This window comes from Pelobates fuscus, chromosome 3 (genome assembly GCF_036172605.1).
Source record: "Pelobates fuscus isolate aPelFus1 chromosome 3, aPelFus1.pri, whole genome shotgun sequence".
In the NCBI taxonomy this organism is placed as follows: domain Eukaryota; kingdom Metazoa; phylum Chordata; class Amphibia; order Anura; family Pelobatidae; genus Pelobates; species Pelobates fuscus.
The window spans coordinates 405,922,700-405,992,460 of NC_086319.1; the positions used below are offsets into that span (position 1 = coordinate 405,922,700).

Consider the following 69,761-nt stretch of genomic DNA (forward strand, 5'->3'; position numbering starts at 1 on the left):
TAAAGTTAGGCAGGGCAGGGCCACACATGGAGATCTTTTAATCCACCTCTGACCGGCTCTGTCTTTATCTCTTGAAGAGGAATCTGGAATCTCTAATACACTAATAGGCTTCATCAGTAATGTCACACGTGAGCTAAACGTGTTTGAGACCATAGCAAATAACAAAATATTAAGCTTGTATCCATTCTAATCCAGTGGCTCTTCCTCACTAGTGTGTCCACGAACATTTGCCAGATGACTTGCAGTGTTTTTTAATGTTCTTAAAGCCCTGAAGAACACAAGGAAAACAGATAATGATGAATATTTCTCTGATTTCCAAATTGAGCCAGAACATAACATTTCAAGGACTATGGCACAGGTTAAGTGGAGAATCCTCAGTAAGGGTGTCTTCACCTTTGGGCACTGTCTTTTGGCATTCAAAACCTTGACTGACATCTAGCTACAGTTCCCAGTAGGACTACAGCCATTGTTCTTCAAAATCTGGATGTCTGTGCCAGTTTTCTTTTTAGGGCAGGGGAAAATGAAGTTCAACTCACTTACAAAAAGATATTTACACAATCGCTAAGTGATGACTCAAAACTGACGCCCCATCCAAAGGTCTAAAGTGTGTTTACCTGCTGGAGAAAAATTGTCATCAAAAATATACCTTGCCCAGAGATTCTTTCCATCAAATTCACGCTGTCTTATAATAGTAAGCTATGCATTGCAATGTTTCCTTTTTATGTCATCACTATCTGTCTGCAATGGAATCACAGCTTTTTTACCATGAATAAATTTATGAATGGGCATGAAAATTACTTATTTTACCAGATCTGCCTGATGTGACCTGGTGTGAACAACTTGTATTGCCTGGAGTCATTCAATGTCAATTACTCAAAGAAAATCAAAACTACATGAATAATATTAATAACAATTCTGTGACCTACAATTTTCTTTAACCTAATTTTTTTTCCAGAAAGATTGGTTTCACACCCTGACAAAAGCTGTAAGCACCCAGGTAAATTTATTGCAATTTAATATTTTAAAAAAAAATGCATATTTCTAATTCCATAAATAATTGTATAGGCATTTAAGAAAAAAGTGTTCACATACAGATTTGTAAAATGAAAAGTAGTGTAGTGCATGCATCCATTCCAATGTGACCGACAAGATGTCCATTTGTGTTGCCGTTCGGCTTATTGCAAGACCAAATTAGAGCAGTTATGTTTGCCTTCTCATGAAGTGAATTGGAAGCAGAAGATAAAACCATTTGATATTTTGGATTAAAGGGACACTCTAAATACCTAAAGTACTTTAGCTTGCTTTTTAAAAAAACAATTTACAAAAAGTACAGATTTATTAAAGTACAGACTAAATGTGAATTAACCTTGTTACACCCCACTGGCTGTCAATCAGATAACAGGTCCTGTTACTTCCTGGTTTGGTTACCTCAGTGGAGATAAACTCAAGAGGCAACAATGGCCCAGAGCACCTGCTTTGCAAAGACTTCCCATTGAGCTGCACTGGGAAGTCTGTGATTGGACAGCCACAGAAAGTCTGGACAGGGTTAGAAGGGGAGGGCTTGCAAAAGCTACAGACAAGAGATCTGCAACTTTTGCAAGCTGTTTTTAGACATACCCCAATGAAAACATGCATGAATGTTTTCATTGGGGATATATCTACTAAATAGCAATTTGACAGGAAGATCACCTGTCTGCCAAAAGGAGATGAGATGGGAACGTCCATCTTTTTCCGATCAGTGTCACTGTGCTCTACCATTGGATCAATGAAGAATTGAACAAATTAAATGTGTCATGTCATATCTCAATGGTTGAACTGACAGCAGTTACATGTATCAGAATAATTGTGGATAATATATCACAAAAGATGCATGTTGGTCCGCACACATAGATGATCCCAAGTAATCCACAGGAAAATTATAAATATGAAAAAAGTGCATATTTATTGATAGGAAATGCATGGTATCACGCGGTCATAGCAGCCCTCATAGATGCTAAAGGTAGTGGAGTGCACTGAAGTGACATCAATTTCCCAGCAAGAGAGAAAAATAAGTCGAAAATAAAGCAAATATTCAGAAAATATCAATTTGCCGTACTACCTGCAACTGTCGGACAGGGGACAGACCACCCAGAAGACTACCCAAAAAAAAGTGTGAAAACCATGGATGCGTAAAGCAAATATTCAGAAAATATCAATTTGCCGTACTACCTGCAACTGCCTGACAAGGAAGAGACCACCCAGAAGACTACCCCAAAAAAAAGTGTGAAAACCATGGACGCGTAAATCAAATTTTTTTCCTGTCTTACTATTGATGGGCTTTTTGTGGTTGAAATAAACATGATTGCTTTGCTACACTGTTTAATATTGAAGCTTGTCTCTGTGATTGTCCTGCTACTGCAATTAATAGTTTATCAGTTATTGATAATTCTTGTTTGTTAGAATTATGATATTGTATTCTCTTAAAGAGAAACTGTTACTTTTCAAGAAAATTACTTAACTGAATAAAATACTGACAATGACCTGTTTAACCATTTTATGGTTATAATTAACCAATTATGGAATAGCATCAGGGACACAATCAAATCTTCATTCAATCTAAAATCTTTTAAGAGATCTGTAGCGGAGCCCTTGTCCTGTCAGGAACTCTCCTCCGTTGGGTACTCCAAAATATACTCAGGAACAAGTAAAACACTCCAATGGAACAGCCAGACACCGTAAAATAATTCAGGAATCTCCCACCACATCCCCATCAACTGGACGACACTCAACTCTTGGGGTATTACTGAATTTTATTCACACATACACAGCTTTTATGCTATCTGCCATGCAAGGGGTTTCACATACAGAAAATGCAAGGGTTTCAATCCCCGGATCCCTTGTGACTGAGAGATAATTGCCAGAGTAAACTCCTCCAATTTAATTATCTCTCAAGCACAAAAAAAATCCCCAAAATTCCCATACCGCAAAAGTCCCCCAACCATACATAGGAACCCCACAAAAAAAACATTCCCTGATAGCCCCGATTTGAGTGACCAACATATCTAAGAATCACTCAGATCGGTTCGGAAGATCGGGAATGCCATTGTGAGGAAGTTTTTAACGGAAAGACACAATACGCTAGCCCCAAATAGTTCCAGGAGAATAGGTGCCCAGTCCTGTCTCTGTTCGTGAGGTTCCTGTGCGAAAACTATACTAGGGAATCTCTTGCTTTCACGATACAAATGCTCCCCCTGTTCGGTACTTTATATCTCCCGAATGCCGTTCGTGTAGGTGGTCGGGGACAGGAATGGGCAGCGGCCGACAGCTTTTACAGGTGTTCGTGTGCCAAGCCGAAAATAGTTCCAGGCACTCGACGACAAAGTACCATTACCCTCGTTCGGGAGACAAGATGGCCACCATTCTCCGAGCCACGTGTTTGGTTATACGAAATGGCGGCCACCATTTCCCTTGCGGTTTCGCACTTAAGTGGTTGGTTGGTGTTAACGCTTTAATGGGGTACCGGGGCTGGTCCTTGTTCGGGAGACAAATGGATTCTGTTCATATGAAGTCTCCCGAACAGCCAAAGAAGAAACACACAAAATAACAGGGGGGAAGATACGGACAGCCAATATAGGGAATAAAAAGTGGCTTGTAAATTTCTATTCCGCTACAACATCTATGGCAATATACCTCAATACAGAGTGCACCTGTCATGGTTGCATATATTTATTACCTGTTATATAATAAATTTATATATGTGTGTGTATATATATATATATAATGTTTTTATATTGTATTGTTGTAATATTGTATCCTATTGTATCAATGCAATGTTTTGTGGACCCAGGACATACTTGAAAACGAGAGAAATCTCAATGTATCCATCCTGGTAAAATATTTTATAAATAAATACATAAATGTAAAATTTACATTAAAGATTTACACTAACTACCATGACCAATTCTTCTTTTAGAAGTGGTCTGGTGTCTGAAGTCTGGAAATACATGCAGAGATACATTCCCCTTCGTGCTGAGAGCTAGTTGCACACGTGACTAAAGCAACCTGGGACCCTGTTCTGGACTGCCTAATGCCAATTCTGTGCAAAAATGATTTCCGGTAATTATGTCCGATATTTAAAGTACTGGTCACACACACAGCTGCTCCCGCTTGGCGTGGTAGGAATCTAATCACACGTCGCTACGTTATAATGAAGTTTGTCAGCCTCTTCTCTAACGTTTTACTAAGAACGTGTTCTTTTATTTAATATGATATTTTTACATATAGGATCGCCAAGGACAAATCTACCCAAACAAGGACGGAAAATAGTTGTAACTTTATATTTGTCATTTATTTAGAAAGTGGTTTTCTAGGAAAGATAGCTTGCGATATTTTTGATTTCAGACATGCCCCAGAGATGCACTAACAATTCATCTACAAAGTTACATATTGAAAATATATACAATATAAATTGTTAAACATTAGCATATATTACAGATAATGATTTATGTTTAAAATCATACTTTCTGCTGTTGGGAATTCCGCATCTTTACCACTCTTCACATAGATGACATTAAAGCCATAAAATAATCTAATGGTTATATACAGTTGAATTATTTTCTGTATAACATTAACGAGTGCACTATGTTTTTTTTCCTTATTATCCAGTAATTTATTTTTAGCAATTTAAGGTCTGCCAACTCCCATGTGTCACGCAGAAACATCATTGTAATGCAGATCAAGACGGGAGTGGGAGTCACCAATTAAATGACTCACATCACTGGTGGCGACTATATGGTGGGCCCGTCTGTAAGAGGGGAGGACCTTTCTAGAGAAGGGCCAACCCCGTGAAAGACTGAAGGAGCCTGTCTGACTGGCACACAGCCCGCCGGACTTTGAGCAGTGTGAGTACATCTAATGATGCGTTCACACTGTTCTGCCCGTGGACAGTTCCCTGCTGTTACTAGATCGGGGACACCAGCAAACTAAATAGGGACGGTGCGACGGGAATCCTTAAATTGGGAGTTTTCACCGAAATAGGAACTGCTAGGGGCCTTACAAAAAAAACCATCTCACTTGTAAAGACGTGCTTCAAAACAAACAGGGATAATAGCGAAAGAGAGAAATGCCAATAATTTAAAGTACATTTGAAATGTTATGGCCCAAATATAACTATTCTCCAAGTCAATTGTGTTTTTAATTTGGCCTCACAGCTGAAATTCACTGTGAATTACCAACAATTCTAACTTTAGTGACAACATATGAGAAGTATCAGGTTTCTGCTCGCTGTTATGAGCTACTGCATAGGTTGGCACTTTATAAGTTACGGTATATCATAATAATAATATAATAGAGGTCTATTTCCATGTCTGTCAGATATCTCTAAATTGAGTGTAATCCGGGTACAGAAAAGCCCAGTGTTTAGCTAACATGAAATAACAAGCAAATATGGTTATGGGACAAGTAGAATAAATGCGAAATGTTAAATGGAAATAAAATGGGAGAGGGAGGGGTTACTATTTATTTAATTTAATATTTTCCCTTCATTTTCTTTCAAGTGAAATATAAACAGAAACCTGAAACATAAATCTTAGTTGTGACGAGGAAATTGTATAAGAATAAGAGGCATCACTTCTCCTCGTCGATAGGCCAATCCAAGGCTCCACGTTGGCAATTGATGTGAATGTGCAGAGAGTCACCCATGCACATCCATTGACTCGCATAGGAAAGAGACATGTTTTTTACCCAGACAGACATAAAGAGGGGTTTCCGCAGTAATAGCGGAATTAAAATTCCATCAGATTATCTCATAGAGACCATTGGATTGGTGCTTTGCACTGTTTTGCAAAACATGCACTAGTGGGAAAGCATCGGATAGGCTGAGATCATTGATCGCGATAATCTCAGCCAAGGAGGTGGGACAGCAGCACAGAGACTGGCACTGCAAGGGAGAAAAGGTAAGTAAAAGACCTTTTTTTATTCCCTACAGGTGGCTACCAGAGCACTATAGAGTTAGTAATAAAAGTTTGTATTCCTAACGCTATAGTATTCTTTTAACCCAGTGGTTCCCAAACCAATATTCATGGTCCACCAACAACCCAGGATATTTTTGTTTCCAATTGTTTTAGTGACAAAACCTGGATTGTTGCTAGGTCGTGAGGACTGGTTTGGGAGTCACTGCTTTAACCCTTAAAGGGAAACATTGCCTTTTCTGCAATATGGCAATGTTTTACCTTGAAGAGTTAAAACTACAGGACCACGGCACCCACGTCACTTCTTTGAAATGAAGTGGTCTGGGTGACTTCAGTTGTCCTTTAAAGGGATTCTCTAGAGCCAGGAAAACAAACCCATTTTCCTGGCACTAGAGAATCCTGGAGTGCCCCCCTTCCACGTTGCTGAAGGGGTCAAAACCCCCTCTGACACTCACCTGAATCCAGCGCCGATGTCCCTCGGTGCTTGGTCAGGCTCCGCCCCCGCTCCTCCCCCACCGATGTCCGCATTAGGGGGAGATCTAATGCACATGCGCGGCAATGGCTGCATGCGCATTAGACCACCCAATAGGAAAGCATTATTTAATGCTTTCCTATGGGGGATCCGGCGACAATGGAAGTCCTCATGCGTAGCGTGAGGACGTCCAGCATTGTTCAAACCAGTGTTCCCCAACCCAGTCCTCAGGGACCACTAACAGTCCACGATTTATGCATTTCCCTGTTTTATTCCAATGGAGATACTGAAGACCTGAAGTGGTCTGGGTGCCTACAGTGTCCCTTTAAAGTGATTTATTGCCATGTGATGCTGGCCTGTGTGATTAAACCAATGAGGTAATCACTCACTGTTTTTGTTCTAGACTCCAGTTATGGTTACAGTCGGCTGGTATTTGTAAATGAAACAGTCTCGCTGTGTGAGTTTAAATAGTTCTTATCACAGTGTGTACACAATATGCTCACCAGGTCTTATCGCTACACAAATCCCCCTGTTATTGTCAATGTTTACTAAATTGGGTTAAAACCTCAGACTACCTTGAAGTTGGTTGGATTTACTCAGGCCTAGTGTCGTTTGCTACGGAATAAGATATACAGCAGACACAGGAATAAAACTGGTACATACACAGAGGTAAACCACATAACCACAAGTTTATTTTTTTAAATTTCCCCTAGAAACCAACCACAAACTGATGATTTATGTCTGTCTGGCATGAATACAATCGACTGATCAATCCTGCAGAGCTTTTTTTTTTTCTGATGATGATCCAATGTACCCTTCAGCCCAGACCATGTCTCTTCTTCCGGAACTCACCACATTTATCTTACAGAAAGGATTCCATGACATAAAAGCAGCAGACCCCTCACCTAATATCGTAGGATTCACAGAACCCATTATGACATTAGATATTCATATTATTTGGTTTCAGAGATCAATAGAGGTTTGATTGACTACTACTCCCAGTCTATAAGGTCTGTCAGTGCCACCCCATCAAAAATAACATAATGCTCCATCACGGCTCTAGCTGTGTGGGGCCACATGTCCTGCAGACAATATGCTGACTCAAACAGGGTGTACTATCACCTATCTGCCCCAGACCCAAGTTACATGACCTGACATTTTCCAAATTGTGCTACTTCTTGCCCTCTTTCCCTTTTCACCATCGGGTCTCACATCCCTCTCTAATGCCAATTTTACTTATTCTTTTCTATTACCCTTCATTGAACTGCTCTTGATTTAAGTGCTACTGCACGGGTCTATAACCTTGGACCTGACACAGTCTCGTGATACCATGCTAGCTTCCTGGTTTTTGGTGTCCACCCACAAGATGGTTCTGAAATTATCAAGTTAGATGGGACTAATTTATTAAAAGGTTACTCACACAAACAGTGATATTGAGGTGAGAGGGCTCAGAAAATTGAGGGAGAGTGGAAGGAGACATCCATTCTCTGCCTGCAGGGGAGAAGCTCAATATGTTTGTTGCCAGCGTGTAGTGTGTTCTGACAAGAGGTGTATTTTATGCACAGAAATAACATTAGACCTGGTTGCCTAAGTCACGTGTGCCGGGTATGTTACTAGCAGGGCCGGATTAACATAAGGGCTGATGGACCTGCAGCTCCAGGCCCATGCCCATAGAATAGGCCAACAGATTAAAAAACAAACAACAACAAAAAACATATTACTACTCTTCACATGCTCTTGGTTATGTATGGACACTTAAGAGGGATGTAGGGGAACAAAACTTGTGTGGACTGGCTAACAATAAAACTAGTTAAGGTAAAGCTGACTTTGCTGCTTCAGTCTCTCTAACACTGTGGAATGGGAAAGAGATCCAGACTCTAGGTTCTACAGACGTGTCCTACAGTAGAAAAGCTGCCACGCATAATAGGCACACCCCAAAAAAAGCCTATAAGCAATAAACTAGAAAATAGGAAAGGGGAGGGTGCTAATCTCCCCTATTGAGGGTGCTAATCACTGATGACAAAAGGGATATGGTATAAAAAACTTCAAATTTATTAATACAATTCAGAATAAAAAATAATAATAAAGCAGTCCAATTATAAGACGAATAGTAAAAAACAAACACCAGCCACTAGCACACAAGTATAAAGATATTCCAAATGGCCCCAGGTCGCGACTCATAGGGCTAGATATACTTGCGGCTCTCAGTACAATCGTGATGGTGAAGTGAACGGTCTCTGGACTGCTATTAAAAACGGAACTCAGGCTCAACGCGTTTCGTCCCGCGCCTTTCGGGACTTCCTCAGGAGCTGTGGATGCTGTTGTTCCTTCGCCGGCTTCTCTTTTAAATCTCTTTTAAATCTTCGAAAATCTTCTGTCTTTGCGCCAAAACGCTGTTGCGCATGCGCACAACGACACAAAATTCCGTTCAACTACGGGTACCCCCAGAGACCACTAGCTTTCAGGAAGTTATCGGTGCGCATGCGTGGTCGATTTGAGACGCACAAAACTTTATTGGCACTGAGTGTTGGACACTATGTAACATAACGTAAGTTATAAGTGACCAAAAACTCATCACATTAGTGCCTAATTATAACATGATAAAAAACCTGGAGGTTAATAAGTAAAGGGGTGTATATAAAAAATACCCATTTCTGTCTCATTAGAGATATCTTTGCCAGAAGCTCAAGGAAGCAGGCTGAAGGGTCAGTGTTAGGACCCGCTTAGGGGGGTCTGCCTTGACGTTGGCAGGCGGGCATCCCTCCAATGGCCATTGGAGCAACTAAATGACCTCCATTTGTCGAAATATACATAGGGATTAAGGAGAAAGCGCAAGTAACATTTTCTTTTCTTTGGTTTTTACTATATATTGGGGCTGATGTGTGTTGTGGTCCTTGCTGCTTAAGCGCAGGACTTCTCTTTTTGTATTTGTATTTACTTTGTATCACACAGCCTGGTTACAATGCTGCTACCCATCCCATGTGTTCCCTATTAAGGGTTAATAAGTAAAGGGGTGTATATAAAAATACCCCTTTCTGTCTCATTAGAGATATCTTTGCCAGAAGCTCAAGGAAGCAGGCTGAAGGGTCAGTGTTAGGACCCGCTTAGGGGGGTCTGCCTTTACGTTGGCAGGCGGGCATCCCTCCAATGGCCATTGGAGCAACTAAATGACCTCCATTTGTCTAAATATGCATAGGGATTAAGGAGAAAGCGCAAGTAACATTTTCTTTTCTTTGGTTTTTACTATATATTGGGGCTGATGTGTGTTGTGGTCCTTGCTGCTTAAGCGCAGGACTTCTCTTTTTGTATTTGTATTTACTTTGTATCACACAGCCTGGTTACAATGCTGCTACCCATCCCATGTGTTCCCTATTAAGGGTTAATAAGTAAAGGGGTGTATATAAAAAATACCCCTTTCTGTCTCATTAGAGATATCTTTGCCAGAAGCTCAAGGAAGCAGGCTGAAGGGTCAGTGTTAGGACCCGCTTAGGGGGGTCTGCCTTGACGTTGGCAGGCGGGCATCCCTCCAATGGCCATTGGAGCAACTAAATGACCTCCATTTGTCTAAATATACATAGGGATTAAGGAGAAAGCGCAAGTAACATTTTCTTTTCTTTGGTTTTTACAAAAAACCTGGAGATTACCACAAATATAACAAATGTATAAAGAAGCATTACAGATCTTAATAGCAACAGTGTCTGGAGAGACTATTAGGTCGAAAGGTGTTGAGTGTACATTGTATTTATGGTAATCTTTACAGTCTAATGAGAGTATACATAGATAGGTTGAAGGGAATAGAGTGAAACGATTTTATTCTATTTACCCCTTAATGGTTTCACAGATAACGTAGTTCTGACCAAATATATTTGTGCTTATAAGGAAAAACTCTTCTTTCGCAATATAAGGAAGAAAGGAAGAAAATGGTTTCTATTTTCATTCTCTGGATCCTTAAAATAACCATTTTCTTCCTTTCTTCCTTATATTGCGAAAGAAGAGTTTTTCCTTATAAGCACAAATATATTTGGTGAGAACTACGTTATCTGTGAAACCATTAAGGGGTAAATAGAATAAAATAGTTTCACTCTATTCCCTTCAACCTATCTATGTATATAAAATGACTAAATAGGCGGGCGCGAGCAGTGAGCAATCAGACGCTTCCATTCGCCACACATGTGCACATACTTCATAGGGTGGGATTCATGCCGCCCTATGAAGTCCTGAGCGCACTACCTCGCATGCGCGCGGTCGCGAGCTGAGCTGACTGACAGCTCAGCTCGCGGTCTTTGCCCACCCCCCTCCTCTGCTGACAGGCTGGAGAGAGAAGGCGCGCACACAGTGCCTTCTCTCTCCTGCACACGTCAGACGTATTTTAATATGTCTGACGTGTACATGGCCTTTTTAGGGCCCTGCATGATAGGAAGTCCCTCTGGTGGCCGTCTGAGTGACGGCCACTGGAGGTATTCCTATCAATCAATGTAAACACTGTATTTTCTCTGAAAATACAGTGTTTACATAAGATTGCCTGCAGGGAGCTATAGATCTCACCTGAACAACTACATTAAGCTGTAGTTGTTCAGGTGACTATAGTGTCCCTTTAATGTATAAACTTCAGCGTGCTCAGACAATGGTTTAGGAAAATAATACCATATCGTATGCCAAGCTAACATGAAGTTTCCGATCTGCATGTCAGGGAGATAAGCGAGAAACATTAGACTTCTAACCAGCCATAACAAAGACGGTTAGCTATTCTGTAACAATGACACACTGTGAGATTTCATCAGATGAAATCAATCAAATAAATCCAATTAAGTAATGTTTTTGAATGATGCAAAACTGTTACTGATGGGGTTAGTCCAATCCGTTTTGGCACAAAGTTCTTTTTATTTACATTACTAATAGATCCCTTCCCTTAACCCATTAAGGACTAAACTTCTGGAATAAAAGGGAATCATGACATGTCACACATGTCATGTGTCCTTAAGGGGTTAAAACCTGTAAGAAAAGTTTGAAAACTTACCTGGACTCCAGCAGCTGATCTCCCCTCCCTGTTGTCAGGGTACCTGAGGTCTCTACCTCCGAAAGAGGTAGAGACTTAGTAGTTTGTCCTTCCGGCAGGGCTGCTTCTCCCATCCCTCGCGGCTCTCCTAGTCACTCACACGCCGGCCGCGAGGGATCCGTCCCCTTTTATAACGTCACGCACAGTGCTCGACGTCATGACGTCAGTCCGGACCGACCTGTCACTCAATTGACTGGAAGCCAGTCAGGACTCGTCGGAGGCGGGTCTACTCACTGATCCAGGGTATTTAACGCTGTTTCTTCCATTCACTCATTGCCCTGTCGTGGTTCTAGTCAACCTAGTCACACAGTGCTCTTGTATTCTCTTGTCTTTTGGTTCTGACACGGCTTTGTTATTACTTACCTGTCTTTCTGTTATCCTTGACCCGGCTTGTCTCTCGCTTACCTGTCTTCTCGTTCCCTCGACCTCGGCTTGTCCCTGACCATTCTATACGTAGTATTACGTTAAGTCCGGCCATTCTAAGGTCCGGTATACGTATCTGCTACTCTTTGTACTCTGCGTGTTGGATCCCTGACCCGATCCTGACACCTGTCCAACGTCATTGCTATTCTCGCGCAGGCAGTTTCCAACAAAACACAGAAAAAAAAACCAAAAACGCTGCTATTTATTTGAATTGTGGGAGGTACCGCACAGAAGGTGGGAGGCAGGGAAGAGTGAGCCTGCAAGAGAGAAGATTATAACGCCTGATACAATCATGCAGACAACAGTCGTAAAATATGCACAGAATTTACATTTGGCAGTCTGGAACAGAGTTCAGGGCTGCCAAATACACGTATGCTGGTGATGAAACTAGCCCCTGGCACACGTGTAAATATCTCTGTATGTGCAGCGTCCTAAGCAGAAATGCAGCACATCCAGTCATACCACCATAAGCACTTCAAATCACTGAAATGGTCATGGTGGTTGCAGTACCACTGGAGGACACAGTCTGTTTAGAGCACTTAAATAGTATTGAGTAGTGCTATTTAGTTCCACAAATTGATTTACAGGGACACTATAGTCACCAGAACAACTACAGCTTAATGTATTTGTTCTAGTGAGTATAATCATTGCCTCCAGGCATTTTCATGCAAACACTGCCTTTTCACATATGGCCACAGGAGGTGCTTCCTGGGGCAGTGCTGCACAGTGATGCTCTGCATGGAGACGCTGAATTGTCCTAATAGAGATGCATTGATTCAATGCATCTCTATGAGGAGAGCCAATAGGAAAGCATAGGATTGGCTTAAATTCTGATGATGTCACCAATGAGGCGGATCGGGGGCAGGGCCAGCGTCAGCAGACTAACGCGGCGCCGGAAATAAGGTGAGTTTTAACCTTTTCTAAGGGGGGGGGCAAGCCACCTAGCACCTTAATGGTGGTTTTAACTCTATTTTTGTGTTCCTGACCCTATAGTGTTCCTTTAACCTCATTTTGTTTATTTTATGCTAATTGTTCTAAGTCTGCTAACATTTCAGGTAAACTTCACACAGCCAAATACTATGGCTTGATCTGATGTAATAAACTGGGATTCTACGTAGGTTTTACAACAAGAAGGGGAGTGTACCTACACAGTGTGAAATTGAAGTCAAAGATGCATGACTTATTGTTAAATCTCAGAAATAAGGGACTGATCACTACCAGACATAGTACAAGATTAAAGGACCACTCTAGGCACCCAGACCACTTCAGCTTAATGAAGTGGTCTGGGTGCCAGGTCCAGCTAGGGTTAACTAATTGTTTTATAAACATAGCAGTTTCAGAGAAACTGCTATGTTTATCAATTAGTTAAGCCTTCCCCTATTTCCTCTAGTGGCTGTCTCACTGACAGCCGCTAGAGGCGCTTGCGTGCTTCTCACTGTGATTTTCACAGTGAGAGCACGCAAGCGTCCATAGGAAAGCATTATGAATGCTTTCCTATGTGACCGGCTGAATGCGCGCGCAGCTCTTGCCGCGCGTGCGCATTCAGCCGACGGGGAGGAGAAGAGGCGGATCGGAGGAGGAGAGCAGGAGGAGAGCTCTCCGCCCAGCGCTGGAAAAAGGTAAGATTTAACCCCTTTCCCCTTTCCAGAGCCGGGCGGGAGGGGGTCCCTGAGGGTGGGGGCACCCTCAGGGCACTCTAGTGCCAGGAAAACGAGTATGCTTTCCTGGCACTAGAGTGGTCCTTTAATAAAATGCCTCAATCAGAAGGCAAAAAATAAATACATTTTATTCAACAAAAACCTTATGACAAAGATAATGTGTGGTGAATGTGCCTGTGTACCAACAATAAACATATAGTGGGTATTAGAATTCTATACCCTATAAAAATACCGAGTGGTATAAAAATTTACAATGTAAGCTATGGTAAATTATATAATTATATGCAACAACCGCTAACTAAAATTACAATTATACGCTAGGATATGGTCTCTAATAATGTAAACTTACTGACTAATAGATCATTTAACTAGTTTTACATTCAGCAGCTCATTTTCTTATCGATTGATTTTACTGTTAGGACTCCACACTTGCCAATCTACCTGTGCAGTCCCTATCAGTCCTGTTTTTCTGGCAACAAATTGTTGGTTAGACTAGATAGTCTTGACATTTTATTTATTTATGTAAGCGGTTGTTGCACATTATTAGAGAATATCCCATAGCTTACATTGTGAATTTTTATACCACTAGGTATTTTTATAGGGTATAGAATTCCTAGCGTATAATTGTAATTTTAGTTAGCGGTTGTTGCATACAATTATATAATTTACCATAGCTTACATTGTGAATTTTTATACCACTCGGTATTTTTATAGGGTATAGAATTCTAATACCCACTATATGTTTATTGTTGGTACACAGGCACATTCACCACACATTATCTTTGTCATAAGGTTTTTGTTGAATAAAATGTATTTAATTTTTTGCCTTCTGATTGAGGCATTTTATTAATCTTGTACTATGTCTGGTAGTGATCAGTACGTTATTTCTGAGATTTAACAATAAGGCATGCATCTCTGACTTCAATTTCACACTGTGTAGGTACACTCCCCTTCTTTCTGATATCTCCTACTCATGTCCAGTATGTTGCTAAAACTTGTCAATTCCACCTTAAAAACATTGCCCGCATACGCCACTTTCTTACACAAGATGCTGCCAAGGAGCTTGTTCATGCTCTAGTAATCTCTCGTATGGATTACTGTAATTCTCTCGTAATTGGTCTCCCCAGAAGCTGTACTGCCCCCCTACAATCTGTGGTGAATGCTGCTTCTAGGCTGATCTTTCTCTCCTGTTGCTCCTCTTACACCTCACTCCTCTGTCGATCCTTACATTGGCTTCCTGTCCCATACAAGTGTCAATTCAAAATACTAACCATTACCTATTAAGCTCTAACCAACTCCAGCCCCGTTACATTTCTTCACCGATTCATAGGTATGCCCCTTCTCGGTCTCTCCGCTCTACTGGTGACCTTCTCCTGTCTGCTGTTTGCACCCTTACTGCAAATTCACAACTTCTCATGGGCGACTCCTTTCCTTTGGAACAGCCTGCCTAGCCCGGTCAGACGCTTCCCTTATCTTCAATCATTTAAGAAGTCTTACAGAACCCATCTTTTCAGGAATGCTTATGGCCTCCAAGAGTAACTTATATCTCTCAAACCTTGCTCTTGTTCTCTCCAAAAGGGCCACACTCCTCTCTCACCTCCAGTTCTGCTACTTTCCCACCATTTCTATTTGCTGTCTCTCTCAATACCCTTCCTATCAGGGGAGGGCTGGCAGCCTTAGGCCTGGGGGGCAAATCCAGTCAAGTGGCCCATTGCACCGACACACTGTTACAGGCATTCTGACTCAGACAGACAGACATACTGACACGCACACAGGCATACTGGCTAACACAAAGACAAACTGGCACACACACAGAAAGACATACTGGCGCACACATAGACAGACATTATGGCACACACAAAGACATACTCATACACACACAGACATATTCATATACACACACACATACACCCAAACGTTACACTTTTAAAACCAGTATACAGGGGCTGAGTAAATGAACAGGGCTATAGTGGGGGGACAGGGGCTGTAGTGGAGGGTATAGCTGTAATTTTGGGTTTAAATGTAGGGGGGATAGGGGCTGAAGTAGGTTCATGGCTACAATTGGGGAAAGGGCTATGGTGTGGGTGATATGGGTTGCAATTGAGGGAGAGGAGCTGTGGGGCTGTAGTGGGGGGCATGGGGCTGAGGAAGGGGGCAGGGGCTGAGAGGGGGGAAAGGAGCAGGGAAAGGGTGGGACAGGGGCTCAGAGGCTGAGGAAGGGGGACATGGGCTGGGCAAAAGAGGACAAGGACTGAAGAAAGGGAAAGGGGCTGAGCAAGGGGACAGGGGCTGAGGAGGGGTAAAAAAAAAAAAAAAAAACTAAAGTGTATTTCCCTCCTCCCTGAGTCTTACCTTAGGCCAGGGAGGGATGGTCAGCATCCAGCAGGGAGCAGCATACAGCAGCAGCAGCCAGTGAAGTCGGCCTCTCCTGATGATGTCAGGAGGAGGGGGCGTGACTATCTCTGCTCTTCTCCCAGACTCCCCAGCGGTCCTGTGAGAAGAGCAGTGAAAGTCACGCCCCCTCCTCCTGACATCATCAGGAGAGGCCGGCCGACTCCACTGACCATAGACATAGAATACATAGACGCCGCATTGTGTGCTGAGCCGCGAGGAATGCAGGCGCCATCTTGGACCGGTCGCCGCTCTATTGAAGAACCCTTAGAAAGTCCATTTCACAAAAGGCAAGTGAAGGACTTGGGGCACTTATAGTCCTCAATACCCCTAGTCCTACCCCTTGCAGTGAATTCCGCAGTTGCCCACTGACCAAACACTGAACCTCTGCTCATCTAAAGAGCTGCGTAATATATTGGTGCTTTAAATTCTAGTAATAATAATATAAAACAGAGCCCCAAGGATTTACAGCTCCCCATTAACATTGAATCATACAGCATGGAGCTGATATATTGATCAGACTGTATTACTTTAACTTATTTTAAGGTTTTGATAGCTTGCAAAGTCTAATAATCTAAGCCAGTGGTTCACAACCCAGTCCTCAAGTACCCCCTAACAGTCCAGGATTTATGGATTGCCCAGTTGAGCCTAAGATGTTTACTTGAGGACTGGTTTGGGAACCCCTGATATCATTAACTCTTTAAAGATGGAGTAATTCATCATTTATGTAAAGCACCCTGCTTAAGGGTCCTGAAGGAGAAATAGCAGAAATACTTGATAACAATGAAAACCTGATAATGAATATACTATTAATGTTGATTATCAAATCTCAGGTGACGCTGAGGATCTGTAAACGGAGCCGATGCATTAGGTGCCAATACCAACTCTTTCTTTTACATTATTAGGGAAAGAAAAAAAACATTTAATTCACAGAACAAGGTACGTGGTGCGTACAAGCCATGGGCACTATTTAATGGCTTATTTCAATTACAGTCTGGGCGTAGACAGTTCTGGGGAAATCGTCGGCTCAATAATTAACATTACTGTTAATTTTCTCTTGGACTTTGGCTCATGGCCTGATAATGACCTCAGTCCAGGTATTTGCCAAACAGCTTCCTTTGTTAGATGAAAAATAATATGCTGAATTCTCCCCCTGCCAAATGAGATGTCAACAGCACAAGGAAACACGGGAGGGAACGGGGAGCGTGAAACTGGAAGCTCTAGGTTAAATTGGGCCTATTTGCTTGAATGCTTTGACATTTCCAGGCCTTTGATCTGATAAGTGTGGTTTGGGACCAGTCCAGCCAAAACATTTTCAGATCCGGTTGAGGTGGAAGAGTGTGTGATAGACCTATTGTCTTGTGACTCCGTGGACTTACCATCACAAGACAACATGGTAACAAACAGAAGAGTCAACTCATTTTTAAAGGACAGAAATGGGCCTGTCCCTCTGGCACAGAAATTAGTCTATTAAAAGGACACTCTGGGCACCAATTCAACTTAAATGCATGAGATACATTTTTGTTTTATTAATATGCTGTCTTTTTAACATGCTTAAATCGTTATAGGTTTTACACAAAAATAATATATAACATATTGCAAAATGCTTCACCATAAGCCTATCTCCTTAGACAGGGCCCCTCTTGCCGAAATACAGAAGGAGCTAAAATTCTGTCCCTCCCCCTTCAAGATGACACCAGTGACAGAGAGAAGGCGCTATAAGTCTGTGCCTCCCCCAGCAGGGTGAAACAGAGAGAAGGAGCTATGAGTCTGTCCCCCACTTGCAGGATGGTACCAGTGACAGACAGAAGGAGCTATGAGTCTGTCCCTCCCCCTGCAGGGTGACACAGCGACACAGACAGAAGGAGCTATGAGTCTGCCCCTCCCCCTGCAGGGTGACAGACAGAATGAGCTATGAGTCTGTCCCTCCCCCTGCAGGGTGACACAGCGACACAGACAGATGCAACTAGGAGTCTGTATATCCCCCTGGAGGGTGACACAGACAGAGCTATAAATGACATTTGTTTTAACAAATTTACAGTGGTTTGAACACACAATTTAATAAGTTATATTAATCATATTGAATATATAGAATTATTTGTGGAGCATCTGAAGACCCTTACTCTCAATAAACAAGCGTTAAAGGGACACTATAGCCACCAAAACAATTTTAGCTTAATGAAGCAGTTTGGGTGTATTGGTCAGGAAAGGGTACCGGGAAGCAGTGCCTTCTGGGTGTCCTCAAACTCATATGGTGGTAAGTATGGAAATTATGAGGACAAAAAAAACCAACTGAATATATAGTGTAGTGTATTCTATATGTGGTAAGGTAAAATAAGAAAAATGCCACTTACAATGTTCTGGAGCTTATATTCAGCTCCAGATATATGTTCCTGGGCGGTATGATCCCCGCCTGTGGATATGTCGCTCAGCTTGGATCCTTGTAGATGTAGTAGGTCAGGGTCAGGCGTTCACGGGTATTTCCCTCCAAATTGAAGTGTCACAGATATTCACCAAGTACATAAAACGAGAAAACAGAAAAATAGTACTTTCTGTTTTGTTATGTAAAAGCAAAATAAAAGGAGGTAAACTCACAAAAGGAGAGCAAAAATTAGGTTTTAGCTCAATCACGTGTAGGATTGAAAAAGCCCCTTTGGGTGAAATGCATTAGTGTTTTTAGGTTATTGGTTTTATTTGTTTTAAATAAAACTATTTTTTTTTTTTTTTACCATACCTGGACCTTCCTTGATTTTATCCGGAGGAGCCACAGTTTCTAAATCCTTGGGGGAGCTACACAGGATTGAGCAAAAACCTACATTTTTGCTCTCCTTTTGTGAGTATACCTCATTTTATAACAAAACAGAAAGCAGTATTTTTCTGTTCTTATTCTCGTTTTATGTACTTGGTGAATATATGTGACACTGCAAGTTGAAGGAAAATACCCATGAACGCCGGACCCTAACCTACCATGTACAAGGATCCAAGCTGAGCGGGGATCATACCGCCCAGGAACATATATCTGGAGCTGAATGTAAGGCTCCAGAAAATTCTAAGTGGCATTTTTCTTATTTTACCTCACCACATATAGAATATACTACACCATATTCTGTTTTTTTTCATATTTTCCCATACGAGTTTGAGGACACCCAGAAGGCACTGCTTTCCTGATCTATACCTAGGTAATGCCAGATAGAAGAGACTCTGGTTTGGGAAGTACCAGCTGCCATACCCGGATCTAACAAGCGCTAGGAACTTTACCATCGCACACGTTTGGATGTATTGATCATTCCACTGCAGTCTCACTGCTCAATTCTCTGCCATTTAGGAGTTAAATCACGTTGTTTATGCAGCCATAGTCACACCTCCCAGCATGTAACTTACACAGCCTTCCTAAACACTTTGTGCAAAGTGAAATCTAATGGTTAGACTTCTTTTATTACACAGTCTGTTTAATTTTGAATCGCCTGCTCTGTTAATAGCATGCTAGACCTTGCAGAAGCATCCTCTGTGTGATTAAAGTTCAATTTACAAGCAGGAGATAAAAACTTCTAAAGTTAACATCTGATTAAAAAAGGAAACCATTTTATTTTCATGCAGGGGGAGGTGTGGCTACAGCTGCATAAACCGAAACAAAAGTGATTTAACTCCTAAATGGCTTAGAGTTGAGCAGTGAGACTTCAGAGCCATGATGTATACACTAAAACGACTTAATTAAGCTAAAGTTGTTTTGGTGACTCCAGGGTCCCTTTAATACACACAAACAACACATATTAACATTTTCCCATACATACACTTTTTTTCTGAACACTTGACTAAATTACTCACAATGTACAAAACCCAAGCTACATAGTTAAACCCTGCAAACATAAAAACACAGCTTCATATTTTACCCAACAACTGGCTACTTACCTGCACCCTGCCCACACACAGAAAGCCCAGCATCATACCCCAAACAGCTATTGTAACCCAACATCATGCCAGCCACCCTAACCGCCAGAACCATTTCCTTACACTCTCTGCACACCCAAATATCCACACTCACTTCTAGAATAGTACCCTCCCCATACACCTGGCTACACACTTAAACAGTCACTGTACAACTCAATATTCTGTTACACTATCACACTGCACCTGTTCCATCCAATAACCAGCTAAACAGAGGGGGACTTTAAATAGTCAAAACACCAAATCCCCGGGAAATGGTTCATATTTAATTACTCTTATAATTATCTCCTTGCAACATTTTTCCGAAGATAATATCATTACCCAAGTACCCGTAACATCGTTAACGCTAGAATAATGGTAGATGCTTGCAAAACTAAATACCCAGATATAAACAAATGTAAAATACATTTTCTTAGAATAAACATTTTATTTCAGTCGCTATTATTTAAAAACATTTAACAATGAAAAAAATAAACTGAAAACCAAAATTAAAAATAAATTAAATATAGGCTCTAAGTTACTGCAGTAACATGCTTCTATTACTCTGGAGATATTGGCCATCACTTGGCACTATGTAATTCTAGAAGTTGTACATATTTACACATACATTTAGATTAGATTTATATTCCATGGTCTTTAGTGACTATTTTAGAACTCCTATGGCAGAGATCATATGAAAAGCAATATGATTTACCAACATAGACTCTGGGCCTGAGAGCTGGTTGACGGGTCACCAAAAGGTATTCTCCAGGCAGGGAGGGCATTTATCTCCTAACATTGTTATTTTTGGGTTGACTAACCATTTTAGAACCAATTCAACACATATTTAATCTGGGACAACCTAATGACCATCCACCTTCTTTTATCCTGGTGCAGCAAAAATTGTGAAGATGCTTAGCTGATTAGAGTGGGACACTGTGAGCCTAGAATATTGCACCTTTTCACAATATTCTAATTTACTGAGATTGTGGATTTGGGGTTTTCATGAGCTGTAAGCCATAATCACTTATAACACTTATAACAAATCATGGCTTGAACTATCTTGCTTTGCATGTAATGCGTCTATCTCATATTAGTTTCCCCTTTTACGTTGCATTACTGAAATAAATTAACTTTTGCACGATGTTCTAATTTTTCGAGTATCACCTGTATATAAAAGGTTTTTGTCAAAAATGAAAACCCCCAAAATCCTACGTAGTACATGAAGTCAGGTTTTAAGAGAATCTTATTCATGAAACAGCAAAAAACAAAATCAAAAATTCAGAATTTCTTACAACACCAATAAAGTTTTTACCAGGAAGGAAACATTAAAGGACCACTATAGTGCCAGGAAAACATACTCGTTTGCCCCCACCCTCAGGGACCCCCTCCCGCCGAGCTCTGGAGAGAGGAAGGGGTTAAAATCTTACCTTTCTCCAGCGCCGGGCGGGGAGCTTTCCTCCTCCTCTCCTCCTTCCTCGCGCCGTCATCGGCTGAATGCGCATGCGCGGCAAGAGCCGCGCGCGCATTCAGCCGGTCGCATAGGAAAGCATTTGCAATGCTTTCCTATGGACGTTGGCGTCTTCTCACTGTGATTTTCAGTGAGAAGCACGCAAGCGCCTCTAGCGGCTGTCAATGAGACAGCCACTGGAGGCTGGCTTAACCCTCAGTATAAACATAGCAGTTTCTGTGAAACTGCCATGTTTAAAAAAAAAAAAAAGGGTAAAAGCTAGCTGGACCAGGCACCCAGACCACTTCATTAAGCTGAAGTGGTCTGGGTGCCTAAAGTGGTCCTTTAAGATTTTGCTAGTTCCATACACATCCTGGACCTTTGATGGAATTACCCAGATTATTGGTTGCAGAGTAACAAAATGCAGAGTTATCCCTGGGATCCAGTCTGCACTGAATTGGCAAAAGAGACTACTGAGCTCTTACTACGGAAAGCGGGTTTTTTACTGTAATTCTCAAAATATTAAAAGGTGGAAAGGGTAATTTGAATTAGGGACTCAATGCTTGTGATTCATGGCAAACAAATAACTCTTACCCAAAATATCAGTGTACTTAGAAGGGACATGCATCACTTGACAGCAATACAAACCAAAATAAAGCAAGCAAAATTTTGCAAAGTATGTAATAAACATTCATAAACTTAGTATAAACTTGGTCAGAATGCATTGCTGGGCACCCCTTTCAGCTAGGAGAGTTTGTTCTGCCTCCTACCCACCCATCTCCGTTTCTACTGACAGAAACAGGGCATCTTAGTGCAGCAACAGGTGCGAGAAACCCGACACCGGAGCCCGCTCTGCACCATCACACTGATCAGACTCATCAGGGTGTTGCAATGATCCAACTGTGGATGTGTATATCTGTCAGCCATACCCGTTTAGCATGTTTCCAGCATTCCTAGGGACAAGACACTGATTGGTTAGATCAGTGTCCCCCTGGAGTGGGTAAAGCATAAGAAAGAAGTAGCAGGCAATATGTATCATGGTGTTTTTTTTGCAATGGGGAGGGGATTAAATATGCCCAAAAATCTCTGCAAATGCTACCCAGCGAAAAATAAAATAAAATAGTAAAATATATTGCAATCTACAGCTCTGCTGGCAGTGTGGCCAGGAAAACGTATTTACCAAAATGTAATATATTACGTATTATATAAACATATCTGGCAATTAATAATATACAGCTCATTCAATGAAAAAATATATAGCATTCGGTATAGTCTAAAAACACATAAATGCAATAGAAAAACAATATTATAAGTAGAAAACATGGAGAAAGTGTAAAATAGAGTTTTATCCCTGTGTTCAAAATGTAAAAGTCAATCAAGGAGCCAAAAAGCTGAACAGTCTGCATGAAAATTAAATAAATTTAAAAAAACAAAACAAAAAAAAACCTAATAACTGAAAAGTAAAGAAACTCTATAAAACAAAACGCCAATAAAGAGAAATACCGAATTAGGATATTTGTATTGCATAAATCAGATGAAAATCACTCAAATTTCAATGGTGGTTTGTTAGAAAAAGATTAAATGTTACAGAATGGAGATAATTATTTTCATTAAACCATAAAATGAGCTAATTTTGAGTAGTTTAAATAACAGAAGCATAATATTTTTATTTCTCTTTAAATTAGGAAAATGTTAGTTTGGGTTACAGGGTTAATCTGTGCAAAATAAGGCAAAACATTGGGGGGTGGGGGGAAGTCAAATACATTTATTTGGATTTGGAAATAGCCAAACCGATGAGGCCAGCTAGTCCGGCAACTCCAAGAGCCATCCCGCCGACAATAGCCATACCAACGAGTCCATCTAAAAAACAAAAACAAAGAGTTAAAATAGTTTATAATCATGTGAAGTATCTACTGCCTGGCAAGCTGGTAGAGGATTTGGTCTATATTTTGCATGTCCCTTACCAGAATGCTACAGTACCAGCATTACAAATAAAAACGTATACTTGTAATGCTGGAGTGTTCAGTAACTAGTTTGCAGTGACTGTGATAAAGGTTTATAGTTATGTCTGTAAGTGTGGCGGGAGGGGAGAGTGACCACAATAAAGGTGTATAGCCATGACAGAGTCAGTTTAAGAGACTCTCCAGATTGTCTAAGATGGAAATGGTACGGGAGAGACCTATTAACACAAAGGGCCACCGACAGCAAACAAGAACGGGGACCCCAAGCAGGTAGAGTGTGAGTTTATTTTCCCCCACTGTGGAAAGTACAACAGCAAAACCATTCTGAACCATGAAACGGATTTGAATTTAATACAGAGGTCAATGCTTTGTAGGGTTCTGACCGCAATATGTGCACACGTTTCATCTCTCACCTTTCTGCATGGTTTTTTCAATTATTTTCTCCAATTCCCTGGCCTGCGAGTTCTTTGGTTCTTTCTTAAGAAGAGTTCGGACGTATTTCAGAGCTTCTTCATACTCCTGGGAAAGTCAGCAGAGAGGAGAGTAAGCATTGCATACAGAGTGTATAACAAATTTACACACATATAGAAGATGCTACAATATATTTATATATTAGCGGCACAAAAGAGAGTTGTTGGTGTAGATCACAGAGGTCCAATGAACGCTGTGATGCTGTTTGCCTATCATGCCCAAGACTTGAAATCTTTTACAGAGTTTTATAAAGGGCCATTGAATAGGATTTAAAATGGTAAGAGTAGTATTGTAAAGCTCTATAAGAAGATGCACACACAATTTATAATAACAGCGTCACATTAAAAGAGCACTCAAAGCAGTATAATATATTGAACGGATATAAATCCCCCCGTCAACATAACCACAGTGAGCCCCCCTTTATACAACCAGATACTTGTATACGATATCAGGAATGTGAAGGTACATGTGGGGTAAGCAGGTTCAGATTTATAATCCAGACTCTCTTAAAGGACCACTATAGTCACCCAGACAATGTCATTTCAATGAAGTTTTCCTGCCATTATAACCCTACAATTTAAAACATGCTATATATCTTCCTGACCGCTACTAGAGGCGCTTCCTCCTTAAGTATCAAGTGAAATAAGCAAAGATATCTTTGGTTGCATTTCATAATATAAAGCTGCACTGAATGCAGGATAGATAATATTACTCACTTTTAACCTGTAATGTGCCGTAGAAAGGTAAAATAGATAATCCCGCTGCTCGTCTGTACTTCCCTTTGGTAAAAGATCTATGGAAGGAAAACAAAACCAAATGATATTATAAAATCTATTCATCCTTATTAATCAAATGAACAGCATTAAACATTAAGCATATTCTCATTATAGATAACTTGTACAACTATGTGAAACGGTTTCAACTATAGGACTTCCTAACCTGTTCATACAGCAAGATTAATGCAAAGAGGAAACAAAGAATGATTTTCAGGAAGACTGTACACCTGTGATGTTCAGACTTGTTTTAGTGCACTCTGTACGAGCTTGCCTGCCTCCTGTGACTGTTCGCTCTAACAATGGCAGTGAGAGGATTACACTTTGCTAGTAAAATATCCAGGGGTGCTAGGAAAGGGTTATTACTACACTGATAATCTATGGTTTAGCATACTTTCCATTTTGTGTGTGCTGCTAAATCAGTGTTAAAGAAATTCAATCAGGTTCTATGAGTTTGTCCAAACAGTTAAACACCCAGTAAAGGTGCACAGCTCGGCACTCTATGCACAGTACTAGTATGGCTGTCACACTCTGTGTCTGGCCACAGTCTGTTACGGCATTCACTGGCTTCCAATCAATTTACAACGAAGAGTCCAGGCAGGGGACGGTTATCAAGTTAGATTTGTCGTTTAAATGCAAGAACGTGTTTTATGAAGGAACACCCGACACATTAAATATGCGCCATATCACATTACAGAAGGAGTTTAGAATTAGTACCTCACCTTCAAGCAGCACAACGCCTTTGCGGATATCATCGTTGTACTTGCTGCGTATCAGACACCAGGCATATTCAAACTGAGTGCCCTTTGTCAAGGAGCCAGAGGAGAGTTCAGCCAGATACTTCTTCTCAAACCTCTGTAACAAGACCACATTGATTAATACGCACAAAATACAAAACACAAGATTCATTGAAAGGTTACTGTGCTCGGCACCAACTGGCTCATCCCCAAAAGTTAAAGAGGGTGAGACAAAAATCAAAGTTACACAGCTGAATTGATCAAATGTGCACTAAAGAAAGTACACAGTGGTTATTGTGCAATGCGTATGATGCATTCAGCAAAATTGCTAGAATGGGCATTACAGAATAATTAGAATGCACAAAACGAGAAATGCAGAAAGATTAGAATGCAAGCGGTAGAATGGCTAGAACAGGCAATGGAGAATGGCTACAAAGAATGATTAGAATGCATACAGAATAATAGATAGCATGGGCATCACAGAATGCTTAGAATGCATTGAATGGGCATCACAGAATGTTTAGAATGCACACAGTGGAATGGATAGAATGGGCAATGCAGAATGTTTAGAATGCACACAGTGGAATGTCTAGAATGGGCATCACAGAGTGTTTAGAATGATGCACACAGTGGAATGGATAGAATGGGCATCACAGAATGTTTAGAATGGGCATCGCAGAGTGTTTAGAATGATGCACACAGTGGAATGGATAGAATGGACATCACAGAATGTTTAGAATGCACACAGTGGAATGTCTAGAATGGGCATCACAGAGTGTTTAGCATGATGCACACAGTGGAATGGCTAGAATGGGCATCACAGAATGTTTAGAATGGGCATTGCAGAGTGTTTAGAATGCACACAGTGGAAGGTCTAGAATGGGCATTGCAGAGTGTTTAGAATGCACACCGTGGAATGGATAGAATGGGCATCACAGAATGTTTAGAATGCACACAGCGGAATGGATAGAATGGGCATTGCAGAATGTTTAGAATGCACATTACAGTAGGACTAGTCAAAGAATGATTAGTATTGATATTATAAAATGCCCTATTTATTAGCATGGCCAAGGCAGTATTCACAACACAGAATGGTTAGCATGGGTATGGGAGAGCATGATGGCATTAGAACGCACACAGCAAAACTAGTTTAAAAATGTACAGACAGAAAAGGGATTGACACAAACGTTCAGAAAACACAAAACATGTTATACATAACAGGGCTACAAAACAATAGGAAAATGGTTAAAATGCACACAGTACAGTTAGTTATGTAAAAGGAATGGGATCATTTGGGCATTACAGAATGAATACGATAGATGTTATAGACAGTCTGCTCAGAGTGTAAGTGTTAACCCAAGTGTGTTTGCCACAAGTTCTTAGAGGGGACTACTTTCCAGCCTTTTACCCTGTGACTATGGCCCCTGCAATAGAAGTGGCTAATATACTTCAAACAGGCTCTGTTCGTGCCATTAGGGCTATATGGTTCGTTTACCGAACAACCGCACAAACAGAGACCACCCTGGAGCTTAACACCTATTAACAACTTGGAACGTTGATCACCACAGTGTTCTGATTGTTCGTCTGGGTAGCCAGAATTCCTATGAACAAGCACGAGGTGGCGGCCATCTTGTTCGCATTAATGCAGGCAGTGATGTTTGGGCATGAATCTCAAGGAACTGAAATCGGATACAGAAACTCCCGAACACCGCTGGACTTCCATCATCGCCTGCATTCATTTCTATTTAGCTTAGAAGGGTTTTCGGTGAGATCATTCGTCTGGATGAAGGGAACAAGCTCCAGGATAAGACTATTGACTCTGTTCGGTAGTTTGTTCATTTGCAAACTACCGAACTAGACTGGCCGCAAGCATTGAATCTCTGGAACGGTTTTGGGCATGAAACCATGCGTGCAGTCGGTCAAAAAGAGACTTCCAGGAATTTCCTGAACTCCTGCTCTGATCTGGGTGATTTTTGGACATGTTGTTCACCCAGATCAGGGCTATTAGGATGTGACTTGTATGGGGATATGTTGTATTTTGGCGTACTTATTGGACTTTATAAAAATGTGTTTTTTCTGTCTAGTGATAATTAAGTTATTGTATTATCTACCTTAATTGTATCAGAGGCAGAGGGGAGGGATTGTGTACTGTATGTGGGAGTGTCGGTCATGGTTACATTGTTTTGATTGGCTTGTATACTTTGTGTCCTGTGCCCAACAAGGTCCACCTGGACGTCAACCTTGTTGGGAAACTTGTATAAAAGGCAGTGTGCCTCCATTAAACGGCTATTCCAGCTTACACTCCAAAACTGTGTGTCGTCCTGTTATTGGAGGGAAAGAAGAATTGCTCCTGTGTCTGCTGTTCCAGCTTGCACGAGAGTCAACGGGGAAAGTCCTTGTAAGGACTAGAGCTAATTCCCCATTCAGTCCCAGGAAGGAGGTGGCGGTTCCAGGACCCCAGCCGAGTCTTGACTGAGGTTGTACCCACTGTTGCAGCTAGGAAGCGGTCCTTGGCGTTGTTGCCCAGTCGGGGTACCAGGTGATCCGATACACGTAGCATGGCTGGAACACTAAGCTGGCACTAAAATGGTTAATGCCTGTACAGAACTGTAAATATGTGTCATCAGTCTGACTAACTGGCGTGTTATGATCCAAACCAAACTGTTTACACAATCTTCTGACAAGTGTCTGTACACAAGGATCTGGCAAGAGGACTCCCATCTGTATACACAGCGAGAAGACATGCACTTAGCAACAGCACACAAGACGAGGGCAGGCCGCCATGTTGACTTCTGTGGGTGCTAAAGACAAAGAAGAGGAACAAGAGGTGGAACGGTTTATCAGCCCACAAAACAGCACATTCAGCACCCAAAATACAGAAATGGCCCTCTGAGCATTGCCATATAACCACACTGAAACTGAATGTTCAGCACAGAGTAACAATGTCAGGTGAAATCTGAAATTATCATGGCTTCTTATTAAAGTGACATCTGCTACCTTCTGCGTTTTATACCTAGAAAGAAATGTCCTGCTGATTTTTTGTACATAAAGATGCAGGGTTCAGATTTTGACCTACAGAGGGGGACATGATTGGGTGTTCAGTATAAAAAGAGCTGCAGGGTTTGAGAAGCAGTCTATGGAGTGTTTCAGTGTTCAGGCTATGGTGGGCTGAGGGGTTCCGTGTTCAGGCTAAAGAAAGCCGCCAAGGCCAGGCTACAGCTCAGACGGCTGGCCAGCGCTTGTGGAGTTCAGGCTACAGAGAATAGCATGGAGCCATCCAGTGGAAATATCGATTGAAAGTCCTTTCAATCAATTGCCAAACGTAAGGTGAAAACGTCTTATCTTAAAGTCTAAACGTTACACATTATTCATACTGTTAATCATCAACTAAGAAGAACATTTGTTATTTTACATGGCTTGTGAAAATGGAGTGCAAGTTCCTTTAATCAACTATTGTGATGGCCCTGAGAAGGTACTGTTTAACCACACACCCCACCAATCTGAGAGTTACATAAAAGAAAATAGTAACACCATATAACCACTCCTTTCATTAATTTGTTAGGTGTTAAAAAGGGCAAATTCCATAACTACTAGTGATCCAGATTATGGTACAAAGAGATCCCAATTCATTCTCTATTACAGCCGAACAAATTTGCAGAAAAAAAAAAAAGAATATAAAAGCCATTTCAATACAGGGTGCACTATAAATATTTCATGCACATTCCTACGCAACTTGTATACTCCTATCTAGACAGGTTTGCTCCGCCCTTACAACCGCGATGATAATGCAGTTACCATGGTAATAAGAATAAAAAAAATAAAAAAATCTGAAATGCATCCAGGTTGATTTTACTGACCCAGCAAAAAAAAAAAAAAATTCCTCTTTCTCTAGAGCAAAACCACCAGGGTTATTCTGGGCCAGAACACAATGGGGAAAAATAATTCGGCTGCAAAGTCATCAATGTTCGATTTTATAATTCAAGTTCCCAAATGGACACGAATTTGGTCCAAATCGGATCGAACTTCATCAGACAGTGGAAATCAAGCCCGAATTAATATAAATATAGAAAATCCAAACGAATCGCCGTCCAGCAGCGCTAGCAGTCAGAGGGAAAATAGATTTACATTTTTTTTAGCAGTGCAAGGGTTAATTATATGGCAGCTTGCCAGCAATCGCTAACCAGCTGCCACATTATAGGAGCACTATAGAGTCAGGAACACAAACATGTATTCCTGACCCTATAGGGTTAAAACCACCATCTAGCCCCCCTGGGCCCCTCATGCAGCCATAAATATAGAAATCTTACTTGTTTTCAAGTCTGGAGCTGCTTGCATTGTCACGGTTTCCTTTAGACCTGCCCACTGCCTACTGACATCAGCAGAAGTGGTAGCCTGGTCCAATCACAATGCTTCTCCATAGGATTGGCTGAGACTGACAAAGAGGCAGATCAGGGGCAAAGCCAGCACAATTCAAACACAGCCCTGGTCAATCAGCATCTCCTCATAGAGATGAATTGAATCAATGAATCTCTATGAGGAAAGTTCAGTGTCTGCATGCAGAGGGAGGAGATACTGAATGTTTGGATGCATTTTAGGCAGCCATGGCCCAGGAAGGATCTCTAACAGCCATCTGAGGAGTGGCCAGTGACGTTATCACTAGGCTGTAATGTAAGCACTGCATTTTCTCAGAAAAGACCGTGTGTACTGCAAAAAGCCTGAAGGTAATGATTCTACTCAGCAGAACAAATTCAATAAGCTGTAGTTGTTCTGGTGACTATAGTGTCCGTTCAAAAAAGTAAAAAAAAAAATGAATAAATAATCCAATGAGGGATTGTTATAATGGAGGTAATGTACCTCCATTTGTCACCACCTGCAATGCGCTAGGGAGGAGAGGACAAATATTTACATGCCAAGTCAAAAGAAAAGTGTAAAATATTAAAGGACCACCTTCAGCTTAGAGGTGGTCTGGGTGCCAGGTCCTTCTAGGGTTAACCCATTTTTTCATAAACATAGCAGTTTCAGAGAAACTGCTATGTTTATGAATGGGTTAAGCCTTCCCCCTATGTCCTCTAGTGGCTGTCTCATTGACAGCCGCTAGAGGCGCTTGCGTGCTTCTCACTGTGATTTTCACAGTGAGAGCACGCCAGCGTCCATAGGAAAGCATTGTGAATGCTTTCCTATGTGACCGGCTGAATGCGCGCGCAGCTCTTGCCGCGCGTGCGCATTCAGCCGACGGGGAGGAGAAGAGGAGGATCGGAGGAGGAGAGCAGGAGGAGATCTCTCCGCCCAGTGCTGGAAAAAGGTAAGTTTTTACCCCTTTCCCCTTTCCAGAGCCGGGCGGGAGGGGGTCCCTGAGGGTGGGGGCACCCTCAGGGCACTCTAGTGCCAGGAAAACGAGTATGCTTTCCTGGCACTAGAGTGGTCCTTTAAAATTAATCTCAAATTACAGCACAATTTAAAAAATAATATTCTCTAAATAAAAAATAAAGTTTGCACTGCAACTAAGCTATCCACTATCGCCATCTGCTGTTCCCATAGAGGAAGTGCAGAATTTATAACTGAAAAGTATTAAAGGATCACTATAAGGTCAGGAACACAAACATGTATTCTTGACCCTATAGTGAAAACCCACCATTTAGGTGGCTTGCCCCCCACCCCTTCAGAATGGGTTAAAACTCACCTTATTTTCAGCTCTCCACCGATGACATCAAAATTGCATATTTTTAGCCAATCCAATGCTTTCCCATGGGGAAAGCATTGGATTGGCTAAAATCAGCAAGGGGGCGGTGCCAGATGCTGTTTTGGCCAATCAGCACCTCCTCATAGACATGCATTGAATCAATGCATGTCTATGAGGAAAACTCAGCGACCTGCTGAACGGCAGTGATGCTTACTGTGCAGCCCTGAGCCAGAAAGCCCCTCAAGTGGCCATCTGAGGAGTGGCCACTTGGAGGTGTCCTTAAGGTCAATGTAATCACTGCATTTTCTCTGAAAAGGCAGTGTTTATGTGAAAATGCCTGAAGGGAGCCATTATACTCACCAGAACAAATACATTAAACTGTAGTTGTTCTGGTGACTATATTGTCCCTTTAATAAGCTGTTGTCATTTGTAAATGTCTGAGAATGGTGTTAGCTAGGGGGGCAGAATTGCACTCTGATCTCCTGCAACATCACGTCCAGGAAAGTGCTGCATTAATTACAGCTGCTATTTTACAGCGTAGCATGAACCCATACTGCCCCATACGAGTCAAAGCATGCACTGCAAAGTCTAAAGCGTTTAAGCATGCGTGGGATAGGCATAAGGCTATCCTAACTATAAGATAAGGCCAGAGACTAATGAAAGTATTTAGAAAATTGGGCAGACTAGATGGGCCGAATGGTTCTTATCTGCCGTCACATTCTATGTTTCTATGTAAAGAACTGTGCCACTGAAATATATCTTAATGTTCAAAGTGAAACGGTTATAGAAACAGATTAGGGATCGCGCAAGCTGAAAACAAATGAATAGCCCTCCATGGAGCCACTCGGACTGGGTTGCAAATAGTCCCATTCAGTAGCTAGGTTAAACAAGTGCTGTGGCACACACAAAAACGATCCAACAGATTCTATTAGGACAAAAGTTGGCAACTGTAGAGCACAAGAAGGATAGGAGAAAAAAAAAAAAATCCAAAATAGGGACTGTCTCTCCTACCATGGGACACTTCGGCAGTATGTTGATGGTCGTTGTTGCTGTGTTTTTGTTAGTGTGGGCGAGGAGTAAACAATCCAATGCTTAGAGATTAGGAGGTGATGAAAGGTAACACTATTCAAAAACCACCGCACATGTACATAATGACACAATAGAGATCCTTCCAACACACTTACACCGAGTAATGAAGAACAAATACACTAACTGGGTCACTAAACATGAAACCCCTTTATTAGCGATATCATCAATTATACCAAACAGACCGTCGGCTGACTTATTCAAACAGTAATTCGCTGCCGTAGATATAGTCTCTGTGAAAAGACATTGTGTGTTTGCATGACGTTTTGTAAGCACAGGACCTTGAAAAGCCAATTAATCAACCAAGTAGAGATGAATTTGGCTTTTTAGTAAACCAATTATGTAAATAACCACTGTAACTCTGTTTTGGTGCTTATCCTTTATGTTAGGGACTTAAAATATGTACTCGGCGCTAGCTCGAGGGCCCATTAATCAACTACTTAGTCAAAGGGTCACTCCAGACCCCTAAACAACTTTATCTTGCTGAAAAGCTTTGTGTGTGAAAAGTGTGTCTTTTTTTTCCATTTTGCAAAAAGTGCAGTTTTCAATAGAAATTGACACTTTTATAAATTAAACGGGTTACACCCCTTTGGCTTTCAATCAGATAACTGGTCCTGTTACTTCCTGGTTTCGTTAGCTCTTTGCAGCTGACTTTAACAGGCAGCAACTGCCCAGAGACCCCGACTTACAAAGACTTCTCATTGAGCTACATTGGAAAGTCTGTGATTGGACAATCATAGAAAGCCTGGGCGGGGTTAGAAGACGAGTGCTTGCAGAAACTGCAGACAAGAGTACTGCAGGTTTTGCAAAAATACATATTTAAATGCATGAAAGTTTCATTTGGGGGTATATCAACTAAACAGTTATTTTTATTTATTTTGCATTTGGGCAGTGGACTGTCCCTTTCCTGAGTTATGTAATATAGAGCAATACACACACTGCAGGACCTCATTAAACGATGATCCCAATTTAGGTTAAAAGAACACCAATTAAAAAAAATTCACTGGGTACTAGCTTGATTATCTAATAATTAAAATGCCCATAAAACAGATCTTAATTTCAGAGATGGAAAAGTTATTTTGTGATTCGTCTATATGGCGCTTTAGAAGTTGCAGGAATTGGATCAATTGCCGATCACCCAAAATTCATATAAATAGAAACTTGTCTATTCTATAATTGTAACATGCTCTTACATGCTGCAATCACTGGGCAAATACACTACAACATAGGATGTAGTCCAATGGGGGCTCAGAGCCGGTGGGTGACAGCTCTGTACATCCACTTTATCTACATTTTCCAAGGAGTTAGCCAACAAAAGAGGTTACAAAAAAATAAATCCTGTGGGTTCAAAAAATGACATGCACACAAAAAAATCCAAAACAAAATCGGGTGTTTTAATACCTCGATATACCAAGTGAAAGTGGCATTTCATATACATCAAAAAAGGTAAACAACGGGCAAGCCCAGAATGAAAAACTAAACAACTTCAAAAGAAACAATATTTAAAAGTCGAGAGAGAGAAACACAAGTACGAACACAGCCCTTCAATAAAGCAAAACTGTTGTTTCAATGTGGTATTTTATTTATCATCAATTTGTCTAATAGCTCAATAAAAAATACCTGATACTTGAATGTTCTATATTAATTGCTAGATATACTGCCTCCATGACTCTTTAAAAAAGAATATACATATAGAAAAGTGTGACTAACTCCTACATGTGTGTCTCACAAACTCTGAATATAGGGGACAGAGCTAGGACAGGGTGACCGTTACAGTGTTTATGGTCTGTTACCGGGAGTGAGACCAGCTGTGTGTATAAGATACCACGTACAGGTCGTACTCTGAATATAGGGGACAGAGCTAGGACAGGGTGACCGTTACAGTGTCTATGGTCTGTTACTGGGAGTGAGACCAGCTGTGTGTATAAGATACCACGTACAGGTCGTACTCTGAATATAGGGGACAGAGCTAGGACAGGGTGACCATTACAGGGTCTATGGCCTGTTACTGGGAGTGAGACCAGCTGTGTATATAAGATACCACGTACAGGTCTAACTCTGAATATAGGGGACAGAGCTAGGACAGGGTGACCGTTACAGTGTCTATGGTCTGTTACTGGGAGAGAGACCAGCTATGTGTATAAGATACCACGTACAGGTCTAACTCTGAATATAGGGGACAGAGCTAGGACAGGGTGACCGTTACAGTGTCTATGGTTTGTTACTGGGAGTGAGACCAGCTGTGTGTATAAGATACCACGTACAGGTCTAACTCTGAATATAGGGGACAGAGCTAGGACAGGGTGACAGTTACAGTGGCTATGGCCTGTTACTGGGAGTGAGACCAGCTGTGTGTATAAGATACCACGTACAGGTCTAACTCTGAATATAGGGGACAGAGCTAGGACAGGGTGACCGTTACAGTGTCTATGGTCTGTTACTGGGAGTGAGACCAGCTGTGTGTATAAGATACCACGTACAGGTCGTACTCTGAATATAGGGGACAGAGCTAGGACAGGGTGACCGTTACAGTGTCTATGGTCTGTTACTGGGAGTGAGACCAGCTGTGTGTATAAGATACCACGTACAGGTCTAACTCTGAATATAGGGGACAGAGCTAGGACAGGGTGACCGTTACAGTGTCTATGGCCTGTTACTGGGAGTGAGACCAGCTGTGTGTATAAGATACCACGTACAGGTCGTACTCTGAATATAGGGGACAGAGCTAGGACAGGGTGACCGTTACAGTGTCTATGGTCTGTTACTGGGAGTGAGACCAGCTGTGTGTATAAGATACCACGTACAGGTCGTACTCTGAATATAGGGGACAGAGCTAGGACAGGGTGACCGTTACAGTGGCTATGGCCTGTTACTGGGAGTGAGACCAGCTGTGTGTATAAGATACCACGTACAGGTTGTACTCTGAATATAGGGGACAGAGCTAGGACAGGGTGACCGTTACAGTGTCTATGGTCTGTTACTGGGAGTGAGACCAGCTGTGTGTATAAGATACCACGTACAGGTCTAACTCTGAATATAGGGGACAGAGCTAGGACAGGGTGACCGTTACAGTGGCTATGGCCTGTTACTGGGAGTGAGACCAGCTGTGTGTATAAGATACCACGTACAGGTCTAACTCTGAATATAGGGGACAGAGCTAGGACAGGGTGACCGTTACAGTGGCTATGGCCTGTTACTGGGAGTGAGACCAGCTGTGTGTATAAGATACCACGTACAGGTCTAACTCTGAATATAGGGGACAGAGCTAGGACAGGGTGACCGTTACAGTGTCTATGGTCTGTTACTGGGAGAGAGACCAGCTATGTGTATAAGATACCATGTACAGGTCTAACTCTGAATATAGGGGACAGAGCTAGGACAGGGTGACCGTTACAGTGTCTATGGTCTGTTACTGGGAGTGAGACCAGCTGTGTTTAGAAGATACCACGTACAGGTCTAACTCTGAATATAGGGGACAGAGCTAGGACAGGGTGACCGTTACAGTGTCTATGGTCTGTTACTGGGAGAGAGACCAGCTGTGTGTATAAGATACCACGTACAGGTCTAACTCTGAATATAGGGGACAGAGCTAGGACAAGGTGACCGTTACAGTGTATATGGTCTGTTACTGGGAGTGAGACCAGCTGTGTGTATAAGATACCACGTACAGGTCTAACTCTGAATATAGAGGACAGAGCTAGGACAGGGTGACCGTTACAGTGTCTATGGCCTGTTACTGGGAGTGAGACCAGCTGTGTGTATAAGATACCACGTACAGGTCATAATCTGAATATAGGGGACATAGCTAGGACAGGGTAACCGTTACAGTGTCTATGGTCTGTTACTGGGAGTGAGACCAGCTGTGTGTATAAGATACCACGTACAGGTCGTACTCTGAATATAGGGGACAGAGCTAGGACAGGGTGACCGTTACAGTGTCTATGGCCTGTTACTGGGAGTGAGACCAGCTGTGTGTATAAGATACCACGTACAGGTCATAATCTGAATATAGGGGACATAGCTAGGACAGGGTAACCGTTACAGTGTCTATGGTCTGTTACTGGGAGTGAGACCAGCTGTGTGTATAAGATACCACGTACAGGTCGTACTCTGAATATAGGGGACAGAGCTAGGACAGGGTGACCGTTACAGTGTCTATGGTCTGTTACTGGGAGTGAGACCAGCTGTGTGTATAAGATACCACGTACAGGTCGAGTTATCCCCTTCTGCCCATGGCTCCTGGCACAACAACATGGGCAATCTAGTGACAAGCTACGCCATCACTGCCATAAAGTGTACTAATAAAAAATAAACCTGTAAGATTAATAACGGGCAATAATGTGGCTCTCTTTCCCATGAGCCTGCACTTGTCATTTTGTACCATTTATTTATTTATGGGCTTTTTTATTACATCGCTACCTGTTTGTAGAAATTTGCAATCAAAACAACAAAATGTAAGCAAATACAATTTGGAAATATTCTCCAAGTCAGCAATAGCTGCGACCTGGTTATATGGTAGAAGGCGTCCATACACTCATAGCAGCACAATCGCTATAAGTAACAGTGGTTATGGTTCTTTCAGTGCCCCATTATTTATCACGTGCCAAAATATTACACAGTGATGTACATCGGGGAAGACACACCGTATAGTATAGACAAACCAACACAAAAGGAATAGAGGACAATGCCGAGATCTAACATTTACAGACCTTAATACATAGTTTGTGAGTTTACAATCTAAAGGTTGCGAAGGGGACATGAGACAAGAGGGAGGAAGCAAGGGAGAATTTAAAGCATTTACACAGAATACGAAGATGTGATGACATTGAGGAGATAATTTGGGATAATGCCAAACACCTTGAAAGGCAACCTATAAAGGAAGCATAAATACAGTTTTATTGCCTAATGCAAATATTGTAATAAAGTGTTTCAGTATTCAATCCTGCTTAATTTCACAATTCTAGCAACTTCCGGCTCCCTACCCCCTATTTCCCTGTCTGTGGATGAAAAGCAATGCGTATGTCAATTGGTTTTACTGCTGCAACTCTTAAAAAAACAATGCAATTTGAAGACTACATCCTGCAAGGCAGAACACGCTCCCTCACTGCACATGGAATCCATGCACTCCCAATGTGACATGAATTTGGACCTTGCAATCAGGGCTGGAATCCCAATAAAACCATTTGTCGTTGGTCAGCATTTGTCGTTGGGCAGCATTATAACCCCCTTTTTGGCATAATCCAGAAATAAGCACCATGCAAAAATAAAACAAAAAACATGGCACTTGGAATCTGGTCAGGGCACTCCAGTAATTGATGATGTGCCGAGGGGCTGACATGAAAACTGCCAAGTCACTGTTAAACTATAGGGCAAGCGATATTTTGGAATATTACTCCCCATATTGCTTTGAAGTACATGCAAAGGGGAAGATTTCAGCTATTACTGTATTCATGGGTGCCTATTAATCCCTGGGTGTCACAGATCACACCAGCCATGTATGTTTGGATCATGTATGCAGATCCACCGTATTCACTTCTTCAAACAGACAAGCAATACATGAAAATTGCTGCCCCTCTACTATTTGTATGTAGTATTGATATGCTACAAGGAGATTTGAGTTAGCCTGTCTAGGCAGTTTGCGATCTTTGGAGTGGGATAAGTCATTGTGGCTCCTGGAGCACAGTAATATTACACATACACATCACAGGCAGGGCAGAGCATTTCATGCATCTACCCACTGCTTAGAGAATTGCTGGCTGAGTCCAGGAAACACATAGCTCCCAAGTTACCCAATTTATAAGGGTCAGTCCCTATTTTGGGGCCCAATACCCTCTTTTCTGCCCTAATGTCCCTCTTTTCTAGGTGCTCTATATTGTTGATATGTCTGAGTGTATAACAGAGCTCCACAGCAATAATACTCCCAGTAATGTGTCTGTGTATAACAGAGCTCCACAGCAATAATACTCTCAGTAATGTGTCTGAGTGTATAACAGAGCTCCACAGCAATAATACTCCCAGTAATGTGTCTGTGTATAACAGAGCTCCACAGCAATAATACTCCCAGTAATGTGTCGGAGTGTATAACAGAGCTACACAGCAATAATACTCCCAGTAATGTGTCTGAGTGTATAACAGAGCCCCACAGCAATAATACTCCCAGTAATGTGTCTGAGTGTATAACAGAGCTCCACAGCAATAATACTCCCAGTAATGTGTCTGAGTGTATAACAGAGCTCCACAGCAATAATACTCCCAGTAATGTGTCTGAGTGTATAACAGAGCTCCACAGCAATAATACTCCCAGTAATGTGTCTGAGTGTATAACAGAGCTCCACAGCAATAATACTCCCAGTAATGTGTCTGAGTGTATAACAGAGCTCCACAGCAATAATACTCCCAGTAATGTGCCTGAGTGTATAACAGATCTCCACAGTAATAATACTCCCAGTAATGTGTCTTTAAACTGCAATAAAAGTGTTTAGAAATCAATCAGTCTGTGTAAATAAGATACATTGTTCTTGTTCGAAGTCAAAATTAGATTTTAGTTGCATACATTGTTATTAAAAGGAACACTATAGGGTCAGGAACACAACCATGTATTCATGACCCAATAGTGCTAAACCCACCATTTAGGTGGCTCCCCCCCCCCTCCCCTCTTAGCTTCATTAGAAAAGGTAAAAACTCACCTTATTTCCAGCACCGCACGAGTCCTCCGGCACTGGCCCCGTCTCCTTTGTGACATCATCAGAATTGCCAATTTTAGCCAATCCAATGCTTTCCCATGGAGAAAGCATTGGATTGGCTAAAATCAGCAAGGGGGCAGAGCGTGGAGACACTTAACGGCAGGGCTGCCTACTGTGCAGCACTGAGCTAGGAAGCACATCCAGTGGCCATCTGAGGAGAGATCACTTGGAGGTGTCTCTAGGGGCAATGTAAACACTGCCTTTTCTCTGAAAAGGCAGTGTTTACATGAAAATGCCTGCATATAATGATTATACTCACCAGAACAACTACATTAACCCCTTCAGGACGGAGTCAATAGTACACGTTCTGATCAAAACAAAACGTAAACAAAAACTGGAATTAGCGCTATATGTCTGTTCACCCGTAGTTCCCCTCTTTCATATTATATGCACCCACACTTATTATATATAATTTTGTTCAGGAGAAACAGGGCTTTAATCTATCATTAACTATTCATATATGGAACATAATTTATTATGAATAAAATTTAAAAAACTGTGAGAAATTTAATTTTTTTTTTTAATTTGTAGTTCCGCCTCACATTTTAGCTGTACATGTCATAATACTGTTAGGTTTTACTGCAACAAAAAGCACATATTTGTAATCAGCGATGTCTCACGAGTACAACAGTACCCCCCCATTAACAGGTTTTATGGTGTTTTGGAAAGTTACAGGGTCAAATATAGAACGTTCCATTTTCAAATTGAAATTTGCCAGATTAGTAATGTTACCTTTGAGACAGTGTGGTAGCCCAGGAATGAGAATTACCCCCATAATGGCATACCATTTGAAAAAGTAGACAACCTAAGGTATTGAACGTGGGGTATGTTTAGTCTTTTTTTAGTAGCCACTTAGTCACAAACACTGGCCAAAGTTAGCGTTCATATTTGTTTTTGTGTGAAAAAAGCAAAAAACTAATATTTGGCCAGTGTTTGTGACTAAGTGGCTACTAAAAATGACTGGGCATACCCCATTTGCAATACCTTGGGTTGTCTACTTTTGCAAATGGTATGCCATCATGGGGGTAATTCTTATTCCTGGGCTACCATACAATCTCAAAGGCAACATAAGTAATCTGGCAAATTTCAATGTCAAAAAAATGAAATGCAAGCCTTATATGTGACTCTCTAACTTTCCAAAACACCATAAAACCTGTACATGAGGGGTACTGTTATTCTCGGGAGACTTCACTAAACACAAATATTAGTGTTTTAAAACAGTAAAACATATTACAACAATAATATAGTCCATAAAAGTGTCGTTTGTTTGAAAAAAATGCAAAAAACTTAACTTTTACTTAAAATATCATTGTTTTAATAAAATTTACCAGTTTTAAACACTAATATTTGAGTTCAGCGAAGTCTCCCGAGTAAAACAGTACCCCCTATGTACAGGTTTTATGGTGTCTTGGAGAGTTACAGGGTCAAATATAGTGCTTGTGAATTAAATTTGCTGCACTTTCTCCCTGTGTTGTCAGGCATGTCAATCAAATTTTAATTAATCAAATGACATAATTATGTTAAAAAATGACTTAAATATATACGTAGAATTTTAATATATATGCATTTATAGGTATTTAAATTCTACGTGCATACTAATGTAATCTTTTATGTAATTATATGTATTTATCTATATATATATTTGCGGTTATTTGCATTTTATATATATAGATAGATATATATAGAATGTCATTCTAAGTGTATTATGTTACCAATATATATATATTAATAGCAAAATACAGTTAGAATGAAATTACATATGCATATATAATTTATTTTAAATTTTGTTTCAATATTTTATTTATTTTATTATTTTATTTATTATTGTAATTAGACGTATTTATATATAATATATGTGTATATATCTATTATATATATAATATATATACATATTATATATATGTAACGTCATTCTAAGTGTATTTTAATATTAATATATATACTAATATTAAAATACACTTTGTATGACGTTACATATATATATAATATATATATATATATATATATATATATATATATATATATATATATATATATATATATATATATATATATATATATATACACACACTTTTAATTTAATTTTACACATGTTTAATACATTTTTTTTTCTCTTCCTACCAGCAGGGGTACTGTCTAATATTTTAGACAGTCCCCCTGCTGGCAGATCCATAGCCAGCTATAGGGGGCCATGTGATCGCTCTTTGAGAGCGATCACATGGCCCCCGGGGGCCTTATTTGCCATGGGGGGGCTGCCTGGGCTGTCAGGCAGCCCCCCAGAAGAGGATCGCGGCGGAGGTAAGTAGCTGCGATCTTCTGGGGGCTTAAGCCGTTACGGCGTTCTATGCCGCCACAACGGCTTTAAAGCCCTTTAAAGCCGCGACGGCATAGAACGCCGTAACGGCGTTAACGGGTTAAGCTGTAGTTGTTCTGGTGACTATAATGTCCCTTTAAGTTACCTAATATTTCTCAGAATAGGTTCAGGTTATTCTACGGCCGGTGTTATTATTATATGGCCCGTCAGGCTAGTACATGATGGGTCATGCTATTATACGACGGGTCATGCTATTATACGACGGGTCATGCTATCATGCGGCGGGTCAGGTTAGTATACGATGGGTCAGGTTAGTATACGATGGGTCAGGTTATTATACGACGGGTCAGGTTATTATACGACGGGTCAGGTTATTATACGACGGGTCAGGTTATTATACGACGGGTCAGGTTATTATACGACGGGTCAGGTTATTATACGACGGGTCAGGTTATTATACGACGGGTCAGGTTATTATACGGCGGTTAGGTTATTATACGACGGGTCAGGTTATTATACGGCCGGTCAGGTTATTATACGACGGGTCAGGTTATTATACGACGGGTCAGGTTATTATACGGCCGGTCAGGTTATTATACGGCCGGTCAGGTTATTATACGGCCGGTCAGGTTATTATACGGCCGGTCAGGTTATTATACGGCCGGTCAGGTTATTATACGGCCGGTCAGGTTATTATACGGCTATTATACGACGGGTCAGGTTATTATACGACGGGTCAGGTTATTATACGACGGGTCAGGTTGTTATACGGCCGGTTAGGTTATTATATGACGGGTCAGGTCATTATATGACGGGTCAGGTTATTATATGACGGGTCAGGTTGCTATACGGCCGGTCAGGTTATTATACGACGGGTCAGGTTATTATACGACGGGTCAGGTTATTATACGACGGGTCAGGTTATTATACGACGGGTCAGGTTATTATACGACGGGTCAGGTTATTATACGACGGGTCAGGTTATTATACGACGGGTCAGGTTATTATACGACGGGTCAGGTTATTATACGACGGGTCAGGTTGTTATACGGCCGGTTAGGTTATTATATGACGGGTCAGGTTATTATACGGCCGGTCAGGTTATTATACGACGGGTCAGGTTATTATACGACGGGTCAGGTTATTATACGGCCAGTCAGGTTATTATACGGCCGGTCAGGTTATTATACGGCCGGTCAGGTTATTATACGGCCGGTCAGGTTATTATACGGCCGGTCAGGTTATTATACGGCCGGTCAGGTTATTATACGGCCGGTCAGGTTATTATACGACGGGTCAGGTTATTATACGACGGGTCAGGTTATTATATGACGGGTCAGGTTATTATACGACGGGTCAGGTTAGTATGTGAAGGGTCAGGTTATTATATGACGGGTCAGGTTAGTATGTGACGGGTCAGGTTAGTATGTGACGGGTCAGGTTATTATACGACGGGTCAGGTTATTATACGACGGGTCAGGTTAGTATGTGAAGGGTCAGGTTATTATATGACGGGTCAGGTTAGTATGTGACGGGTCAGGTTAGTATGTGACGGGTCAGGTTATTATACGACGGGTCAGGTTATTATACGACGGGTCAGGTTAGTATGTGAAGGGTCAGGTTATTATATGACGGGTCAGGTTAGTATGTGACGGGTCAGGTTATTATACGTTGGGTTAGGTTATTATACGTTGGGTCATGTTATTACACGGCAGGTCAGGTTATTCTATGATAGACACTCCTCTATCCCTCCATAGTGCCTGTAATCACTGTAACTGTAGAGCCAGCCCCCAAAACTAAATCCTGAGGTCATGAGTATGACGTCACTAGATGCCCCCTGTCACCCACAAAGCTCAGAAAACGCGATAAGAGGGCGGTGCGTGACGTCATACCCCACTGCCAGGCCGCTGAGATCACAGCAAGTCTCTGGTGACGTCACGTTCTCACCATTAAATCCTCCACGGCCACCAGGTCATTGAGCACGGCCTCCATCCTGACGGTCAGCTCGGGCTCGCTCCCAGCATTGTCACACCGCGCCCCGCGTGACTTCCGGCGTCAGGGAGAGGCGGCGGCGGCCATCTTACTTACTGGCAGACCTACTCATCCAGAGTCAGAGAGACCGCGCAGCTACTGGCAACCGCCATGTTAGTCACTGGAATATCCGGTATCCGAGCGGCCATCTTTGTTACTGGCATGGGCCGAGCATGTTTGGGTGGGTTTGGTTGGTAGGATCCCATTGGTTGCCAGAGGAAATTGGTAAAAAACCTGTAAACACGTCATAACCTGTTATAATTATTCCAAACCCCTATAATCATTTAAATATAATTTATTGGGTGCCATTAAAGTGTAAGCTCACTTACCAACACTAAGGTAAACCCAGGCACGTCTTATCTCTAACACCTTAAGGACAGAGTAAGTTGTCCGCTTTTCGAACCAAAGCAAAACCTAGTATATGAGCCATAGGTTCGTTCCACTATAATTTATAGGGACACTCCGGTCACCATAACAACGTCATCCAAATTAAGTTGTTATGGTGCCAGGAGGCCCCCATGCACTCTCTTACATTCTTGTATGGTGTAACCCTAAAGTAAAACCTCCAGCGTGGATCTGTGGGTCCCTCTACTGAATTTCAGCTTCAGGAAGCGCGGTGTTCTGTCAGGCAGAAGCGCCGTTGAGTGTCCTAGAGCGGTCAGCTGACAGTCTAAGCCATTCAGTAACTCTCCACTGATAAAAAAAGGTACATTTTTCATTTCATTTTTATCAATGGGGAGCTACAGATTGGCTTAGAGCGTCTGCTGACTGTTTCAAGATTATCAACGGCACTTCTGCCTGGCAGAACACCGCGCTTCCTGAAGCTGAAATTCAGTAGAGGGACCCACAGATCTGCGCTGGACACTCACTTTGGAGTTAAACCATTTAAAAAAAAGTTTAGATTAAGTTGTCATGGTGACCAGAGTGTCCCTTTAAGGTTTCTCTTCAAGTGCCCACATACATGTTATACATAGTATTTTAAAGGATAGAAAGGGCTTCTTTTAACATGTATACCTAACAGAACATTGCATAACAAATTACTAACAATGGTAAAAAAAAAAAACACACATTTCAGAATAATTTTTACACATCCAGTGCATAATTAAAAAGAACGCAAAATAGATTCACATATCAGTCCAAATTGTTAAATGCCTAATATGTTTAGGGCCTAAATTAACTTTTGCTAGTTAATGCTAACCCTATACCAACCTTAATTAACCCTTACATTAACCCTTACCTTACTGTAAAGCTAACCGTACCCCAACACTAAGGATAACTTATCACTAATCCTACCGAGCCCTACAGCTATTCATAACCCTAACCCCACTACTAGCCCCAACCCTAACCCTCAGGTAACCCACTGCAAATATAAATTCTGATATTAGAAATGGGTTTACTGTACTTTACACAGGAGATCGTGGTATGTTGCTGCCATCTACTGGCTGTTTTCATAGTTACACTTTATGAGTTTGGTTCCCATCTGAATATACAGAGATCGGTGCTGTGAAGTTGGCAAATCTCAGCACCAATCCCAGTCATCTGGGGACAGTCAGGGAGGCACTGCCTATTCAGACCCTGGAGGGTATTTACAAAGCTGCACTCACCCCAGAAAAAAAAACCCACAGCTTAGTGTGATCACTGTGACCTCTCTATAGGCATTTAAATGCCTTGTTAAAGAGTCACTTGGAGCACTGGCTTCCATCAGAACAATCACCACAATAAAAGCTCTGGGGCCACAAACTCAGAGGAGCCCTACTATCCAGACTATCCAGTGATACCTGGGATTCGTGCTGTGAGCAGGGCTATATCCACAAGCTAGCTATAGGCATTTAAAGAGCTGTTTGCAGTGCTAACTTTCAGCCATGCAAACATCTGATCTAAAGGTCTGGAGCCACTCAAAATGGCCCCAGCAGACAGAGGGGAACCCCAGGTAACCATTGGTACCTTGGACTCCCTTGTGTGAGCAGAGATTTAACCCTGTTCAGACCTAGTATGCAGGGGTGTTCTAGGCCGCCCTACAGTAGTTTCAGCCCACATTATGTAGGACGGCATAAAAGTCACAGTTTATACATAAAACACAGACATGTCACATATCCCCCGATAGCTGGGATCTGAGCGCACAAAACTACCGAATAGCGCTCAGATCCTATTCACAAAGTTCAATTGCGATGGAGCCAAAGTCTTTAATTACACGAATTGGCTCCATGGCATTGCTATCTGGGTTAACACATTCACATAACAAAAGTACCGGATGAACCTGTGTTCGGTTCAATTTGTACGAATAAGAACCAGGAGGCGGACGGCTCAGCGGTGTTCGTGCAAATAAGTGTCCGTTTTTAAATCCATGGTGTAAGCGCTGAACACCGCTGGCCTATGTATATTATTTATTTATTTATAAAATATTTTACCAGGAAAGATACATTGAGATTTCTCTTGTTTTCAAGTATGTCCTGGGTCCACAAAACATTGCATTGATACATTAGGGTACAATAAAATACAAAAACAATATTAATACACAATTTAACATAGAACAGGTAGGAAATATATAATCAACCATGACACGTGCATTGTGTTTTGAGGTATGTAGAGAGGGATTACTTAAAAGACTTTAGTCTTGGGGAAGATTTTAAAGTGTGCGGGAGGTCGTTCCACAATTGCGACACTCTGTAGGAAAAGGAGGATCGAGCTGCTTTCTGATTGTATTGAGGTAGACTAAATAAAGCGCTGGTACTGGATTGGAGGTTATAGGAGGTGCGAGAGCATTCTGCTCAGGTAGGGTGGGAGTTTCCCAGAAAAGCTCTTAAACACAAGGCTGGAAAGATGAAGGATGTGTCTGGATTCCAGCGACAGCCAGTTTAGTTCTTTTAGCATGTCACAATGGTGGGTCCTGTAATTACATTGTAGCACAAATCGGCAGAACGAGTTATATAATGTATTGAGTTTATTAAAGGGACACTATAGTCACCTGAACAACTTCAGCTTAATGAGGTTGTTCAGGTGAGTGCTACAGCTCCCTTCAGCCTTTTTCTTGTAAGCACTATATTTTCTGAGAAAATGCAGTGTTTACATTGGAAGCTTGTATGCAGGGGTGTTCTAGGCCGCCCTACAGTAGTTTCAGCCCACATTATGTAGGACGGCATAAAAGTCACAGTTTATACATAAAACACAGACATGTCACATATCCCCCGATAGCTGGGATCTGAGCGCACAAAACTACCGAATAGCGCTCAGATCCTATTCACAAAGTTCAATTGCGATGGAGTCAAAGTCTTTAATTACACGAATAGGCTCCATGGCATTGCTATCTGGGTTAACACATTCACATAACAAAAGTACCGGATGAACCTGTGTTCGGTTCAATTTGTACGAATAAGAACCAGGAGGCGGACGGCTCAGCGGTGTTCGTGCAAATAAGTGTCCATTTTTAAATCCATGGTGTAAGCGCTGAACACCGCTGGCCTATGTATATTATTTATTTATTTATAAAATATTTTACCAGGAAAGATACATTGAGATTTCTCTTGTTTTCAAGTATGTCCTGGGTCCACAAAACATTGCATTGATACATTAGGGTACAATAAAATACAAAAACAATATTAATACACAATTTAACATAGAACAGGTAGGGCTATATCCACAAGCTAGCTATAGGCATTTAAAGAGCTGTTTGCAGTGCTAACTTTCAGCCCTGCAAACATCTGATCTAAAGGTCTGGAGCCACTCAAAATGGCCCCAGCAGACAGAGGGGAACCCCAGGTAACCATTGGTACCTTGGACTCCCTTGTGTGAGCAGAGATTTAACCCTGTTCAGACCTAGTATGCAGGGGTGTTCTAGGCCGCCCTACAGTAGTTTCAGCCCACATTATGTAGGACGGCATAAAAGTCACAGTTTATACATAAAACACAGACATGTCACATATCCCCCGATAGCTGGGATCTGAGCGCACAAAACTACCGAATAGCGCTCAGATCCTATTCACAAAGTTCAATTGCGATGGAGCCAAAGTCTTTAATTACACGAATAGGCTCCATGGCATTGCTATCTGGGTTAACACATTCACATAACAAAAGTACCGGATGAACCTGTGTTCGGTTCAATTTGTACGAATAAGAACCAGGAGGCGGACGGCTCAGCGGTGTTCGTGCAAATAAGTGTCCGTTTTTAAATCCATGGTGTAAGCGCTGAACACCGCTGGCCTATGTATATTATTTATTTATTTATAAAATATTTTACCAGGAAAGATACATTGAGATTTCTCTTGTTTTCAAGTATGTCCTGGGTCCACAAAACATTGCATTGATACATTAGGGTACAATAAAATACAAAAACAATATTAATACACAATTTAACATAGAACAGGTAGGAAATATATAATCAACCATGACACGTGCATTGTGTTTTGAGGTATGTAGAGAGGGATTACTTAAAATACTTTAGTCTTGGGGAAGATTTTAAAGTGTGCGGGAGGTCGTTCCACAATTGCGACACCCTGTAGGAAAAGGAGGATCGAGCTGCTTTCTGATTGTATTGAGGTAGACTAAATAAAGCGCTGGTACTGGATTGGAGGTTATAGGAGGTGCGAGAGCATTCTGCTCAGGTAGGGTGGGAGTTTCCCAGAAAAGCTCTTAAACACAAGGCTGGAAAGATGAAGGGTGTGTCTGGATTCCAGCGACAGCCAGTTTAGTTCTTTTAGCATGTCACAATGGTGGGTCCTGTCATTACATTGTAGCACAAATCGGCAGAACGAGTTATATAATGTATTGAGTTTATTAAAGGGACACTATAGTCACCTGAACAACTTCAGCTTAATGAGGTTGTTCAGGTGAGTGCTACAGCTCCCTGCAGCCTTTTTCTTGTAAGCACTATCTTTTCTGAGAAAATGCAGTGTTTACATTGGAAGCTTGTATGCAGGGGTGTTCTAGGCCGCCCTACAGTAGTTTCAGCCCACATTATGTAGGACGGCATAAAAGTCACAGTTTATACATAAAACACAGACATGTCACATATCCCCCGATAGCTGGGATCTGAGCGCACAAAACTACCGAATAGCGCTCAGATCCTATTCACAAAGTTCAATTGCGATGGAGCCAAAGTCTTTAATTACACGAATAGGCTCCATGGCATTGCTATCTGGGTTAACACATTCACATAACAAAAGTACCAGATGAACCTGTGTTCGGTTCAATTTGTACGAATAAGAACCAGGAGGCGGACGGCTCAGCGGTGTTCGTGCAAATAAGTGTCCGTTTTTAAATCCATGGTGTAAGCGCTGAACACCGCTGGCCTAGGTATATTATTTATTTATTTATAAAATATTTTACCAGGAAAGATACATTGAGATTTCTCTTGTTTTCAAGTATGTCCTGGGTCCACAAAACATTGCATTGATACATTAGGGTACAATAAAATACAAAAACAATATTAATACACAATTTAACATAGAACAGGTAGGAAATATATAATCAACCATGACACGTGCATTGTGTTTTGAGGTATGTAGAGAGGGATTACTGAAAAGACTTTAGTCTTGGGGAAGATTTTAAAGTGTGCGGGAGGTCGTTCCACAATTGCAACACTCTGTAGGAAAAGGAGGATCGAGCTGCTTTCTGATTGTATTGAGGTAGACTAAATAAAGCGCTGGTACTGGATTGGAGGTTATAGGAGGTGTGAGAGCATTCTGCTCAGGTAGGGTGGGAGTTTCCCAGAAAAGCTCTTAAACACAAGGCTGGAAAGATGAAGGGTGCGTCTGGATTCCAGCGACAGCCAGTTTAGTTCTTTTAGCATGTCACAATGGTGGGTCCTGTAATTACATTGTAGCACAAATCGGCAGAACGAGTTATATAATGTATTGAGTTTATTAAAGGGACACTATAGTCACCTGAACAACTTCAGCTTAATGAGGTTGTTCAGGTGAGTGCTACAGCTCCCTGCAGCCTTTTTCTTGTAAGCACTATATTTTCTGAGAAAATGCAGTGTTTACATTGGAAGCTTGTATGCAGGGGTGTTCTAGGCCGCCCTACAGTAGTTTCAGCCCACATTATGTAGGACGGCATAAAAGTCACAGTTTATACATAAAACACAGACATGTCACATATCCCCCGATAGCTGGGATCTGAGCGCACAAAACTACCGAATAGCGCTCAGATCCTATTCACAAAGTTCAATTGCGATGGAGTCAAAGTCTTTAATTACACGAATAGGCTCCATGGCATTGCTATCTGGGTTAACACATTCACATAACAAAAGTACCGGATGAACCTGTGTTCGGTTCAATTTGTACGAATAAGAACCAGGAGGCGGACGGCTCAGCGGTGTTCGTGCAAATAAGTGTCCATTTTTAAATCCATGGTGTAAGCGCTGAACACCGCTGGCCTATGTATATTATTTATTTATTTATAAAATATTTTACCAGGAAAGATACATTGAGATTTCTCTTGTTTTCAAGTATGTCCTGGGTCCACAAAACATTGCATTGATACATTAGGGTACAATAAAATACAAAAACAATATTAATACACAATTTAACATAGAACAGGTAGGAAATATATAATCAACCATGACACGTGCATTGTGTTTTGAGGTATGTAGAGAGGAATTACTGAAAAGACTTTAGTCTTGGGGAAGATTTTAAAGTGTGCGGGAGGTCGTTCCACAATTGCGACACTCTGTAGGAAAAGGAGGATCGAGCTGCTTTCTGATTGTATTGAGGTAGACTAAATAAAGCGCTGGTACTGGATTGGAGGTTATAGGAGGTGCGAGAGCATTCTGCTCAGGTAGGGTGGGAGTTTCCCAGAAAAGCTCTTAAACACAAGGCTGGAAAGATGAAGGGTGCGTCTGGATTCCAGCGACAGCCAGTTTAGTTCTTTTAGCATGTCACAATGGTGGGTCCTGTAATTACATTGTAGCACAAATCGGCAGAACGAGTTATATAATGTATTGAGTTTATTAAAGGGACACTATAGTCACCTGAACAACTTCAGCTTAATGAGGTTGTTCAGGTGAGTGCTACAGCTCCCTGCAGCCTTTTTCTTGTAAGCACTATATTTTCTGAGAAAATGCAGTGTTTACATTGGAAGCTTGGAACACCTCTTGTTGCAGTCAATCAGACGGCCACCAGAGGGACTTCCGAGTTCAGAGGCCCTAAAAAGGCCTCATTCACGTCTGACGTATTCACGCATGGGTGAATACTTCAGACGGGCTATCAGCACACAAAGCACTGTGAACGCGCTTTGTGTGCTGAGGCTGTCCGCACTGCTGTGGGAGTGGCTTCAGCTGACAGCTGAAGACCGAACCCACAGGGACTCTTTCTGGCCACAATAGTGACCTACTCTCCTTCCCCCCACCCCTGGGCGGTGGGTGGGGGCCATGAAGATAATGAGGGGGGAACCTACTGTCCCCCCCCCCCGGCCCCCACCCCTGAGCGGTGGGTGGGGGCCCTAAAACTAACAATAAGGGGGGGACCTATTGTCCCCCCCGGCCCCCACCCCTGAGCGGTGGGTGGGGGCCCTAAATACAAAGGGGGGGACCCTAGTTAACCCTCCCCCCCAAAAAAAAAATTATCTCCCTCCCGTTTTATATGTTGACTATAGAGTCCCTTTAAGGTGGGTTTGCGGTGCAGATGCATATACTACATCCCCATAATCAATGATTGGCATCAGTATTTGCTGTACAATCTTTTCCTTTACTGTAGGGCTAAGGCAGGATTTGTTTCTGTACAGGGCACCTAGTTTTGGATAAAGTTAATAGAAACATTTAAATACATAAAGGGAATCAACACAGTAAAGGAGGAGACAATATTTAAAAGAAGAAAAACTACCACAATAAGAGGACATAGTCTTAAATTAGAGGGACAAAGGTTTAAAAATAATATCAGGAAGTATTACTTTACTGAGAGGGTAGTGGATGCATGGAATAGCCTTCCAGCTGAAGTGGTAGAGGTTAATACAATAAAGGAGATTAAGCATGCGTGGGATAGGCATAAGGCTATCCTAACTATAAGATAATGTTTTTAGAAAATTGGGCAGACTAGATGGGCCGAATGGTTCTTATCTGCCGTCACATTCTATGTTTCTATGTTTCTAAACTTGGGATTGTGGAACTCAAGTGGAGTTCACAGAGCCCTGACCTCAGTCCCATTGAATGCTGTGGCGAAACCGAACTCGCCACGTGTCCTTGGAGGGGGCAGCTTGCCCGCCTCTTGCCTTTGGACTATGGACCAGACCTTATGTGAATGTGTTAACCCAGATAGTTATGCCATGGAGCCCATTCGTGTAGTTAAAGACTTCGGCTCCGTGGCGAGTGAACTGTGTGAGTAGGATCTGCGCGCTATTCGGTAGTTTTGTGCGCGCAGATCCCAGCTATCTGGGGATATGTGAAATGTCTGTGTGTTATGTGTAAATGTGACTTTATGTATTTAAAAGTGTTTTATGTTGTTTTGCAACCATGTGGTTAATGGAGTCTGCCTCTAGTCCTGGATAATTGGATTACTTCTCCAATTAACTCCAGGGCAGAAGGGAGGAAACCAGGGTGCATTGTGTGGATGTTTTTCTGCTAGCCAGGAGGGACAAAAGATACTTTTAGTAACTTTTGAACCCCTGGTCGGATTCATGCCATTTTTTAATATGTTGTTCCCCTGAATGGATTGATTGTGGATATGTATTTTTATGTGAATGTGATGTATGGTTTTAAAGTTATGAAAGTTGTGTAAAAGTATATTTTACACTGTATGCATAATGGGATTATGTGTCACACTAAGGGGAGGGGATGTGTGGGAGGTAACATCTATGTCATTGGTTCTTTTATGCCTCCCCCTGGGTGTGGCCTGTATGTGTGAGTTGGAAATAAAAGCCAGGCTGGATGAGCCAGTCCAGAGTTCCTGTTTTACCCTCAAAGTGATGTGTCGTCTCATTATTGGGGGAAGGATTTATTGCATGCTGTTCCAGTTGACTGCTAGGAGTACAAGCCTATTCGTATGGTTCCTATTCAATGGTCTACAGTATTCATATGCTTGGGAGAATTTAAAGGTTTCTCGTATTCGGTGATTGTGGTGTCTGCCAGAGTGCTTGGAGTCCTCAGGAAGCACTAGGAGCATCCATTAACGGAGGTACCAAGTCGGGGTGCCAGGTGATCCGTTACATTGGTGGCAAGTGGTGGGATGGCGTCCTAGTGTGAGGTAAAGCAGCTCAGAGATACTGTTTGGATTTACAAATTGAGGGCAACGCTAGCAGTCGTGCAGCGCCCCTGGCTCTGGAGATGATTGGCTGGCTGAGGTGAGGCAGCGAGTGGCCGAGTATGGGGATGATATACCCATGGAGACACGCCGGGTGATCTGGAACCAGGTCATGGCTGAGCGAAACACAAGGCTGGACCGAGAAATCCGGTTGGCAAAAGAGAGGAAGTATGCTCAGCAGCAGGAGCGTTACAGCAGCCGAGTAGAGGCTGCATCCGAGGAGGTTAGCCGTCTTTCCCTGAGGCGACGGGAGGAACCCGAAGACTGGTCCTGTGAGGAACCACAACAGGCAGGTAGAGATGGGACCAAGGTCTCTCCACCGGGATGCTGGGCAGCCGGCCCAGATCCCCAGCAGCAGCCAGAGTTGCCAGGTGGGGAAGCAGGTGGCCCTTACTCACAAATGTTGAGGGGCCTCACGGATTGGTCCTGGGAAGACCCACAGATGGCAGGTGGAGATGGGACTGCGGTCTCTCTACCGGCCCTACAGGGATGCTGGGCAGTCGGCCCAGATCCCCAGCGGCAGTGTGCGTTACAGGGAGCTGAAGGTGCCGTTCTTGCTCCCCAGCGGCAGTCTACGGTGCAGGGAGAGGAGCCTGTTATCCCCTCTCCCCAGCAGCTGAAGGTGTGTAAGGGAGAGGAGTTTGTTATTCCCTCTCCCCAGCGGCAGCGCAGCTCACCAAGGGGAGACAGTAAGCCCCTCACCAGCGCAGATGGGACCGTGGTCTCTGCGCCCTGCCTACAGGGAATACAGAGGGTCAGCCCTGCTCCCCAGCGGCTGAAAGTGTGTAAGGGAGAGGAGTTTGTTACCCCCTCTCCCCAGCGGCAGCTTAGCGCACCAAGGGGAGACAGTAAGCCCCACACCAGCGCAGATGGGACCGTGGTCTCTGCGCCCAAGTTACAGGGAGCTGAAGGGGCCGTCCTCCCTCCCCAGCGGCAGTGTGATTTGTTGGGAATTGGACCGCCCCTAAGGGTATGATTACGCTTCTGTACGCACATCTGAGCGCAGAAACCAGGGAATGGGGAAACCTAATTTACACTGATCAATGGGAAACAGATCTAGGCGAAGTCTTGGAAGGTTTGGAATGGAGGGAGATATGGGAGGCGAACACCTCTGTCTCGATTTGTGTCACTCTCCAAGAGCAGGCATGGAAAACTATGCTTCGGTGGTATGCCACACCTGTGAAACTGTATCGCATGCGCAAAATGGACAACGATGACTGCTGGCGGGGTTGCGGTTCCCGGGGCACGTATATACATATGTGGTGGGAATGCCCAAAACTCACCGGCTTCTGGAGGTCGGTAGAAGACCTCCTATGACAGACTTTCAATAGACCCCTGCCTATGGATCCATGGGTGTATCTACTGAACAAGTCTCTTGAAGGCTGGACCAGGAGGGAACAAAAATTGGTGCATAAGATAACCCTGAGCGCATGCCGGGCCATAGCGATCGCGTGGCTTTCCCCTGAAGGCCCCGTTTTTTCCGGAGTGACGTCTAGAATTAGGGAATGTAGAATGATGGACGACCTGACTGCTAGAGTGCGGGGAACGATTACGTAGTTTCAAAAGATTTGGGAACCATGGGACAATAGTTTACTGGGCTCAGGCAGTGCTTGATGTCACCTTCTATTACTATAGCTGGTAGGGCCTCACGTGGGAACCCCCCCCCCTCTTTTCCCTTCTTCTCCTCACATTTAATCTGCTTTCTTTTTTCTAGGCTGATGCTCGGCCTCTTCTCTTTCCCTCTCGCTTTGCTTTTCTTTTCCGCTTTTTTCAGTCTCGTCTTACTTTTTTTGTTCTTATCTATTTTTTTTCTCTCTTTCTTTTCTCCTTTATAACACTACAGCTTTCCTCCCCCTGGTTTATCCATGGGAGGTGGAGTTCTTTATTTTTCACCTTTAATGGACCCGGGGATACGGTTGGAGGAGCAATGTAGTCTATGATAACGTGGGGCATTTATGGAGACTGGTATCACGGTCTACCCACCGCGACAGTCGCACTCTACACCAACCTCACTTTTGGCAGCGGTCACCTGGGGCTATGGCCCGGGATAGGCATGTGATGGCAATATAAATGTATATCATAAGGACAGGTCCACTGGTTATAATGTTTCGATGTTACGCTGATTTTTTCTGGGTCTCTCCCTCGGCGAGTGTGCCTCTTGTTATGCAAATGGACAATGGCAATGGCGAGACCGCCTTTACTTAACAACATAGAATTCGTTTATGACCCTGTATGGAACGCTACATGCCCTCCGACTCAAGGTTTACTGACGGTGTTGTATGCATTTTTTGTTTTTTCCTTTTTCCGTTATAATCTTAAAAAAATTGTGCTGTATTAACCTGTGATACTGTCCTATATTGTAAATTGCACTCAGATGCTGGTAAGGATCTGAGTAACTGCTGTTGATACATGCACGACAAAAATAAAGAATAAAAAAAAAAAAAAAGACTAGGGTGGGAAATGCAGCAGCTTGTACTTGTAAATTTCTAAATAAAATTAGATCCAAAAAAAATTGATAATTGAATATTTATTTACAGTGTGTGTATATAATGAATGCAGTGTGTGTGTATGAATGCAGTGTGTGCGTATGAATGCAGTGTGTGCGTATGAATGCAGTGTGTGTGTATGAGTGCAGTGTGTGTGTATGAGTGCAGTGTGTGTATGAATGCAGTGTGTGTGTGAGTGCAGTGTGTGTGTATGAATGCAGTGTGTGTGTGAGTGCAGTGTGTGTGTATGAATGCAGTGTGTGTGTGAGTGCAGTGTGTGTGTATGAATGCAGTGTGTGTGTATGAATGTAGTGTGTGTGTGCAGTGTGTGTGTGTGTGTGCAGTGTGTGTGTGAGTGCAGTGTGTGTATATGAATGAAGTGTGAGTGTGTGTGATGCAGTATGTGTTTGTGTATGTGTTGGTGGGGGGTGGGCATTTTGATTATTGTTTTGATTAATTAATTATTATTATTAATATTTATTATATTATATTATTAATTATTATTATTTATTTTTAAATTATTATTTTAATATTATTTTTTTATTATTTTTATTTTATAAATATTATTTTATTTTATTATATTAATATTTTTTTTTTCGTCCCCCCTCCCTGCTTGATACATGGCAGGGAGGGGGGCTCTCTTTCCCTGGTGGTCCAGTGGCATTGGCAGTTCAGTGGGGGGAGGGGGGCTGTCAGCGAGCTCTTACCTCTCCTGCGGCTCCTGTCAGCTCCCTCCTCCTCCGTGCCGGTCCATGCAGCTTCTCTGTCAGCTCACACTGTAAGTCTCGCGAGAGCCGCACTATGACCCCGCAGCTCTCGCGAGACTTACACTGGGAGCTGACCGAGGTGCTGAACGGACCGCCGCGGAAGAGGAGGGAGCTGACAGGAGCTGCAGGAGAGGTAAGTAAGATCTCTGCAGCCCCCACAGCCCCCAGTCTGTATTATGGCAATGCAAATTGCCATAATACAGACACTGACTCGAGTATAAGCCGAGTTGGGGTTTTTCAGCACAAAAAATGTGCTGAAAAACTCGGCTTATACTCGAGTATATACGGTAAGTTACTTAGCCAGTCAATGGATGGGAATGAATAAGTAGATAACTCCCTAATTCCCACGGTATTAGGGAGCTATCTACCAAAAGGTAGATTACTTAGTATTAGTAAATTCTGCCCCTACTCGCTATGCCGCGAGTAGGGGCATGTCTAGTAAACAGTGACCAGCCTGTTAAAAAAACCCCAAAAAACCTGTGCCCCCCCTCCCGAGCCCCCACCCATGCCGCGCGAGTGGGGGCTTTTAAACTGAAGGGGGGACCTATTTCCCCCCCTGCCCCCACCGCTGATTCTAATTTAGGGGCCCCACCGGCCGCTCAGGGTGGGGGTCGGGGGGAGGACAATAGGTGCCCCCCCTTATTTTACTTTAGGGACCCCACCTGCCGCTCAGGGGTGGGGGCCTGGGGGGAGGACAATAAGTCCCCCCCCATATTGGTATTTTAGGGACCCCACCTGCCGCTCAGGGGTGGGGGCCGGGGGGAGCAATATGTACCCCGTTCAGTTTAAAAGCCCCCACTCGCGCGGCATGGGTGGGGGCTCGGGAGGGGACACACTTTTTTTTTTTTAACAGTGAGCAGCCACAGGTTGCTCACTGTTTACTAGACATGCCCCTACTCGTGGCATGGCGAGTATGGGCAGAATTTACTAATGCTAAGTAATCTTTACTTAGTATTAGTAAATTTGACTGAAAGACCAATTTAGGTCTTTCAGCCGTTTGGTAGATAACTCCCTGATACCGTGGGAATTAGGGAGTTATCTACCAAGCCGCTTCAAGAGAACATCCGAAGTCCCGGAAAATAAGAATGTTTACAACTACTCAGTATTTGACGGTTCTATTTGACTCTCAGATATGAAGTGCACCCCACTAATGTACTTTTTAGTCCCCAAGCCCCTAGTCACTCCCCCTCCAATAAAAATACACTACCTATCCCCCCTCAACCTAATAATAGTGAGGGGGGGGAACAATAAACTAATCCTGTAAAATAACATTTCATATTTACCATTTGATGTCTGCTTTCTTGTTTTCTTTTCTTTCTTCAGCCCCAAAAAAGGCCAAATAAAAATCCATAATTAGTGATGTACCGAACTGTTCGCTGGCGAATAGTTCCCGGCGAGCATAGCGTGTTCGCGTTCGCCGCCGCGGGCGAACACATGGGCGGTTTGATCCGCCCCCTATTCGTCATCATTGAGCAAACTTTGACCCTGTGCCTCACGGTCAGCAGACACATTCCAGCAAATCAGCAGCATACCCTCCCTTCCACACCCTCTCACCTCCCTCCCAGCATCCATTTTAGATTCATTCTGAAGCTGTATGCTTAGTGAGAGGAGGGAAAGTGTAGCTGCTGCTGATTAGATAGGGAAATTGATAGCTAGGCTAGGGTATTCAGTGTCCACTACAGTCCTGAAGGACTCATCTGATCTCTGCTGCAAGAACAGCACCCCAAAAAGCCCTTTTTAGGGCTAGAACATCAGTCTGCTTTTTTTTTCTGTGTAATGTAATTGCAGTTGCCTGCCTGCCAGCTTCTGTGTCAGGCTCAGTGGATACTGTGCCCATTTGCCCAGTGCCACCACTCACTCACTGGTGTCACAATAGCTTAAGCTTGACATTTAAAAAGAAAAAATGTTTTTTCACTGTACCCTCATATCTTGTGTCTCTGTAGCGTGCTTTTACAAAGAAAAAAAGGTTTTCAGTGTAAGCTAATAGCAGTCAGTGTCCTTAAACCGGGTGTTTCAGGCCTTCAGCATGTGCCCTGCAGAACCCTGCCAGCGTACTTTGACAGTTGCCACTCATATCTGGTGTCTCTGTAGCGTGCTTTTACAAAGAAAAAAAGTTTTCCAGTGTAAGCTAATAGCAGTCAGTGTCCTTAAAGCGGGTGTGTCAGGCCTTCCTTCAGCGTGTGCCCTGCAGACCCCTGCCAGCGTACTTTGACAGTTGCCACTCATATCTGGTGTCTCTATAGCGTGCTTTTACAAAGAAAAACAGTTTTCCTGTGTAAGCTAATAGCAGTCAGTGTCCTTAAAGCGGGTGTTTCAGGCCTTCAGCGTGTGCCCTGCAGAACCCTGCCAGCCTACATTGACAGTTGCCACTCATATCTGGTGTCTCTATAGCGTGCTTTTACAAAGAAAAAAAGTTTTCCAGTGTAAGCTAATAGCAGTCAGTGTCCTTAAAGCGGGTGTGTCAGGCCTTCCTTCAGCGTGTGCCCTGCAGACCCTTGCCAGTGTACTTTGACGGTTGCCACTCATATCTGGTCATATCTATAGCATGCTTTTACAAAGAAAAAAAGTTTTCCAGTGTAAGCTAATAGCAGTCAGTGTCCTTAAAGCGGGTGTGTCAGGCCTTCCTTCAGCTTGTGCCCTGCAGACCCCTGCCAGTGTACTTTGACAGTTGCCACTCATATCTGGTGTCTCTATAGCGTGCTTTTACAAAGAAAAAAAGTTTTCCAGTGTAAGCTAATAGCAGTCAGTGTCCTTAAAGCGGGTGTGTCAGGCCTTCCTTCAGCGTGTGCCCTGCAGACCCCTGCCAGTGTACCTTGACAGTTGCCACTCATATCTGGTGTCTCTATAGCATGCTTTTGCAAAGAAAAAAGTTTTCCAGTGTAAGCTAATAGCAGTCAGTGTCCTTAAAGCGGGTGTGTCAGGCCTTCCTTCAGCGTGTGCCCTGCAGACCCCTGCCAGTGTACCTCGACAGTTGCCACTCATATCTGGTGTCTCTATAGCGTGCTTTTGCAAAGAAAAAAGTTTTCCAGTGTAAGCTAATAGCAGTCAGTGTCCTTAAAGCGGGTGTTTCAGGCCTTCAGCGTGTGCCCTGCAGACCCCTGCCAGTGTACTTTGACAGTTGCCACTCATATCTGGTGTCACAATAGCTTAATCTTGACATTTAAAAACAAAAAACCTTTTTCACAGTTATAGATTGAATAGCAGTCTTCAAGCGGGTGTGTCAGGCCTATAGCGTGTACTCTGCCAACCTCTGCAAGTGCACATTGCCACTCATATCTGGTGTCTCTATAGCGTGCCTTTACAAAGAAAAAACTTTTTTCACTGTTATAGATTGAATAGCAGTTAGTTGTCTTCAAGCGGGTGTGTCAGGCCTACAGCGTGTACTCTGCAGACCTCTGCCATTGCACATTGCCACTCATATCTGGTGTCACAATAGCGTGCATTTAAAACCAAAAAAACTTTTTTACTGTTATAGATTGAATAGCAGTTAGTTGTCTTCCAGCGGGTGTGTCAGGCCTACAGCGTGTACTCTGCAGACCTCTGCCACTGCACAGTGCCACACATATCTGGTCTATGTCTCAGGCAGGCAGCATTACACACATGTTCGTACGGTGTGATGATGATGATGTTGTACCCGCTGCTGCTTCCTTTGCTGAGTTGTCAGATACAAGTGAAGCGGTTGATGATGACGATGTGTCCATGGATGTCACGTGGGTGCCCGCTAGAAGAGAAGAAGAACAGGGGGAAAGTTCAGATGGGGAGACAGAGAGGAGGAGACGAGTTGGAAGCAGGGGGAGGTCGTCGCAAGGAGCTAGTGGCATAGTCAGACAGCATGCATCGGCACCCGGGGTCAGCCCGACAGCACGCCAATCAACGCATGCTGTGTCCACCACCAGAATGCCGTCATTGCAGAGCTCAGCAGTGTGGCATTTTTTTGGTGTGTCTGCCTGTGACAACAGAGATGCCATTTGCAACCTGTGCCAAAAGAAACTGAGTCGTGGGAAGTCCAACACCCACCTAGGTACAACTGCTTTGCGTAGGCACATGATCGCACATCACAAACGCCTATGGGATCAACACATGAGTACAAGCAGCACACAAACTCAAAGCCGCCATCCTCCTCCTGGTCCAGCATCTTCAGCCACGTCAACTACGTCAACCACTGCTGTCCTCCTTGCCCCCTCTCAACCATCCGCCACTCCGTCTCTCACCTTGAGCAGTTCCCGCTCATCTGCCCACAGTCAGGTGTCTGTCAAGGACATGTTTGAGCGTAAGAAGCCAATGTCACAAAGTCACCCCCTTGCCCAGCGTCTGACAGTTGGCTTGTCCGAACTATTAGCCCGCCAGCATTTTTCGTTGATATGCATTTTTATTTCTTCTTAGATAACAAAAAATTCTGAGACGACATTGGCAGGGCTATTCACTTGTGTGATCTGTCATGAATTGTCATTTGAATGTTAATTTGAACTGTGGGGCACAAGAACTTGAATCGAAAACATCTTTAAGCCAACTATATTTTCACTAAGCTTAGTGAATAACTAACATTAACGAGTCGGATTAACCCACTCTGCACTCGAGGTATAATCTGTTGAAATGACCCCACTCGGGCCCTAAATGGTAAAACGTTTCACATGGGCATACGAAAGGTACACATGGCAATTAAAATCAGAAAATATGTAAAACATTTTTAGATATACTGGAAATTAGTACACCAATACGATTAAGCACTGTACTTTCTGTACTTTCAGGATTCATGTTTGCACGTTTTTTTTAAGAATTTGACAGGAATCTATTTTTGAAGTTGTTCCCCTCCTCTTGACACGATCAATGACCTGAGAGTCTCCGTAAGCAGGGTTGACCTGTTAGTCCTGTTTTCCATTCAAGTTGTGCATGATGTCCCGGCTAGGTTTCCAGGGACAAATGTTGGAGCCTCGGCGTTGCCCCAATATGGAGGGAGCGTGGAGTTTGTTGTGGGTGTGTCAGGCCTTCCTTGAGCGTGTGCCCTGCAGAACCCTGCCAGCGTACTTTGACAGTTGCCACTCATATCTGGTGTCTCTATAGCGTGCTTTTACAAAGAAAAACAGTTTTCCTGTGTAAGTTAATAGCAGTCAGTGTCCATAAAGCGGGTGTGTCAGGCCTTCCTTCAGCGTGTGCCCTGCAGACCCCTGCCAGTGTACTTTGACAGTTGCCACTCATATCTGGTGTCTCTATAGCGTGCTTTTACAAAGAAAAAAAGTTTTCCAGTGTAAGCTAATAGCAGTCAGTGTCCTTAAAGCGGGTGTGTCAGGCCTTCCTTCAGCGTGTGCCCTGCAGACCCTTGCCAGTGTACTTTGACGGTTGCCACTCATATCTGGTCATATCTATAGCATGCTTTTACAAAGAAAAAAAGTTTTCCAGTGTAAGCTAATAGCAGTCAGTGTCCTTAAAGCGGGTGTGTCAGGCCTTCCTTCAGCTTGTGCCCTGCAGACCCCTGCCAGTGTACTTTGACAGTTGCCACTCATATCTGGTGTCTCTATAGCGTGATTTTACAAAGAAAAAAAGTTTTCCAGTGTAAGCTAATAGCAGTCAGTGTCCTTAAAGCGGGTTTGTCAGGCCTTCCTTCAGCGTGTGCCCTGCAGACCCCTGCCAGTGTACCTTGACAGTTGCCACTCATATCTGGTGTCTCTATAGCATGCTTTTGCAAAGAAAAAAGTTTTCCAGTGTAAGCTAATAGCAGTCAGTGTCCTTAAAGCGGGTGTGTCAGGCCTTCCTTCAGCGTGTGCCCTGCAGACCCCTGCCAGTGTACCTTGACAGTTGCCACTCATATCTGGTGTCTCTATAGCGTGCTTTTGCAAAGAAAAAAGTTTTCCAGTGTAAGCTAATAGCAGTCAGTGTCCTTAAAGCGGGTGTGTCAGGCCTTCCTTCAGCGTGTGCCCTGCAGACCCTTGCCAGTGTACTTTGACAGTTGCCACTCATATCTGGTCATATCTATAGCATGCTTTTACAAAGAAAAAAAGTTTTCCAGTGTAAGCTAATAGCAGTCAGTGTCCTTAAAGCGGGTGTGTCAGGCCTTCCTTCAGCGTGTGCCCTGCAGACCCCTGCCAGTGTACTTTGACAGTTGTTACTCATATCTGGTGTCTCTATAGTGTGCTTTTACAAAGAAAAAAAGTTTTCCAGTGTAAGCTAATAGCAGTCAGTGTCCTTAAAGCGGGTGTGTCAGGCCTTCCTTCAGCGTGTGCCCTGCAGACCCCTGCCAGTGTACCTTGACAGTTGCCACTCATATCTGGTGTCTCTATAGCGTGCTTTTGCAAAGAAAAAAAGTTTTCCAGTGTAAGCTAATAGCAGTCAGTGTCCTTAAAGCGGGTGTGTCAGGCCTTCCTTCAGCGTGTGCCCTGCAGACCCCTGCCAGTGTACCTTGACAGTTGCCACTCATATCTGGTGTCTCTATAGCGTGCTTTTGCAAAGAAAAAAGTTTTCCAGTGTAAGCTAATAGCAGTCAGTGTCCTTTAAGCGGGTGTTTCAGGCCTTCAGCGTGTGCCCTGCAGACCCCTGCCAGTGTACTTTGACAGTTGCCACTCATATCTGGTGTCACAATAGCTTAATCTTGACATTTAAAAACAAAAAACCTTTTTCAGTTATAGATTGAATAGCAGTCTTCAAGCGGGTGTGTCAGGCCTATAGCGTGTACTCTGCCAATCTCTGCAAGTGCACATTGCCACTCATATCTGGTGTCTCTATAGCGTGCCTTTACAAAGAAAAAACTTTTTTCACTGTTATAGATTGAATAGCAGTTAGTTGTCTTCAAGCGGGTGTGTCAGGCCTACAGCGTGTACTCTGCAGACCTCTGCCATTGCACATTGCCACTCATATCTGGTGTCACAATAGCGTGCATTTAAAACCAAAAAACCTTTTTTACTGTTATAGATTGAATAGAAGTTAGTTGTCTTCAAGCGGGTGTGTCAGGCCTACAGCGTGTACTCTGCAGACCTCTGCCACTGCACAGTGCCACACATATCTGGTCTATGTCTCAGGCAGGCAGCATTACACACATGTTCGTACGGTGTGATGATGATGATGATGTTGTACCCGCTGCTGCTTCCTTTGCTGAGTTGTCAGATACAAGTGAAGCGGTTGATGATGACGATGTGTCCATGGATGTCACGTGGGTGCCCGCTAGAAGAGAAGAAGAACAGGGGGAAAGTTCAGATGGGGAGACAGAGAGGAGGAGGAGACGAGTTGGAAGCAGGGGGAGGTCGTCGAAAGGAGCTAGTGGCATAGTCAGACAGCATGCATCGGCACCCGGGGTCAGCCCGACAGCACGCCAATCAACGCATGCTGTGTCCACCACCAGAATGCCGTCATTGCAGAGCTCAGCAGTGTGGCATTTTTTTGGTGTGTCTGCCTGTGACAACAGAGATGCCATTTGCAACCTGTGCCAAAAGAAACTGAGTCGTGGGAAGTCCAACACCCACCTAGGTACAACTGCTTTGCGTAGGCACATGATCGCACATCACAAACGCCTATGGGATCAACACATGAGTACAAGCAGCACACAAACTCAAAGCCGCCATCCTCCTCCTGGTCCAGCATCTTCAGCCACGTCAACCACTGCTGTCAACTATGTTTTCACTAAGCTTAGTGAATAACTAACATTAACGAGTCGGATTAACCCACTCTGCACTCGAGGTATGATCTGTTTAAATGACCCCACTCGGGCCCTAAATGGTAAAACGTTTCACATGGGCATACGAAAGGTACACATGGCAATTAAAATCAGAAAATATATAAAACATTTTTAGATATACTGGAAATTAGTACACCAATACGATTAAGCACTGTACTTTCTGTACTTTCAGGATTCATGTTTGCACGTTTTTTTTAAGAATTTGACAGGAATCTATTTTTGAAGTTGTTCCCCTCCTCTTGACACGATCAATGACCTGAGAGTCCCCGTAAGCAGGGTTGACCTGTTAGTCCTGTTTTCCATTCAAGTTGTGCATGATGTCCCGGCTAGGTTTCCAGGGACAAATGTTGGAGCCTCGGCGTTGCCCCAATATGGAGGGAGCGTAGAGTTTGTTGGAGGCTTCGATGTGAGTAGCGAGTCCGGGGGGAGACCCAGTTGCCCCAGGATTCCCTCTGCCTCCTGCATGTTGCGTACGGTATGCCTGGCGTACGCATGGCGACTTCTCGCTTCAGTAGTTAGGACACGCCCCCCTAGCCCGCCAGCTTTTACCATACAAGCTGGTGGAGTCTGAGGCGTTCAAAAAATTTGTAGCTATTGGGACACCGCAGTGGAAGGTACCCGGCTGAAATTTCTTTTAAAAAAAGGCAATCCCCAACCTGTACTCGATTGTGCAAAAGGAAGTAATGGCATGTCTGTCACACAGTGTTGGGGCAAGGGTACATCTGACCACTGATACCTGGTCTGCAAAGCATGGTAAGGGCAGGTATATCACCTACACTGCGCATTGGGTAAACCTGCTGACGGCTGCCAAGCATGGAATGCGTGGCTCTGCAGAGGAGTTGGCGACACCGCCACGACTTGCAGGCAGGCCTGCTGCCATCTCCTCTACTCCTCCTACTCTATCCTCTTCCATAACCTCCTCGGCTGAGTCCTCTTCTACTGCTGCGTCTTGCTCCACATCAACGGCACCCCCCAGCTCCCCAGGTGCTATTCCACCTCCCTATTCTGCTGTGTGTCAGTGTGTATCATGGTCTTTGAGGACAGGTCTGAATCCATATCTGCCAAGTGACCCTATGTAGGGGGAACAGTCTCTATTCTACTCTGTGTCAGTGTGTATCATGGGCTCTGAGGACGGGGAACAGTCTCTATTCTGCTCTTTTTCAGTGTGTATCAGAGGCTTTGAGGACGGGGAACAGTCTCTATTCTGCTCTGTGTCAGAGTGTATCAGGGGCTTTAAGGACAGGTGTCAATCCATACCTGCCAAGTGACCCTATGTAGGGGGAACAGTCTCTATTCTGCTCTGTGTCATTGTGTATCATGGTCTCTGAGGACGGGGAACAGTCTCTATTCTGCTCTGTGTCAGTGCGTATCAGGGGCTTTGAGGACAGGTGTCAATCCATACCTGCCAAGTGACCCTATGTAGGGGGAACAGTCTCTATTCTGCTCTGTGTCATTGTGTATTATGGTCTCTGAGGACGGGGAACAGTCTCTATTCTGCTCTGTGTCAGTGTGTATCAGGGGCTTTGAGGACAGGTGTCAATCCATACCTGCCAAGTTACCCTATGTAGGGGGAACAGTCTCTATTCTGCTCTTTGTCAGTGTGTATCAGGGGCTTTGAGGACGGGGACCAGTCTCTATTCTGCTCTGTGTCAGTGTGTATCATGGTCTCTGAGGACGGGGAACAGTCTCTATTCTACTCTGTGTGAGGAGGAGGAACGGGAAATGAGTAGATCGGCATCCAACCTTGTGCAAATGTGGTCTTTCATGCTGTCGTGCCTGTTGAGGGACCCTCGTATAAAAAGGCTGAAGGAGAACGACCTGTGCTGGGTGTCCACGCTACTAGACCCCCGGTCTCTATTCTGCTCTGTGTCAGTGTGTATCATGGTCTCTGAGGACGGGGAACAGTCTCTATTCTGCTCTTTGTCAGTGTGTATCAGGGTCTTTGAGGACGGGGAACAGTCTCTATTCGGCTCTGTGTCAGTGTGTTTCAGGGGCTTTGAGGACAGGTGTCAATCCATACCTGCCAAGTGACCCTATGTAGGGGGAACAGTCTCTATTCTGCTCTTTGTCATTGTGTATCAGGGGCTTTGAGGACAGGTGTCAATCCATACCTGCCAAGTGACCCTATGTAGGGGGAACAGTCTCTATTCTGCTCTTTGTCAGTGTGTATCAGGGGCTTTGAAGACGGGGAACAGTCTCTATTCTGCTCTGTGTCAGTGTGTATCATGGTCTCTGAGCACGGGGAACAGTCTCTATTCTACTCTGTGTGAGGAGGAGGAACGGGAAATGAGTAGATCGGCATCCAACCTTGTGCAAATGTGGTCTTTCATGCTGTCGTGACTGTTGAGGGACCCTCGTATAAAAAGGCTGAAGGACAACGACCTGTGCGGTGTCCACGCTACTAGACCCCCGGTCTCTATTCTGCTCTGTGTCAGTGTGTATCATGGTCTCTGAGGACGGGGAACAGTCTCTATTCTGCTCTTTGTCAGTGTGTATCAGGGGCTTTGAGGATGGGGAACAGTCTCTATTCTGCTCTGTGTAAGTGTGTATCAGGAGCTTTGAGGACAGGTGTCAATCCATACCTGCCAAGTGACCCTATGCAGGGGGAACAGTCTCTATTCTGCTCTTTGTCAGTGGAGAACAAAAACTATGAATTATTATAAAGATTATTACAAATCTACATGAATAACTAACAGCTGATGCCATGCTGGAACTTTATTCCAAGGGTACAATGGAGACTATCTTTTGTGTCTTTGTACATTTTATTTTTTACATTTTTTTTATTATTCAAAGTTTATTGATGTGAGAATCGCATAGATTAGGAAAATGCCATATACCAGAAAATGCATATGGAGCGAGACAGTATCACAACATCTTATAGGATAGACATGAGTTTTGAAGTGACAACATAATAATGCAACAATATTGTTAAGATCTGTAGTACATATCCTGGTTTTGTAATGGTAACAAAGGTAAAACAATAGGCGTATCAAGATAATGCTAGGCCTGGTTTGTGTTATGATAGGATAATATTACACAGCTGTGGACCAATTTGTATGTCATTAAGGTAGTGTGTTGGTGAAACCGTGTGGTGCTGTGTGGCGCGACGTAGCTAACGTCAGTGGTGCAAAGGTCTAGCGCCCAATATTCAGAAACTAGTTACATACTTAGCAGGTCAGGTTTCTTGTGTTATGAGGTGTCCGGGTCTGAGTGTCAGTCTCTGGCATGTCCAGGTTAGGGTGGTTCGTTCTGTGCTCATTGGCATTCATAGATATATGTGTGTAGCGTTGTGTGGGATTCCTCCCTGAGTAGGTTTATGTGGGTTTCTACGTGTTGTCTTGTGTTATATTTCAATTGTGTTGTTGGTGGGTAGGGTAGAGAATAAATTGTGAGGGCAATTTGAGTGGTAGAGAGGGGGATAAGCATATAGGGGGGAAGATAGGGTGCGAAAAGATGATGTGGGAAGGCATTGGTTCAAGGCTGAATGGGTTAGGGTGAGGAGAGAAGTCCCTGTCCCATCTCCCTTCCCCCTCAGGACCAGGTCCAGCATCTCCCGGTGTCTGTAGGGGTCATCTCCCCTTTGATCGAGGGAAATATCGGTGCAGTGTCTGCTGTGGGTCGTCTGTTCAGGTGTTGTGTTGTCCATGGTCCTGTTCCTAGGTCCAGTTGGTGACAGTAGCCCCCCGGTCTTCCCCGGGTGCTATGAATCTCCCGTAATGGCAGCTGAGGATAGCCATTGGAGCCAGTGGTACCACGTGTCATGATAAGGGTGCATGCGTCCTGCCGCAGATAGGATCAACTCCTCAATGCATCTGATGCCCTCCACCTTGTTCATCCATTCCCTTAGTGTCAGAGTCGTAGTTCGTTTCCAGTGTCCTGGGATAAGGCTATGGGCTGCGTTCAGTAGATATGGTATGACTGATTTTTTGAATCTGCATATGGGGACTGCATATGGCATATGGCAATCCCCGTGCGGGAGCACATTCATCTTGTACACTGATCCTGCCGAGTCATGTAATGTGAGGTGTCCATGATCTCAAGTCCTTTTGTATTTTGTCAAGGAGGGGGAGGGAGTTGATGCGGTAGAAGTCTGACAGTTCTGCCGAGAGCCAAACGCCCAAATATTTAATTGCCTCCTCACACCACTGGAAGGGGAGCTCGACCCTCAGCGAGGTCACCAGCACTTGGGGGCATCCCACATTGAGGATCTCAGATTTTGAGAAATTAATTTTTAAGTTGAACAGTCTTCCGTAGGTGTCGAATTGATACGTAAGCTCTCTTAGGGAGGATTCCGGGTTTGTAATGGTGAACAGGAGGTCATCTGCGTATGCCAAGACTTTGCTCTCCCCCATTGTCCCCCTATTCCTGCTATTTCAGGGTGTGCTCTTATGGCATTTAGAAACGGTTCTGGGCTGATAACAAAGAGCAGGGGTGACAGTGGGTATCCCTGTCTAGTGCCATTTTAAAAATCAAATGGTCTTGAAAGAATCCCGTTTACCTGTACTCGAGCGGCTGGGGCGGCATACAGGGCTGAGATCCATGCCATCATATGCGGTCCCACGCCTATGTATTCAAGCGTAGACAGTAAGAAGGACCAATCAACACTGTTGAATGCCTTCTCCGTGTCTGTGGAAACCAATAGGGCGGGCGAAGATCTGTGTCATGCCGCGTGAATCAGGTAGAGTGCTTTGATTGTATTATCCCTAGCCTCACGTCCCTCGACAAAGCTCACCTGGTCAGGATGGATGAGGTCCGGCAATAGGGGCTGAATGCGTAGGGCCAGGATTTTTGCGAAGAGTTTGAGATCGGCATTTAACAGGGAGATCGGTCGGTAGCTGGTGCAGGAGGTGGGGTCTCTCCCTTCTTTTAATATCACCACTACGTGAGCCAATAGCATATTAGGATCTAGAGAGCCTCCGTGTTGGATAGTATTATATATGGCTAGCAGGTGTGGGGCGAGAATGTCCAAAAACATCTTGTAGTACTTTGCTGTGTACCCGACTGGGCCCGGGCTCTTCCCCGATTTATCCAGTTTAATGGCCAGGTTCAGTTCTTCAATTGTGATGTCTTCCTCTAGTGCGGCAGCGAAGTGGGCAGTTAATTTGGATGTCATGTGACGTGCGATGTAGGACTACTGTTGTTCGGAGAAGGTCCTGCCGTCGTTGTATGGTGGTTAGGTGTGTGGGGCAGGCAGTACAGTGAGGAGTAATATTGTGGAAATCCCTCTGCCATGTTCATGGGGGTGAGGAGGGCTTTCCCTGCGAGGGCGATCTTCTGGACATGGCTCTTTTGCCTCCGTGCGCGTAATGCTCTAGCTAGCAGTTTGCCGGTTTAGTTTCAGAAGAATTAGGTGTAATCTTTACCAGCGGGGTTGAGAATATGCCAGCATTCTGAGAGTTGGTGATTCGAGAGGAGAGTCCTCATGCCCCTAAGGACATGGTCTGGCATTGTGGAGGTTCCTTTCGATGTATCCATCCTGGGGTCTAGAGGGGCTATGATATTATTACGGTCCCTTCACTGAACGACTCCAGCGTTCGTAGGGCAGAGGCTAAGAACTTTTTTTGGCCATTATTTGGTAGGTATAAGTTCGCAAGCGGGATTTGGGAATCGCCTAGTGTCCCCTTTAGAAAAAGATATCTGACAGAATTAGGTGTCCGCCGAGAATAGTATAGCCACTCCTTTGGATTTAGACAAGGGATTGTGCGCAAAATATGCAGTAGGATAGTATTTATTGGAGAATCTGGGGGCCTGGGCTGCAAGGAAATGAGTCTCCTGAAAGAGACTCGATACCCGAAGTGCTTGTATCTCCCGCAGCGCTCTCGCCCGTTTATGTGGGGATTTAAGGCCTCTTGCATTAATCGTGTAGAGGGTGATGCCCTCTTGTGTGTTCCTCCTGGTGCCATGGGTGCAGGGAGCAGGAGGGGGTGGGCCCATATTGGAAAGAGGTCTGCCGGGACAGAGCCAATTGGTGGAGGGTGGAGACTCAGGGCTGGGAGGTCGGTATGGCAAGTAGGGGCAGCTAGTAGGGTGAGGTAAAAGGAGGGGTTAGAAAGGACAGTTGGAAGGGGGGGGAAGAAGGTTGTCAATTTGAGGCAGAGGGTGTTGGTGGTGATGGGTTGCAAAGGCGACTTGTGTTAGGGCTGATGTGCCGCTGGTTGGTGGATGTGTGGGTATGTTATCCCGTTTCTCCACATCCCAAGCTAATGGCAGTAAACCCGTGGGGCCAGTAGCGTTGTGTGCTGGACAGGTCACCACCTGGTGGTGTTGGAGTGTGGGCTATTTCAATTTGGGTCAGTATCCATCCCCTGCTGCCCACGAGCAGTGAGGTATGGCACCCATCATGGGTAGGACTAGCGTAGTGTTCTGTTTCTTGCATATATGAGTATCAGCAGTGGTTAAATAAAAGATTATACATTAAAACTTAGAGTAAAGATTAGGGAAACAACATTCAGCATATGTAGACAAGACATATAACATCAACAGGGATAACAGTTATA

At 43.3% G+C, this 69,761-nt stretch overlaps 1 protein-coding gene across 1 annotated transcript; it reads right to left on the reverse strand.

Moving 5' to 3' along the window:
* Positions 1 to 22,969: 22,969 nt before the first annotated feature.
* Positions 22,970 to 43,151, reverse strand: FIS1 (fission, mitochondrial 1). Its single transcript, XM_063446058.1, has 5 exons — positions 43,035 to 43,151; positions 25,250 to 25,382; positions 24,471 to 24,547; positions 23,697 to 23,802; positions 22,970 to 23,182 (listed from the first exon to the last, which is right to left on the reverse strand). The coding sequence occupies exons 1-5, from the start codon at positions 43,077 to 43,079 to the stop codon at positions 23,088 to 23,090; spliced, it is 456 nt and encodes a 151-aa protein (XP_063302128.1). The 5' UTR covers positions 43,080 to 43,151; the 3' UTR covers positions 22,970 to 23,087.
* Positions 43,152 to 69,761: the final 26,610 nt, after the last annotated feature.

Bases quoted from the DNA above. Each gene is read 5' to 3' on its own strand.
- FIS1 (XM_063446058.1), bottom strand. From the start codon at position 43,079: ATGGAGGCCGTGCTCAATGACCTGGTGGCCGTGGAGGATTTAATG. The intron at 25,383-43,034 runs GTGAGAACGTGA...GTCTTGTTACAG, and splicing joins TGGCCGTGGAGGATTTAATG to AGGTTTGAGAAGAAGTATCT. The intron at 23,183-23,696 runs GTGAGAGATGAA...TTTGTTTTTTAG, and splicing joins TGAAAAAACCATGCAGAAAG to ATGGACTCGTTGGTATGGCT.